Consider the following 72,089-nt stretch of genomic DNA (forward strand, 5'->3'; position numbering starts at 1 on the left):
TAGAGACAGTGCTCACAAAATTCAAAATCAGAGAAACTCAAATGCGGTACATAACCCAAACGGCATAAGAGTTTCATTCCATTCTGGCTCATGTGCCCCAACCTGCAATGCCACAAAGAAGTGCTTGGCTGCTCGGTTATTGCAACAACATGATCAAATACCCCTGATACATGTAAGGGATACAAAGTCCCACACTTGGCACCCCTAGCCAAAAGCATAGAGCCCTTTTGAATTTTCCAACTCTGAAAGCCAAAAGTGGTGTGAAAACCAGCATCATCTAGCTGACCCACTGAAATAAGACTCTTGGTCAGCTTAGGCACATGTCTCACATGTTTCAAAACAAATGCAGACCCATTTGCAAAAGAAAACTTTATTTCACCTGCTCCCACTATGTCACATGCATAGTCATTTCCAATATGCCCGCCCCCCTCCCACCCCCTTCCCCCTCCACCCCCTCCCTTCCCCCCCTTCCCCCCCTCCATGGGGCTGGCGGCTGCGGCCGCCAGGCCCCCCCTCCCCCCTTCCCCACCCCGCCAGCCCCCCGCCCCCCCTCCCCCCTTCCCCCCCCACCCCCCTTCCCCCCCTCCTGCGGCTGCCAGCCCCCCCTTCCCCCCCCCGCCAGCCCCCGGCCCCCCTCCCACCCCCTCCCCCTCCACCCCCCCATCCCCCCTTCCCCCCCTCCAGGGGGTCTGGCGGCTCTGGCGGCCGCAGTCACCAGCCCCCCCTTCTCCCCTACCCCCCTTCCCCCTAGAGGGGGGCGCCAGCCCCCGCTCCCCCCTTCCCCCCCTCCACGAGGCTAGCGGCTGCCAGCCCCCCCTCCCCCCCCTGCGAGCCCCCCGCCCCCTTCCCCCCCCTTCCCCCTCCACCCCCCCATCGCCCCTTCCTCCCCTCCCCCCTTCCTCCCCCCCTGTCAGCCCCCCACCCCCTTCCCCCTCCAAGCCCCCCATCCCCCCACTTCCCCCTTGAGGGGGGCGCTAGCCCCCCCCTCCCCCCTTCCCCCCCTCCACAGGGCTGGCAACTGTGGCTGCCAACCCCCCCTCCCCCCTTCCCCCCCGCCAGCCCCCCGCCCCCCCTCCCCCCTTCCCCCCCTCCAGGGGGGGTGGCAACCGCACCCCCCCCTTCCCCTTCCCCCCCTCCATGGGAGGCTGCCCCAGTCCCCCCTTGCCCCCCTCCCCCCCTCCCCCCCTCGATCCCGCCCCCGCCTCTCCCTCCCCTCCTCCTCCCTTCCCTCCCGCCCCTCCATCCTCTCCTTCTCCTCCCCTCCTGGCAGGAACCTTTCTCTCTCTAGTTCCTCTCTCTTCAAATTTTTTAAAAAAAATCTAGACAAAGAATTAATCAAAAAAATTTGCAAGTACCTAGAAAAAGTTTGTAAGTTTGCTCTTTCTTGCTTTCTTGCTCTTCCTTCCTTGCTTTCTTGATCGTCCTTGCTTTCTCAAGCTTCAATGAATGAAATGAGGGGAGAATGAATGAAGAAGGAAGACTATATATAAGAAAAATTAGGTTTTACTCCTCCTTTCCTATTGGCTTTCCATTCCTCGCCTCTCTCCTATTGGCTTTTCATTTATCCCCTCTCCCATTTGCTCCCATTACTCCCAGTCTCCCATTGGACCCCCATCCCTCATCCCAATCTTCCATTAGCCCTCCCCCCATCCATTTCTTCTTCCTCCCCCATTGCCACCACTCCCATCCCACATTTCCACCATGTCCCATACTCCTCCCATTTCCCAAAATCCCATATTTCCCCATCTCACTCTCCTCTTTTTCATCCCTTTTTAACTCCCCTCACTCATTTCACTCCCTTATTATCCTACTCCCCTATTACCTTCCCCTCTCCCATTCCATTCTTCCCTCCCCACTCTCACTTCCACTTCCCATTACTCACTTGCCATTTGAAAACTATTAATATATTATTATACTAGTTTTTATACTTATTATCATACAGCCCTATTATTTCCCTCTCCCATTCCACTCCTCCCTCCTCACTCCCACTTCCACTTCCCATTACTCACTTGCTATACACATTTGCAAACTATTAATATATTATTATATGATTTTTTATACTATTTGCAAACTTACATGTGGCCAAAATCACAGGTGTCAAAGCGATCCTATTGTGGTCATACAACAACTATGCTTTTTTTCAAGGGTATATTTATCCTCATCAACAAGGTTATTTACTCAAGGTATGAAGTGCATAATTTGTGCACTAGGTGTTTACTTTGTTGTATCAAAATTGTTTGCCACACACACACACATATACACATACCGAGAATTTTCTAATATTACCGCATCTACATTTCTCCGATGGGCACAAAACTTTGTACATGCCTCAATCTAGGTCGTATTGACTTGCATACAAAGTGATGCACCCATCCCATAAGTACTTGTTCGGATAACACACCTCCAAACGTATTTTATGACGATTGTGCATAACACTAGGAACAAAATGGTGTATAATGTGAGATCGACTATGCAAAGCATATCCAATGGACACAAGACTTTGCACATTCCTCAACCTAGGCAGTATTGACTTGTGTGCAAAGTGGCATCCCCATCTGATAAGTACTTGTTTGAAAAATACACCTACGATCGTGTTTTTTGACAGTTGTACATGACACCAAGGCCAAAAACGGTATTTAATACTCAATCTACCATGTAAAGCATATCCGATGGGCACAATACTTTGCACGTGCCTCAAAAGCGGTGGTATGGTATTCCATGCAAAGTGAAACGCCCATTCAATAAGTACTTGGTATGATAATATACCTATTAAGAGCATGTTCTTTGACGGATGTGCATAACACTAGGGGGAAAATGGTGTATAATGTGTGATCCCCCATGCAAAGCATAACCGATAGACACAATACTGTGCACGCACATCAACCTAGTTGAAATTGACTTTCTTGCAAAGTGGCTCCACCATCTGACAAGTACTTTTTAGAATATCACACCTAGGACCATGTTTTTTATTGGTTGTTGTCCATGACACTAAGGCAAAAACGCTGATTTATGCTTAATCGACAATGCAACGCATATGCGATCATCACAATACTTTGCACACATCTCAACCTAGGTATTATTAACTTACATGCATGGTGGCATGCCCATCCCATAAGTACTTAGTCAAATAACACATCTAGGACCGCGTTTTTTGACGGTTGTGCATGACACTAAGGCCAAAATAGTGCTTAATGCTTGTTCGACAATGCAAAGCATATCGGATGGGCACAATACTTTGCACACACCTTCAACTAGGTGGAATTGACTTTCACGCAGAGTGGCACGCCCATCCCATAAGTGCTTGATTGGATAACATACCTAGCAGCGTGTTTTTTTATGGATGTGCATGACACTAGAGCAAAAATAGTATTTAATGCTCGATTGACCATGCAAAGGATATCCGATGGGCACAACACTTTTCGTACGCCTAAACCTAGGTGGTATTAAAATGTTCTCAAAGATGCACACCCATCCAATAAGTACTTGGTCATATAACACACCTAAGGGCATGTTTTTTCACGGATGTCCATATCACTAGGGAAAAAATGGTGTATAATGCGTGATCGACCATGCAAAGCATATCCGATGGTGACAATACTTTGCACGCACCTCAATGTAGTTGAAACAGACTTGTGTGCAAAGTGGAGCCCCCATCCTATAAGTACTTATTTGAATAACATGCCTACGGTCGTGTTTTTATATGGTTGTGCATGACACAAGGACAAAAACGGCGTTTTATGCTTGATCGACAATGCAAAGCATATCCGATGGGCACAATACTTTGCATACACCTTCAAATAGGTGGAATTGACTTACATGCAAAGTGGCATTCCCATTGCATGAGTACTTGATCGGATAACACACCTAGCAGTGTGCTTTTTTACGGATGTGCATGACACTAAGGCAAAAATGGTATTTAATGCTTGATCGACCATGCAAAGCATATCCGATGGGCACAATACTTTTCCTATACCTTAACCTAGGTGGTATTGAAATGTTCTCAAAGAGGCACACCCATCCGATAAGTACTTGGTCAGATAACAAACCTAAGGGCATGTTTTTTTGTGGATGTGCATATCACTATGGGAAAAACTTTGTATAATGCGTAATCGACCATGCAGAGCATATCTGATGGTGACAATACTTTGCATGCATCTCAACCTAGTTGAAACGGACTTGCGTGCAAAATTGAGCCCCCATCTGATAAGTACTTATTTGATTAACATACTTAGGACCGTGTTTTTTCATGGTTGTGCATGACACTAAGGCAAAAAGGTGTTTCATGCTTGATCGACAATGCAAAGCATATCCGATGGGCACAATACTTTGCACACACCTTCAACTAGGTGGAATTGACTTACATGCAAAGTGGCATGCCCATCCCATAAGTTCTTGATCGGACAACATACCTAGCAGTGTGTTTTTTTACGGATGTGCATGACACTAGAGGAAAAATAGTATTTAATGCTCGATCAACCATGCAAAGGATATCCGATGCACACAACACTATTTGTATGCCTCAACCTAGGTGGTATTTAAATGTTCTCAAAGAGGCACACCCATCCGATAAGTACTTGGTCAGATAACACACCTAAGGGTGTGTTTTTTGCGGATGTGCATATCACTAGGGAAAAAATGGTGTATAATGCATGATCGACCATGCAAAGCATATCCGATGGTGACAATAATTTGCATGCACCTCAACTTAGTTGAAACGGACTTGCTTGCAAAGTGGAGCCCCCATCTGATAACTACTTGTTTGAATAACACACCTAGGACCATGTTTTTATATGGTTGTGCATGACACTAAGGCAAAAATGGTGTTTTATGCTTGATCGACAATGCAAAGCATATCCAATGGGCACAATACCTTGCACACACCTTCAACTAGGTGGAATTGACTTACATGCAAAGTGGCATTCCCATCGCATAAGTGCTTGATCGGATAACATACCTAGCAGCGTGTTTTTTTACGGATGTGCATGACACTAAGGCAAAAATGGTATTTAATGCTCAATCGAACATGCAAAGCATATCCAATGGGCACAATACTTTTCCTCTCGGGGGGGTCACTCATCATATGTAACCCTATCACGTGAGTTCAACAGAAGGATATTTTTTATTTCTAAAATTTACAGAAATAAATATACATAAGGGACTATTTAAAATAGCTTTGGAAAAAATTTACAGATTTGTATAGAAAAGGGGTACATTTTATTAATGAAAAAATTTACAGATAAGGGATTTTAAATATAGGCCTTGAACGCACGTGATATAGAGGGTTTATACATAGTGACCCCCCGTGAGCTTTTCCTATACCTTAACCAAGGTGGTATTGAAATGTTCTCAAAGAGGCACACCCATCCGATAAGTACTTGGTCAGATAGCATACCTAAGAGCATGTTCTTTTGCGGATGTGCATATCACTATGGGAAAAATGTTGTATAATGCGTAATCGACCATGCACAGCATATCCGATGCTGACAATACTTTGCACGCATCTCAATGTAGTTGAAATGGACTTGTGTGTGAAGTGGAGCCCCCATCCGATAAGTACTTGTTTGATTAACACACTTAGGACCATGTTTTTTCATGGTTGTGCATGACAGTAAGGCAAAAGTGGTGTTTTATGATTGATCGACAATGCAAATCATATCCGATGGGCACAATACTTTGCACACACCTTCAACTGGGTGGAATTGACTTACATGCAAAGTGACACACCCATCCCATAAGTGCTTGATCGGATAACATACCTAGCAGCGTGTTTTTTTTACGGATGTGCATGACAATAGAGCAAAAATAGTATTTAATGGTCGATCGACCATGCAAAGGATATCGGATGGGCACAATACTTTTCCTACACTGCAACCTAGATGGTATTGAAATGTTCTCAAAGAGGCACACCCATCCGATAAGTACTTTGTCAAATAACACACCTAAGGGCGTGTTTTTTTATGGATGTGCATACCACTAGGGAAAGCCTTCTAGTGGATGTCGTAGAGGTGTTTCATGGAGCATCATCCTCACCCTACACAACCGTTATGGATGAATGCCATGTGTTAAGTGGATGGACATCATATATAAGGAGAGATAAAATTGCATTCTTGGATTTTTATCTTGAATGGTTGGAAGTTTTTGTGTGGAGCACATCTACAATAATAAAAGTGGAAAATTTTATTGCCACTTGTTTTGGATGCCATACTAGCTCAGGAGTGTAAGAAAACAGACTTCACATCGGAATTAAAGCCCATTTTCTTTAAGGACCTACAAATCGGGATTTGTATTTGGACCTCAGCACGTCCAACACAATAATTCTAGATAACTCATTGTACCAACTTCATCCAAATCCATCTGGCACATGGCACATACTTCCAAAGTTTGAGCTACAGGATTCACATGAAATACAGTCATCCCTGATAGAGTAAGAACACCCATGGCTCTTTGTTTGGCTCTAGTGCTAAGATTTCCAAGCATACATAGCCCAATTCAATCATGACTTGCTCCACGATGAGGAGTCCATTGAGAGTTTAGAATTCATTTGTAAGAAAAGGAAAGGGCTAACAAAAATGAAAAAATCTTGGGGTTAAGTTCTCCCTTTTATTTAATGATGTTATCCTATGTACCATTACGCATTATCTTATAGACAAATTTCCCTTTGGGTCAACTTCTAAAATGTTGGTTCATGAAACAATGTACATGAGTGAGATTAGTACTTTTGGTCCAATTTGTGTAAACATTGTGCTGATTGTGTTAAATATTTTTATAGATTGCATTGAATACACTACACATTGATATTTGTGAGGAACTTTTGCACACAAGCCTTCTTACATCTAAGGTTGCATTCCTTACAATACAATATATTTGAGTTTATTGCTTGTTAGAATTTGGTGGATACAAGTTGTCTCGGAGGTCTAAACTTTTATAGGTCTACAAATGTCAATAAACCTTAAGTTCAACCCTACAATGCCTAAAATAACATTTTAGCTATGGACTCCATGGAGTTTACTTAACTAAAGAGGACTTTCCCATAAAACTACTCCATTTTTGTGCCTCCTAGCTTCTAAGAAAGGAGGTAAGTAGGGCATGTTTGCAAGTATGTGAACCGATGTTTTGAGTGGTGCTCTCTATTCAATAGATAGTCTTGTGGCATTTTCTTACAAACATCTTTCTTTGGTCTGCATGATCTTTTTTGTGGCAGAGACAATATCATGGGGAAAATGTTGTTGGGGATTCATCTTCCTTTCTATTTTTCGTAGCGATGGAATCAAAGAGGATGCTGAAGGACTTTAACGATGTAGCTACTGATTATATGAAATCCAATTTCTAAAATGCTTGTTGGTAGATGTGAGATTAATTATATTTTCCTTGCTTAAATGTCAGATTCCTTGTTGAGTAGGGGTTACTATTTTAAATTAGAATCCTTACTATTTTAAAAAATATAGTTTTAAATAAAACATTCCTTACCCTAGCAAAGGAATACTATCTGGAAATCAAGACACCCACTGGAAAGTGCTGCATATTCATTTCAAAAATAGCTATATATAATCATTATCCCTTATGCAGAGATAAGGCAAATAGAGATTCTCAAAACCCATTACCAAAACAAAAAACAATCCTTGCTGTTTATGTGGTGTATGAAGAGCTAATTGTTACATGCTAACATCAAAGGGCATGTTGTTGCATATGGCTTCATATGTCTCTAGAGTGATACACTACAAGGCATAGGCCATTTTCCGACGGAAATACCGACGCTTTTTACATTAAAATTTTTTTTTTTCACGAGCGCAAACGTCACTATAAGTGTCGCTAAAAGCGTCGAAAAAGGACCGTCGCTATAAACCATCGCTATATAGCGACACTAGCAAATGTCGCTATATAGCAACAATGAAAACGTTGCTATATAGTGACACTGTTAATCGTCGCTATATAGCGACACTGGTAAACATCGCTATATAGCGACGATTAACAGAAGTTAAAAAAAATGGTTAGTGGGGCTAAACAAGGCTTCCGTTTGGCCCTGTTTAGCCCCACTAATCCCTTTTTTTTTTTTGGTAATTTCCCTTGCTTGCAGGGTGATACTGTGAAGATAGTGGGAGAGAGGGAAGGAGTCTCACTTGCGGCTTTCTCACAATCACAAATGGGGGAATACACACAAAGGTGGAGGCTGAAAACAGTTTTCCTCTTCTTAGTTGTAAAAGCCAAAAGAACTCAAGTACAAAGAAATAGAAGAACCCTATATGTGGGTCTCAAACCAAACTCAACTAACTAAGGTGGCATACTAACTGAGCCACAAACTATAGTAGATAAGGATAGCTGTCATCCAGCTATTATTCGTGGGCGGTGTACCAACTGCATCTCCAGCTAACAAGTCGGTGACATAAATATACAACGGTCACCCTGGCATATCTCGAGTGGAGCTCGATATCTCAACACTCCCCCTCGAGCTCAATCCCAAATCCTGCACACCAAGCAGGTCTCTGAACTTGCGCAGCTTCTCTGCGCCCAATGCTTTCATGAATATGTCAGCTACTTGATCCTCTGTGCTGACATAAACTAGATCAATAAGACCTAGTAAAACCTTCTCCCGCACATAGTGATAATGCACCTCAATGTGCTTTGTTCTGGCATGAAAGACTGGGTTCTTTGCCAAGTGTATACTACTCATGTTGTCACAATAAATGACAACCGGCCCATCTGTAGACTGATGCATATCATAGAGTAGCTTATGCAACCAAGCTACCTCACATGCAGCCATTGCTACACCCCTGTACTCAGCCTCTGTGCTCGACAAGGCAACTGTAGGCTGTTTCTTGCTGCTCCAAGTGACTGCAGCACTCCCAAAAGAGAACACATATCCACTGGTAGATCGTCTATCAGAAATGCTACCAGCCCAATCAGCATCAGTGTATCCATGCAACTATATCTGAACCCCAGCCTCATAAAATAGTCCATACTGCAATGTGGACTTCACATACCTGAGTATGCGTCTAGCCGCATCCAAATTTTCACATGAAGGATATCTTCATCACTATCACCTGTGATGATCAAATCATCAACATAAATGACCAGCAGCATAATCCCTTTCTCTGTTTTTCTCACATAGAGTGAGAAATCTGCCTTGGAAATCTGAAAGCCAATAGTGACAAGATACTGTCCTATCTTGTCAGACCACGCTCTAGGTGCTTGCTTCAAGCCATACAAGGCTTTCTTCAACCTGCAAACAAACTCAGGATGAGTAGCATGAACATAACCTGCTGGCTGCTCCATAAAGACCTCTTCTTGCAAATCACCATGCAAGAAGGCATTCTTTACATCCATCTGATGTAAAGACCATCCCTTTGATGCAGCCATAGCAATGGCTGCTCTTACGGTTACCATCCTTGCAACCGGGCTGAAAGTTTCTTCATAATCAATGCCATATGTCTGTGCATACCCCTTGACAACTAATCTTGCCTTGTATCTATTCACAGAACCATCTACATTGTGCTTGATCTTATAAACCCACTTACAACCAATTGCATTCTTGCCTTTAGGCAAAGGCACCAATTCCCATGTAGCATTAGCATCCAAGGCATCCATTTCTTCATCCATGGCTTTCTCCCATTTTTCATTTCCCATGGCTTGCTCAAAAGAAGTGGGTTCTGGTTCCTGTATCACTTTGACCATATAGGCATAGTGAATGGCTGTAAATCCATCATATTTCAGCCTATCCACAGGATACCTAACCCTAGTAGACCTGCGCAAAATAGGATCACTTCCAGGTGCTCTCAAAACATCCCTGGTCTTCCTTACTCCAGGTGTAACAACAGAAGGAATACCCAACTCATCATCAATGCTCTGTTCTGAGCCACTAGATTCACCATCCACATAAGAGTGACCTGCATTCACATCAAACATGGGCTGATCTACCTTCTCTTTTCCTTTTCGTGATACCTGCGTACCACTATCTGCATTGCTTTGAGGAGATTCTGCTGATCTCAATCTACCTGTCCATGGTGAAGTATGTGAACCACTGCTAGAGGACACTACAGGTCCACTGATATTTTGTGATTGCTGCTGTGAATTCTGTGCAGCAATACCATTTTGTGCATCTACATCAATCATCACATTTACTGGTTTATACCAGCTGCTCATCTCATCAAAAACAACATCTCTGCTCACTGTGAACTTACGTGTAGAAGGGTTATAGCATCTATACCCTTTCTGCTGCAGAGAATAACTAATAAAGATGAACTTCTCACCTTTTGGATCCAACTTGGACCTCAACTCATCTGGCACATGGACATAGGCAATGCAACCAAAAATCTTCAAATGAGAAATATCTGGTTTCCTACTAGTATACATCTCCTCTGGCGTCATGCCATGTATTGCTGCAGTGGGGGTCCTGTTCATTATATAGACTGCTGTAGCAACTGCTTCAGCCCAATAATAATCTGGTAGATCTTTTTCATTTAGCATAGCCCGAGATACCTCTCCAATATGCCTGTTTTTTCTTTCTGCAATTCCATTTTGCTGTGGGGTATGACTGCATGAATATTGCTGCTTTATACCATGCTCCTGCAAGAACCTTGCAAACTCATTTGAGAGGTACTCTCCCCCTCCATCTGACCTTAGGCATTTTATTTGCAAGCCTGTTTCTTTTTCAACCATAGCTTTGAAAGCTTTGAAGTGCCCAAACACTTCACTTTTCTTTTTCATAAAATACACCCACAGTTTTCTGCTGAAGTCATCAATAAATGTGACAAAATAGTGACAGCCTCCAATAGATGCAGCTTTTGTAGTCCACACATCAGAGTGGATTAATTCCAATGGCTTTTTACTCTCTTGAACATGCCTAGGAAAAGGTTTCCTTGCCTGTTTCCCAAATTGACAGGCTTCACAAACCTTGTGCATTTCTGCAACCTTGAATTTAGGCAATCCTGCAACAATATTTTGGGCTTGCATTGATTTTAGTCGCTGTATATTAACATGACCAATGCATTTGTGCCAGATATCAATATCTGCAACTACACCGGTCCCATGTGCAAACATTGCTGCACTCAATTCAGGCATGTCTGCATCCAACGTAAACATCCTGCCCTTCTTCTTTCCTTTTGCTATCAAGCGACCGTTATTTTTCATATCCTCAACAAAGCATCCATGAGGATTAAATCTAACCTGCAAGCCCTGCTCAACCATTTGACCAACAGAAACCAGGTTCTTGGTGATGTTCGGGACATGAAATACATCCGACAAGTATTTCTTTTTCCCATCCTGCATAGACAAAGGAATTTTGCCAATCTGCACAATAGGATGTGCAGTATCATCACCAGTCTCCAAAAATCCTAGTTTTTCCATTTTTCTTGCATCCTGCATCCATTCAGCGTGACCTGTCATGTGGTTTGACGCACCCGAGTCAACATACCACACATCATTGCTTTCTTGTGCACTTGTTACAGAATTTGTCATATGCTGCACCATAAACAAATGCTCATTTCTGTCATCGCCCTGTCTACTAGAGGATGCATAATTGCCTTGCTGCAATTTTCCACTCATACTGTCATTCTGCTTTTTGTAGCAGTCTTTAGCCATATGACCCATTTTGCCACAATAGTAGCATTCAACATTGCTGTTTGCATTTTGGCTTCTCTGCCATCCACCACGGCCTCTTTGGCTCCCCCTGCCTCTAGAGTTACCACGTCCTCCTGCATAGGACTAGTTTTCTTGCGTTTGCTGCATATTCTGATTTCTACCATGGCCTGCAGATCGGCCTCCTCTACCTCTGCCTCTACCTCTGCCAGCATTTGAGTAGAAGACAGTTTCTTTTGAAGTTCCTGCTGAAGAATATGCACCCACATTTCTCTGCTCTTCAGAAATTAGAAGAGCAATCAACTCCTCAAAATCAGGAAAGTTTTCACGGACGGCAATGGATGTCCGGAACTGTGCATAATCCTTTCCTAGACCATTCAAGGTCACAGAAACCAAATCATCATCATCCACTGGCGACCCAATGGAAGCAAGTGCATCTGCAATTTTCTTCACTTTCATGTGGTAGTCATTTATGCTCAAATTTTCTCTCTGCACATTGTGCAACTCCTGTTTGAGTTGCATTTTCCTGGCTTGCATATTTGTGCTATACATTTTTGCCAAAGTATCCCATGCCTCCTTTGGCGTATTTGCATCCTGAATATGCACAATCATGGAGTCCGAAATACTGATAGATAGCCAGTACATAACTTTCCTGGCTTTCTCATGCCATCCTTTGAATGCCTGCATTTCCTGTTGACTGGGAACATTAGGAAGAACAGGTTCTTCTTCATTTCCTGTAATGAATTCCCAATAGCCTTTTCCCATCAAGAAATTCGTCATTCTAAACTTCCATGCCTGGAAGTTGTTCTTGTCAAACTTTTCACTGACAATCTGTGAAAGAGAATCAGATGCCATTACAGAACACTGCAAAATATTCTGTCACTGCAAAAAACACAGCTTTTGCCTCACACGGGCAGATCTGCAAAACCGACGAGAGTGGTATTTCACCACACAGTCACTTCCTAGTGACGATTTTGCATCAACAGGCAATAGGCATGAATCTGCAACTCCCAATATCTCTGCACACAGGCATACGATGCAATTTCTGCGGCACCTTTCCACCGACTAGCCGCGCAGTGGTCGCACAGCAAAAAACAAGGCCTTTTTCTGAGTGCCTGCGAAGAACTTCCGCCTTCAAAACGGGCCCCGAAACTGCGCTCTCGCCACACCGTGAAGGGCGTCTCAATCTGAAACAGTGCACTCCTGCACTTCTGGCTGTGCTACCTGCAGAGATTTGCTCCCAAACTCGAAATAGGAAAGCAACACTGGTCCTCTTACCAGGACACCACGAACTTGGCTTGCTTTCTTGAGCTCCTTACCATGAACAAGGCTCTGATACCATGTGAAGATAGTGGGAGAGAGGGAAGGAGTCTCACTTGCGGCTTTCTCACAATCACAAATGGGGGAATACACACAAAGGTGGAGGCTGAAAACAGTTTTCCTCTTCTTAGTTGTAAAAGCCAAAAGAACTCAAGTACAAAGAAATAGAAGAACCCTATATGTGGGTCTCAAACCAAACTCAACTAACTAAGGTGGCATACTAACTGAGCCACAAACTATAGTAGATAAGGATAGCTGTCATCCAGCTATTATTCATGGGCGGTGTACCAACCGCATCTCCAGCTAACAAGTCGGTGACATAAGTACACAACGGTCACCCTGGCATATCTCGAGTGGAGCTCGATATCTCAACAGATACAAAATTGTTCTTGTGAAATGATGAGTAATAAATGCATATACGTGTCGGACATATACAACAGTGTTTGTAACAAAATTACCCTTTTGAAAGGGCGATACAAAATTGCTCAAACGAGTGGATATATAAAATGCTACTACCACTACTACTCATCCGAATCCGAATCATCTTCATCTTGTTGGCATGTTCCTTGGTCCTCGACACCTGTGTCTTCTCCCTCGTCCTCGCCACCTACGTCTGATCCTTAGCCCTGTTGATCGCTCGCCTCTGATGATGGGACGCTTGAGCTTTGACCCTAAGAGTAAACCATATAAATCAAAAATTAGATTGGAACTTAAATTAAAAAGTGAGATTACATGTAGGAGTAAACTTATACCGCGTGCAAGCAGCCACCTCAGCCCAATCGACCGTCACTCCCATTGCCTCTTGCTCAATGAACCACGGCTTTGTTCCTATCCAAAATGCGCGTCGCGTCTCTGTATTTGTAGGAAGACGGCCCATCGCAACTTGCTGTGGATCCAATTTACGAGAGTTAGAGTTAGCTAAAGTATGTAAGTAAAACAAATAGAACAATATATTAAATGAGAAGAAGTAGACTTACCACGATTGCCTCGAACGCATACCGTCCGCCTGCACCAAAGTGCGAAGTACCTACGACGTCCAGCCTCTCTTCACAGCCCTCCTCTGACCCTCAAACATTTCGGGATGGTCCCTATGTTGCTTCTTGAAGTACTTCCAATCAGCTTTGTCTGCCCAGCTGGGTTTAGCCAACCCCTTTGTGATGGAAGTACACAAGGTTGATCTACGATGCTTCAGGACCAAACCCATGCGCTCTCGCATATAATTGTCATTAAAAACTCCACATTTGGCAGATTAGGGTATCTTTGTTTTAACTCATCGATCACCACCTGCTGCTTTTGGGCATCTTGATACCACCAATCAGTATTTATGCCGCTCTTTAAGTGATGACTCATCAACCGTCTCATGGTGGCCATCACTGCTTTGCCCTTTTTATCTTCTATTATCTCTCCGGTAGATGTGATTTGATAGAAGAGATCCCCTAATGAGTAAGGGGGACTGACGGTAGTAGAGTCTGAAGGAGTGGAAGCTGCGCGAGCGCTTACGGAGCGAGGAATAGCAGTGGGACTAGGAGAGGGAAAGGGACCTGTCTGATACTGTGTCTCTGGAGCGTGAGTGTGCTGACTCGTCTACATCTCCCGAGTCAGCACAACATGAGCCGCCCATCCTACTCTTCCTTCCCTTGCGAGAGGCATGCACAAGTGATGATCCCGCGGTCGAAGGGGCGCGAGGGGATGGCTGGGCAGTACATCCACCCGTCGGTGTAGGGGAAGGAATTGCTGAGGTCCTCTGAGAGAGCAGAGAGAAGAATCTCACTGCCTCCTCATCGCTCATCTGTGCTACAAACTCGTCGGGACTCCCGACAAAGCCATGCGCGGCTAGCAAAGGAGTTTCCCAAGGGGTAGTCGCAGTGCTACGTGGAAGAGGAGTCGGACCAGGGGTAGTCGTAGTGCTAGGTCCGAGAGGAGTTAGTCCTCGGGGTAGTCACCTGAGAGGAATCAAAGTCCTCTAGAGCATATAGATCGTGAGCTCTCCTCCTACGAGGCTATCCGTACTCGTCGGATGAGCGATGTGATCCCATGTCTAACATAGACACAAACACGAAAACAAAAAACAAACATAAGCATAGGCATAGGCATAGGCATAGGCAAGAAGAAAGAAGAGGGAAAGGAAAGAAGAGGGAAAGGAAAGAGGGAAAGAAGATGGAAAGGAAAGAAAAGGGAAAGGAAAGAGAAGAGGAAGAAAAGGGAAATAGAGGATAAGCTCATGCTTATGCTTATGCGGAAATAGAGAATGAGAGAAGGGGGAAATAGAGAAGGGGAAAGAGATGAGGGGTAATGAGAGAAGCATAAGCATAAGCTTATGTGGACATAGAGAATGAGAGAAGCATAAGCTCATGCTTATGCTTCTCTCATTCTCTATTTCCGCATAAGCTCATGCATAAGCATAAGCTTATGCGGAAATAGAGAATGAGCTTATGCGGAAATAGAGAATGAGCTTATGCGGAAATAGAGAATGAGAGAAGCTTCTCTCATTCTCTATTTCCGCGTAAGCTCATGCATAAGAGAAAGCTTGTGCAGAAATAGAGAAATAAAGAAGGGGGAAAGCTTATGCAAATGAGAGAATGGGGAAAGAGATGAGGAGGAATGAGAGAAGCATAAGCATAAGCTTATGCAGAAATAGAGAATGAGCTTATGCGGAAATAGAGAAGGAGAGAAGCATAAGCTTATTCTCTATTATGCTTCTCTCCTTCTCTATTTCCGCATAAGCATAAGCATGAGCTTATGTGAAAATAGAGAAGGAGAGAAGGGGGAAATGAGAGAAGGGGGAAATAAAGTGGGAAATAGAGAATGAGAGAAGCATAAGCGTAAACATGAGAGAGCATGCGGAAACTTAAGCATAAGCTCATGCTCATGCGGAAATAGAGAAGGAGCTTATGCGGAAATAGAGAATGAGTTTCCGCATAAGCTTCTCTCATTCTCTATTTCCGCATAAGCTCATGCATAAGCATGAGCTCATGCTTATGCTTCTCTCATTCTCTATTTCCGCATAAGCTCATGCATAAGCATAAGCTTATGCGGAAATAGAGAATGAGCTTATGCGGAAATAGAGAATGAGAGAAGCTTCTCTCATTCTCTATTTCCACATAAGCTCATGCATAAGAGAAAGCTTGTGCGGAAATAGAGAAATGAACAAGGGGGAAAGCTTATGCGAATGAGAGAAGGGGGAAAGAGATGAGGGGGAAATGAGAGAAGAGGGAAATAGAGTGGGAAATAGAGAATGAGCTTATGCAAAAATAGAGAATGAGATCCGCATAAGCTTCTCTCTCATTCTCTATTTCCGCATAAGCTCATGCATAAGCATAATCTTATGCGAAAACTTAAGCATAAGCTCATGCTCATATGCTTATGCTTAAGCATAAGAGAAGCATAAGCTCATGCTTATGCTCATGCAGAAATAGAGAAGGAGCTTATGCGGAAATAGCTCGGGGGGGTCACTATGTATAAACCCTCTATATCACGTGCGTTCAAGGCCTATATTTAAAGTCCCTTATCTGTAAAAAATTTCATTAATAAAATGTACCCCTTTTCTATACAAATCTGTAAATTTTTTCCAAAACTATTTTAAATAGTCCCTTATGTATATTTATTTCTATAAATTTTAGAAATTAAAAAAATCCTTCTGTTGAACTCACGTGATAGGGTTACATATGATGAGTGACCCCTCCAAGGGAAATAGAGAATGAGTTTCCACATAAGCTTCTCTCATTCTCTATTTCTACATAAGCTCATGCATGAGCTTATGCGGAAACTTAAGCATAAGCTCATGCTCATGCATGAGCATAAGCATAAGCATAAGCATAAGCTCATGCTTATGCTCATGCGGAAATAGAGAAGGAGCTTATGCGGAAATAGAGAATGAGTTTCCGCATAAGCTTCTCTCATTCTCTATTTCTGCATAAGCTCATGCATACACATGAGCTTATGCGGAAACTTAAGCATAAGCTCATGCTCATGCATGAGCATAAGCATGAGCTTATGCTTATGCTTATGCTAAGCATAAGCTCATGCTTATGCTCATGTAGAAATAAAGAAGGAGCTTATGCGGAAATAGAGAATGAGTTTACACATAAGCTTCTCTCGTTCTCTATTCCCGCATAAGCTCATGAGCTTATGCGGAATAGAGATGAGCTTATGCAGAAATAGAGAATGAGAGAAGCATAAGCATGATCTTATGCTTCTCTCATTCTCTATTTCTGCATAAGCTCATGCATAAATAAATAGAGAATGAGCTTATGCGGAAATAGAGAATGAGAGAAGCATAAGCTTCTCTCATTTTCTATTTCCGCATAAGCTCATGCTTATGCATAAGCTTAACCTTCCTTTTTTTAGTGGAACACTTTTGAGTAATTTAAATGACATGTCTTCTGTGAGAGCACCTCTAAGACCATTGATAGTGAGTGCTCATAAGATTCTACTAAAAAATTTAGAAGCATTATGCACATCTCATCTTAAGTGATATAGGTACTAATGGATGAAAAGTGATTAGCAAGTGTCCCTAGCCCTTGATCTTGGTGATATGAGCTACAATTAAATCTCCATTTGCCTTCTTCATGGTGATAAATCGCCATTGATGGTACATCCTTTTGAGCTTGTCTCATACAAAGATATCCCATGCTCATTTTTGTGGCATTGACTTAACGAACTTGAATGCTTTAAAGGATGTATAAATACTTTTTCTTGCCCTACATTCCTTGGGAAGACTAATTCACAATGATCCCCCTCCCCTATGAAAAATGGAAAAATATAGAAAATATTGTATTTTTCTTCTAATGGTATGATTTCACACCACCATAAAGTTAACAAGTCTATTTGAACTAATTATAGAGTGTTCACATAAAATTTGCAAACTATATACAATAAACCTCCAAAATTTTCATTCACACAAAAGTTAACCGAGTAAGTTTTGGAGAAAATTGTTTTCTCTGAACACTCAAGAGGTGGTTCAAGAGGTAGACATAATATAGTGGATTGGCATTTATTATAAAATGTTAACGTATGCACATGCCTTTCGAAGTAGAAGCAGGACATACGACACTATTTGGATGGTATGCATCTCCAAAACATGCCTTTGAAGTAAAAGCAGGATATGCAACGTTTGCATGCCTTTGAAGTAAAAGCAGGAAATATAATGGCTCAATGCTGACCAAGAAGCCAGCAAACAACCGGATTACGATTACGTTGAAAATCTGCAAAGGAACAATTTAACGTTTTGAAGCTGGGATCGGGATCAAAGCCAACAACGCTTCGAGTTGTGCCCCCGCAGCCAACCAGCGTGAGCAGATGGGGGAATGGTGCCAACACACCTACAATCAATGCCGCCGGCCTCGCTACGGTTCCCGTTCGGCTCTGCATTCACAGCCCTACTTTCATTACAGGTGCTAGAACTGCTCCTAAATCAGGACACAGACGTTTTAATTCAAGTTATGTACCTCGACGGTCTTGCTCGTCTCGTTGAATTCTCTATATTGAATAAATTTGCCTAGGGGATGGAAACTTACGTCGATTCCAGAAACATATAAGAAAGTAGACATCAATTTGCCTAGGGGATGGAAACTTACGTCGAAAAGCCGGGCAAGAGCCTCGAAAGTCTGAGGGGCGGGTTTTATGAGCTCATAAGCAAGCTCCGGTGCGGAGTTCTTGATCAGCCACTTGACAATCTCTGTGATTGCGTCTTCGGGCAGGGCGGGAACATGAGTTGGTGGTAGCCCGTTCTCCAGCTGTGTGATGGCAGCCTCGTCCAAAACGTGCCCACAAATCGTGAAGGCGTTCTCAGTTGTAGCTGCCCAGCAGCTGTATTGGCCAGTTTGCGTTGAAAGCTGGTACCTGGACATTTGTTGAACTGTCATACCGTGCCATGCCATGATGATACGGGCAGCGAAACCGGGTGTCTCTAGGCTCAAAAGGTTCTCGAGACTAAATTGGTCACGTAATCGAGTGTCCAAACTCGTTTGAAATGGCGCTACGCAACGTCTGAAAATTCACAGCAACAAACCGATGAGTAAGAGAATACTGTCAACGAAAAGAGGTTTTCTGTAGAAAAAATAGCGCAGCAGCAAACAGCAGCAATGATAGATGGAGCAGGTGTGCTTGGAAGATTGAAAGCAGGCAGAGAGAGAGAGAGAGAGAGAGAGACACACACACACACACTCACTTCTGAAGCTTGGGCAATTTCTGTGTGTTACTTTGACGTTGCTTTAAGGTGCACCCTTGGCTTCAATTTTCCCCAAAAAAAACACGCTTTGGGTCCTTGCCTCCACGTGATGGCCTAGACTTTTTCTTCACGTGGCCTAGACATTTTCTTCCCTTGGTTATTTGAACATTGAATGGACGAGCCTTCTCGTAACCGATGCCAAAAAAAAAAAACACTTCTTCTTAATCTTACACATAGTGGGTTAATTTGTTGGTTTTTGAAACTGTAGGCGAAATCTATTGATTTTTTGCCATTCTAGAATTAAAAAACACACTAAACGTGGGTTTTTTAAGTTACCCATAAATAATGGTACGGTTTGAACTTGTTGTTGGCTTTTTCCTCTAATTAATGGCCAAGAGTTTTTCTTAGCTTGGTTCCGATGAGCCGCTCACAATCTACCTTATAATAATGGTAAGCTTTCAACTACATTTATTGTTGAGGTTCATGCATCCATCACTTGAAATTATATAACTTTTCCAACAAGTTATTTTTGTAGATACTTTATTTTCTTATCACTTCGACAATAGATCTTGCAAATTTTCAATCTATAAGTTGAGGATCTCTTTAAGCCCTTATAAGATGCACATTAATGACTACTCTTTACTACTACCATGTTCTCCCATAATCTCATGAATCCATTTGATCTTCCCCTTCCTTGCCTTTAAGAGGGCCAACATGTAAATCCCTTTAATATTGCTACCTAACTTCAGCCCAATCTGACTACATAAAGGGTGGTCACTTTGTGCAACATCTAAGACAGCAATCGGTTCATTGATAGAACAAACTTTTAGTTTAGGGGACTTACAGTCAAGAGAGGGTTTTTAAAATATTTTTCTATAATTATGGTATGTATATGTATGGAGGGTACTTTGAGATCAAAATTGCAACATTTACATATGAAAGAGGATAAAATAATTATACAAAAAACATCAATGTCTAAATATAGGGATTTATTCCAAATTCGTGCTAGATACAATGTCCATCTCATGGCTCAGTAAGAAGCAGCCCACTATAGCACTTTCCTCAACGGAGGCAAAGTACCAATCTATGTGTATGGCATCATGTGAGTCTTTATGCCTCAACTAGATTCTTGAAGACATGAAGACCTTCCAAATCTCTTCCAAAGTGATGAAGCAACAGAGATCTATTTTGACAATCAAAGCTACATAGCGGTTGTAAAGAACCTTGTGTTCCATGTGAGTCTATATGGCTCAATTAGATTGAGATTAGATTTTGGAAGATACAAAGGTCTCTCAAAGTGATGAAGCAGTGGAGATCTATTGTGATGATCAAAGCTATATATTGATTGCAAAGAACCTATGTTCCATGGAAAAATGAAGCACATCGAGGTAGGCTTACCACTTTATTAAGGAGCTAATCAAGGATGGGTTGACAGAGTTGATTTGTTACCTAACATGAGCCTAACATAGGAGAACATCATTGATATTTTAACCAAGGCTTTGTCTCATGAACAAGTGGAACATCTCGTTTGACAGTTTGGGATAGGCCCACATTGAATCAGTGAGAGGGAGTGTTCGATACCACTACCTCACATATGAACCTTGATATGAGTAGGACAAATAGGCAAATAATAGAACAAGCTAGATTTGGAATTCTCATTGAAGCCAGATTTTGGATGGTAGCTTAGACAAGATTCTATGTGTATCCTAGATAAGATTCTAGACAAGATTTTTCAAGTATCTGAGATAAGATTCTAGATAGGATTCTTGAACATGTTCTGAAGTGTAGGATTCTTGAGCCACTACAAGGCCACCTTCAACCATTACAAGGCCATCTGGAGCAACCACATGGATCCCATTGAACCCCTCATTGGCAACGTGTAGCATCCACATCATCTTTCCATTGTTGCAACTAGAGAGCTAATTTATATGTTGATTGGTACAAAAGGATTGAAGCTCTTGGAGACCCATGTGCATTCAAGAAATTAGCTTTAGTGTGAACCTCTTGTGTTTTAGAACTCAAGTATTATTATATGTGCATCATCATTTGCCTATTTTGTTGCAGTATAGGTCATAGTAGGATTTGAGAGAGGATATTGAGATCTAAGCCCTCAAAAATATTTTTTACTTTGTAGATTTGGGATTAGGTTATTTTTTCTAAGAAAATGATGATTCTTGTAAGGCATGTTCAATATGATAGTGTAATAAGGGACATTATTGTTCCACCTATTCTAGAGAAGTTTCTCAACTCATGCTAGGAAGAACTTCACACTTTCCACCAAGGAAGTATGGTGACTCTTGGTACAATATTGACAAACATTGGATAAATTATAACAGCCAGACCAAAGGTTCACATGGGATTTCCATATCTATTGATTGAGGGACATAGCTTGGGAATCAACTTATTGCAAGCATGTAGCCATAGGGGAAGAGTTATTTATTAAATAAGACTTCACTGTAGGTTCATGCCTATTTTATACAAGCTTGTTACATTTGTTTGCTATACTATTTCAAGTACAACTTGTATTCTCTGATGTTTTATGCATGACCTTGCCTTTTAGTTCAAGGTGAATTAAATTCTCAATCAATGAACAATTTATTCTCAAAGTGAGTTAAGGATGAATGTGCATAATGTACCTTTAATAAGATGAGCATTAGACTTAAGGGAAATTCTATTCATGTTAGAGAAGGAAGTATAGCTGCAATCTTGAAAACAATTTATCAAATACATTCTAGGTGCATAAACAAAAAAACATGAACATTTAAAGAATGTGATGTACTTAAAACAATGTAGTATGATCAATGCAATATGTGATAACCATAAAGGGATATTATTATAAAACCAAACTTTTTTCAAAGTCATGTAACGTTTTCATGTGCTACCCAACTTTCAAGGTGTAAAGACATATTTGAAGCTCTTTTAGTGCACAACACAATCATGCTACTTTGACTAACTTTTACTCATGCCATATTGTTAAATTCATCTCATACTCAAATTTTTCATAGGTACTCTTACTAAAGGGAGTTGTGTCCTAGGGCACACATTCCCACCAACTTGAAGGACTAACATGATGGTGAACTAATACAGGGAATCAATCATGTGGCATTTAAACCATCCCCTTGATTTGGCCCACACGTGCAAACTATCACTCCAGTGAATATGGGCTGCCAGCTCCTCATTATTACACCTAGATATTGCACTAACTAGGACTTTTGCTTCCATATTCCTCGATTGAGTCCTCAGTTCCTATACTTGTATAAATGGCTTCAGGCGAAATTCGTTCACTGGTGTTGGGAACATATTGCCATGTAGATCCACCATCCATAAAGTCCCCTGTTTCAGGTTCTCCACAGTTCAGTATGGGCCATGATACCTCAATTTAAGCTTGCTTGGGAATCTTCCCAATCGAGAATTATACAACAAGACCAAATCTCCCACTCTAAACAATTTGAACTTGATGTTCCAGTTTACCCATGCCTTATGGTATTCTTGAATGACTTGAATTGTATATTGAATCTGAATCTGGTCTTCCTACCGGCGAAGTAATTGTTCTTTTTGGAATTGCACAGATTCCTTTGGGGTCATTTTTCCATGGAAATCCACAAATTTGATGCAATAAACTCCATTGGGACAACCGCCTCTAGACAATTTACCAACTGAAATGCAGTCATGCTTGTAGTTACTTTAAATGCCATTCTGTTGCCCAAAGTGTTGAATCAAGATTTGTATCCTAGTTCTTTCGATTTTTTGATACAGTCATTTTCAAGATCCACTTCATGGTCTTGTTGTTGTTGCTAATCTCTTCCTCTCCATTTCCTTGCAGGTGATACATCTTGGCCATTTTATGTACTACCATGTGCATCCCCATCAGTTGCTCACTGTGGTGTTTAGAAAATGAGTTCTTTGATTTGATACTAATTCACTGGGGTATCCAAACCTTGCGATGATATTTTTGTATATAAAATTTACTATGTTAGATGTTGTATTATCCTTGAGCACCTGCACCTCCACCCATTCAATTGAGTAGTCTATAGCCATCACTACGTATTTGTTTCCAATATATTGGGATGCTATTTTAAATGGCCCCATAAAATCCAAGCCCCACTTCTAAGAAGGTTCCAATGGAAGAACTGGGATCAACGATATCCTAGCTACATTTATTGGATGACCATCCCTCTTACAATACCAACACTGCTTTGTGAATTCATGTGCATCTTTGATGATTGTTGGCCACCACAAATCTTCTTGGAAGTTTTCATCCTCCTTCAGAATTTGGTCAAATAGTCAAGATGGAAACATTGGAACTTATATTGTATTTCAAAAAGCGTTCTCAAGAACTAGAGTTTGTAGCTAAGGTGTTGCCACCATGACTAATCAGCAAAGCTATAAGTCACTTCTCATATAGCTTTGCTGATTAGAGGTAAAGGCCTTCTCATGGCCTCTACTTACCCCATCTTGATTGATAATTGGCTTGTTTGACCTTGGCCAATCGTTCTTTGACCTCTTTGTTTGTTGCTCTTAATCAGCCTTTGGCCTGTTCATTTGTGCTTTGCGGTGTTGTAAACTTGTTCTTGAGGTACATCATCTTTCCTTTTATATACCATTCTGAGTCCTAGTGGAACTGGTGGCCGTCATGTTCACCCATTTCCTTGCATGTTGCACTATACTTTCATTATTTACAAAGTCTACATCAAACTTTATGCTTCTTTTAGGCACATAAACGTAATCACATAACTATGGATCATAAATTCAAAAGAAGTTTAAGATTATTATGAAATTTTGAGCTGCGATTCTCAAATGTATTCATAAAGCATGGGAAAGAGGAAGCTATCTTTTGGGCCATCTAGAACATTGTGTTCTAAAGTGCAAAGGTTGAAAGACCTCTAGGAGCAAGTGGTGGAGTCAGAACTGAAGTGGGCCAAGCACAAACGTTGAAAGACCTTCAAGAGCAAGTGGTAGGGTCGGACTTGAAGTGGGGCCAAGTGAGTAAGTCAGTATGTTGTCATTGAGTCATCTCCATTTGTGGATTTCAAATTTTCTTTGGATGATGATGTCATTGAAAATCTCTTGAAAATCTAGTCAAGTTAACGAAAATGGAGCTAGAAGGGTACCACAATTGCCATTGGTGGAGGTGGCATATTAATACATAGACCAATGAGTAGTTTGCTTGATTACAAGAATCAGGGGGATATGTAGCACTAGGAGTATAGGTGATAAGTAGGTGGTGTCATACGTATGTAAATTACCATGGTATCCATAGGCACCTACGAGGTAGAAACAAAATGCACCCCACAATAGATAATTACAGAATTTTGAATGCCTCATACTACAAGTTTGTATTATATGATTAAGAATTGTAGAAATGCAGTTCACCAAAAATAGTTTTTATGGTTTCTAGAGTGCATCATGTTTCTTACGAAATATACGACTATATGTAGGATTCAAATCCTTCACTTATTCTTCTAGTCAAAAGCGGATGCAAGTACAATTGGGTGGGGATAGAACATGCAAGAATAATGGGGGAAGTTTTGGGCAAAGAAAATGTCACACAATCAAAGCTCAGGTAAATAATGGTGGGACTTTTTGAAAATGCAGATACAATTACACAACCGGACTGAACTTTGAATGAAGGGGATACAACAACTAGTCCAAAAAAATTTCTGCTCATCGAAGAAGAAAGAGACATTGGATACATAGACAAGGAAATTTAGGAGTCCTACAAGAGGCCTAGAATTCTTCACGATGTGTTACCATCACCACAACCCCGGAGTACAAATCCTACATGGTGATTAATAAAGCTGAGACTCAAACAAGGGATTGCTCAATATGAAACCATGGAGGTCAAGGGATTGGAAATCCCTGATTCAATTGACAAAGAAAATATAAATCCAAAGGGGGAGAAAGGAGTTGGAGTAATGGGATAGCAGGAAGCAATTAAATGCGAAGAGTTTATCTTAATATCATCACCAGGAAGGGAAGAAGGATAGTATTACCAAATCCCTACTTTGAATCTTCCTAAGGGGAGTAGTTAGAGTATGCCTTTAGCATTAGGGGCACTTAAAGAAATTTTTGAGCATCAGGCTAACTTGGCAGTGAGTCAAATTGAGTCTTCTATTAATGTTCCAATCACATTCTATCAATAGAAGATGTTAAGATCTCAGCAAGAACATGTGTTTCTTGGAGAATTAGAAATAGAAAGATATATGCATAAGAGCTACAAGGAAGGTCAAGTGAAATTTACAAAGCATATGCATATTGAGATGACAATATTGAAGACTCAAATCAAACATCTTACAGATGAAAAGGCCGGGTTAATTCAAGATAAAGATCATTTTCTACAACAGCAAAAAGAGGCCCAAGAAAAGGAAAGAGCTAATATGTTGATGCTGGTGGAGTTACAACAACAAAATGCACAAATTAAGGAGAAAAGTGAGGGGTTACAGAGTTCAGTGGTTGCCAAAACTAGCATGGTGGAAGATATACAAAAATGGCCAGTGGATGTCAAAAGCACCTTGACTGAGGAGTTAAATATTTTGATGAAGGGCAATTCAAATTTGTATGTAGAGAATACCATACTATAGGAAAGGGTGGATTCTTTAATAGAAGTAGAGGCCCATATTAAAGTTATGAATGATGAGGACACTCTTGAGGTGGAAGGCTTGTTTATGAGAAGCAAAAGTGTAGAGGAGTTGCAAAGAAGACTATATGACTACATGACTAAACTGTGGATGAACATCAAACAAAATTTGTGTATGACACTTGAACAACCATTTGCTGAGCATATCAGAACTGCAGAATCAATACATGTGAATATACTATAGGAGCAGTTGAACGTACTGCAGAGAGAGTTGTATGAAGAGAAAAAATCAAAATAGATAATTTTAGCAGCCTCTATGTCTGAATAGAGGGAGTCTCGATTCATAGATGAAGTAGATAGAACATCTAAGGAACAAGGAGTGGTTAGTGCACGTCACTAAAGTGGGATCAAACTTGGCCATTGAAGAAACTAAGCTAAGCATGAATAAAAAATTCAATGTTGAATAGGATGAGATAAATATGCAATCATTTGCAGCACAAACACTTTCAGAGTTGGTGGACAAGATTTGTGACATATCAGAACAAAGAAAGTAGGCCGAATAGTGGGTTGTAGGGAAGGCTAGAAAGAGATCCATATTATGGGTCAACTCCTATGAGTAAAGACTTGAAAAATCAGCAACTTGAGCTATAGGACTCTGTTGAGCACCCAAAGTTTCACCCAATTGATCTTTTAAAGATTAGTATATCTTTTCTTCTTCCAAACCGTTACCAATTGTGTTTTTTAACACAGCACCATGTTTATCACACTAAAATCAACTGTTTCTTTCAACACAAAGATAGATACATAGTTATGTTTATATTATGTATATAGTTTCAATTTTTGCTATTAACAAATAGAATAAAACTAGGTTCGGAATGTTTTCTTGTAGACTGTGTAAGCAGCTATGTATATGAGTAGTCTAAATTTGGTATTGCACCTAGCTCTTTACTATATTTCCAGCATAGTCTTGGATTGATGTGATTTTTACATCATGAAGGGAGATTATTTGGGAAGCACTAAGATATTCTTATGAAAACATTTCGGTGGGTTCAGGTCCAAGAATTTGCTCCAAATTCCTATCCACTGTGGGTGTGCTAGTGATAGGCGGATATTATCCAAATAGTATTTTAGATATATTTTAATATAGCTTAATACTTACACATATGAGGGGTCACTACTTGTCGGGTGTACCACTTCAATCCCTACTTGGGAATGTAAGAGAGCTGAAATTATGTATTGTTTTCGGGAGGATGATTGTGGAGAGAGTTTTTGAAAATGTTGTTGTAAGTATTTTGCATCCTGAAATGTCTACCACTTCTTTTGTATCTATTGATCTCTTCTAAGCAGTGAAGCTTCATATTGTGATTTTCTTATTTTAGTAATGTTTTCTTTTCATTGTCCGCAACGATGTTCTTCACTTCGCATATAAATTGTACGTTGCATTTTGAGTTTATATTATTTTAGAATACTTTTGCACGTTCTGGAACCCCAAAATAGATGGATTTAAGTGCTTTGTACATATATTTTGGTACATGAGGAATGGACCAATTCCATTGTCTCCTTCCAAAGAGTAAATAGAGAAAGAAACTATTTGTGTTCTTCACAACCATGTAGGGAGAATGGCCCTAGTGCCATTCCCCAAGACAAGAAGGAAGTGTCTCGGCAGTTTTGCCATATTCTCTTGTTAGGTTTTTAGAGGTAGTGTATAAATTCATGATATGCATGTATTAGACAATTCAAGAAAATGCACAGCAAAAATTGAAGACGTATAAATGACTTTAATACTTCATAAACACCATGAACATGCAGAAGAGATAGTTGAAAAATTCATAGCTATGGCTCATTCCTCCTGGGCTTGTCATTGTTTAAAAGAACTAATGACTCTACTAAGGGACCCTATCATAGGTGCAAGAATACATTGTTATAGACTCAAGAGAAGATCCTCTAGGGCTTGTACAAAAGGAAGTCCAGTTGATCAACTCATCCCGACTATATCTAACATCAAATGACTGCCTTTGCCACTACCAGAACCTTCACGAGAAGCCTCCACTATTGCAATGCGTCGAGTGTGTAGGAACAAGTGCCACATGGATGTCCATCAATTGGAGGATAGTGCATGGCCCAATCACATAGCATGGCCTACTTCATCCTACCAATCAAAGCAACCTTAGGAACGTAGGTCGCCCCATAAAGACATGCTTTAGACTATCATCCAATAATCCCCCCTGTGACTGAAATGGGGAGATATCAATCAAAACACAAAATTGCCACTATGTTGATGTAGGGAGCACTGAGCTACCAGAGCACAAACAGATGCTTCAAGAGAAATATACTCGCAGGACCCACATTCTCATGACCAACACTATACTTGTTTCAGAAGGCCCAGACACTATTCAGCACAACTACTAGATTGGCACTTTCTTCTGATGTCGATTCCTTTGTAGCACAAGCTTTCAAGTCCTGATTTTTTTGTCTCTTCTAGCAATGCTCCTCAACATGCCCTGGTTTACCACAATAACCACAAGGTTTCTTCTTCTTTTGACTATTTTTTTCTTTTATTGTGTAAGTTGGCTTGCCAACTGGTTGCAACGACTCTTCATGCCTTTCTTCACTAATAAATAACCCCCCACAATCAAGAAATCTTAAAATCCTTTTAGTCTTGCCATATTTTGATGGTAGTGCCTTCAAGAGTATTGCCTTTTAGTCATTCGCCTCCATGCTTGAGAGCCTCCTAGGTCATGCAGCTACCTAAGGAGTGACTGCATCCTATTGAGAAAGGTGCCTAGATTTTCACTGTCACTCCTTTTCTAGTCAAGGAGCTCTGAAGAGCTCCTACTTTGAAATTTCCTTCGATTGTTTCATATGTAGCCCGAACAACATTTCTAGTATTCTCCAATTCTCAGTTGTGAATTTTTTGGCATCCACATGATGAATAATATTGTCCAAGTTCTCTTCTAATAAACTCCATCACCTTATCATTCTTCTGTGTCCATGTTACTAGCTCTCTTTCACTCTCTAGCTTCTTGTTTGATCCATCCACAAGACTCCAGAGGCCTTTTTGCATTAGTTAGAGATGAGTTAACAATTGACACAATGAAGTTTTTTAACCAATAAATGTTATAAGGGTGCTCTTTGACTTTTCTTTCTTCATGGATTCCATTTCTATCCTTCAAGTATTGCTCTAAAGCAACCCTCATCTAAAAGATCACTTGATAGCTTCCTTCATCGACCAACTTGGCTTTGAGGTCTTTTGCAGGCTTGAGGGAAGAAATGTTCTTCTTGCTCTGAAGAATTTAAACTGAGTGGCCTCTTCGACATGCAGGAACATCACAGAGAAACTACCTCCTACAATATCCTATTAGCTTGAAGCTCTGATACCAATGTTAGGTCTTTAGAGATGGTGTATAAATTTACGATATGCATGCAGTAGATGATTCAAGCAAATTCATAGCGAAAGTTCAAGCCATATAAACAAATTTAGTACTTCATGCACACCACGAACATGCAGAAGAGATAGTTGAAAAATCATTCATTATTCATGATACTAAAGGGAATGAACTATGGCTCCTCCATACTGGGCTCGTCACTCTTTACAACCATTAACGACTCTACTAAGGGACCTAGGTCTATCACAACTATGAGAAGATGCTATTATAGACTCTAGAGAAGAGCCTCTAGTGTTTGGACAAAAGGAAGGAGTTGATCAACTCATTACAACTATATATAATGTCAAATGATCGCCTTTGCCACCACCGTAACCTTCACAAGCAGACTCCGCTATTGCCAAGCATCGAGTGTGTAAGAACAAATGCCACATGGCTACCCATACATTGGAGGATAGTGCATGGCCCAATCATAGAGCATAGCCTACATCATCCTACCTATCAAAATGGTGCAACAACAACCTTAGGAACATAGGTCGCCCCCTGAAGACATGCTTTAGAAATATCTCTATGAGGTGATAGTGAATGTAGCACTATTGGCATTCTCCATGCATTATAGGAAGAATGGCACTAGTGCCATTCTCCTCTTGGGGAATGAAACTAATGCCATTCGCTCTATGAGGTGATAGAGAATGGTAGTACTTTATGGTCCTTTGTTGATTTTATTTGCTTTGGTGCTCATACTATGTTGAAGAGGTTCTTTAAAATGGCGCTATTTCTATTATCATCAACTTCACAAGGGTCCATGATGCATGGAAGAAAATGGAAACAACAAGTGTACAGGAAAACATACCACCACAAATGCGGCAATCAATGATGGGATGGAGACCACAACTGTAGATAAAACATAACACCAAAATTTGGGACAACTGTAATAAACATCATTTATCCTATTAATTTGGAAGAGAACATGACACCCAAAATTTCACAGGATGCATATAAGAACACTACATGGAAAACAAGGATAAATAATCTTATTGTTGTTGCAAACATGAATAAAAACATAGCACTGGCAATTTAGAGGAGTCAAAGATAGAAATTTTGAGGCAAATTTGGATCTACATCCACATCCAACATCTTTGGATAGGCTAAGGAACACCTATTTCATTAATTTTGGACTTTTTGTGTTGTTTTTGGACGAAGCCCAAAAATCCTTCCCAAATAAAAACTTTACTTTGTGCAAATATCCTTCCCAAATCAAAATTTTACTTTCTAAAAATATTCTTCCCAAATCAAAAGTTCACTTTCTGGCACTATCATATTCACATAAAAATATTGTTTTTTCAATCTATACTTTTGCACCAACATGCAAGAATTTGAAATAATCCTATATTAGAAATTCTAGCTATATCTAAGTTATTTGTTAATTTAATTATTTTTAATATTTTTTCTTGACGTGATAAATTTATAAATCCATGAAAGCAGACTTAAATATTTCATGAAAATAACATTGTCACTCGCAATATGCACAAAATTTTTAAAACTTTTAATAAATAGAAAAAAGACATGATGCCATAAGACCCAAGATTTGTATTGAACGAAAGAGGTATAATAGCAATTATAGCTATTATTATATGATTACATTGAGAGATGTTGCTCTTAGCTAGAGTCTTTATATCCAAAATGATCTCGATTGAGCATATTTTTACAATTTAAATTGTTGCTCTTAAAGAGCCTCAATTCGTGCCATCTGCATAATTTGACTCCCCATTGTCTTATTGCTCAATGTCATGACAGTCCCTTGCCAGGTGCCATCTGCATAATTTGACTCCCACTTGTCTTGCCAAGTCTTGCCCCTTGGGTGCATTGACTCCCCATTGTCTTATTGCTCAATGTGATAGTCCCTTGCCAGGTGCCATCTGCATTGACTCCCTATTGTCTTGCCAAGCCTTGACCCTTGGGCCAGTGCATATTTTGACTCTCATTTGACATAGGAGGTGATGACTCTGATTATAATTGGCTTAAATTGGCTTCTTGCCTAGTAGCCAAATAAAATCCTTCAATGGACTTCAATACAAAGCTTTAATCATGGACATTCTTCATTTGCACTGTCTCCTTCTACTTCCTCCATGGCGAGCATCCTTAAAAATTCGTGTATATGCAAAATACTTTGTCGTGGTATTTTTATTTTTCCTTCTACCTCATATCCCATGCACTTCTTTGATTTCTTTGCCCTTGAATGGCAAGACACTATGATTGTCTCTGTTGAAACTTGAGAGACCGCTTCATCATTTGGGACCCACTCCTTCATTATATAAGTAGTATACAATGTGTTGTTATCCATATTCTCCTTCCTGCCCTTTGGCTCATACCATACTATTGTAAGAACATTTCAATACCACCTAGGATAAGGTGTAGGAAAAGTATTGTGCCCATCGGATATGCTTTGCATGGTCGATCGAGCATTAAATACCATTTTTGCCTTAGTGTCATGCACATCCCTAAAAAAGCACACTGCTAGGTATGTTATACGATCAAGTACTTATGCGATGGGAATGCCACTTTGCATGTAAGTTAATTCCACCTAGTTGAAGGTGTGTGCAAGGTATTGCACCCATCGGATATGCTTTGCATTGTCGATCAAGCATAAAACACCGTTTTTGCCTTAGTGTCATGCACAACCATATAAAAACACGGCCATAGGTGTGTTATTCAAACAAGTACTTATTGGATGGGGGCTCCACTTTGCACACAAGTCCGTTTCAATAATGTTGAGGTGCGTGCAAAGTATTGTCACTATTGGATATGATTTGCATGGTCGATCACGCATTACACCGTTTTTTTCCTAGTGGTATGCACATCCGCAAAAAAACACGCCCTTAGGTGTGTTATCTGACCAAGTACTTATCGGATGGGTGTGCCTCTTTGAGAACATTTCAATACCACCTAGGTTGCAGTGTAGGAAAAGTATTGTGCCCATCGGATATCCTTTGCATGGCCGATCGATCATTAAATACTATTTTTGCTCTAGTGTCATGCACATCCGTAAAAAAACATGCTGCTAGGTATGTTATCCGATCAAGCACTTATGGGATGGGTGTGCCACTTTGCATGTAAGACAATTCCCCTTAGTTGAAGGTGTGTGCAAAGTATTGTGCCCATCGGATATGCTTTGCATTGTCGATCAAGCATAAAACATCGTTTTTGCCTTTGTGTCATGCACAACCATATAAAAACACGGCCGTAGGTGTGTTATTCAAATAATTACTTATCGGATGAGGGCTCCACTTTGCATACAAGTCTGTTTCAGCTAGTTGAGGTGCGTGCAAAGTATTGTCACCATCGGATATGCTTTGCATGGTCGATCACACATGATACACCATTTTTTCCCTAGTGATATGGACATTCACAAAAAAACACGCCACTAGGTGTGTTATCTGACCAAGTACTTATCGGATGGGTGTGCCTCATTGAGAACATTTCAATACCACCTAGGTCGAGGTGTACAAAAAGTGTTGTGCCCATCGGATATCCTTTGCATGGTCGATCGAGCATTAAATAATACTATTTTTGCTCTAGTGTCATGCACATCCGTAAAAAAACACGCTGCTAGGTATGTTATCTGATCAAGCACTTATGGGATGGGTCTCCCACTTTGCATGTAAGTCAATTCCACCTAGTTGAAGGTGTGTGCAAAGTATTGTGCCCATCGGATATGCTTTGCATTGTCGATCAAGCATAAAACACCGTTTTTGGCTTAGTGTCATGCACAACCATGAAAAAACACGGTCCTAGGTGTGTTATTCAAACAAGTACTTATCGGATGGGGGCTCCACTTTGCACGCAAGTCTGTTTCAACTATGCTAAGGTGCGTGCAAAGTATTGTCACCATCGGATATGCTTTGTATGGTCGATCACGCATTATACACCATTTTTTCCCGAGTGATAAGCACATCCGCAAAAAAACACACCCTTAGGTGTGTTATCTGACCAAGTACTTATCGGACGGGGGTGCCTCTTTGGAAACATTCCAATACCACCCAGGTTGAGGCATACGAAAAGTGTTGTGCCCATCGGATATCCTTTGCATGATCGATTGAGCAATAAATACTATTTTTGCTCTAGTGTCATGCACATCCGTAAAAAAACACGCTGCTAGGTATGTTATCCGATCAAGCACTTATGGGATGGGAGTGCCACTTTGCAGGTCAGTCAATTCCACCTATTTGAAGGTGTGTGCAAAGTATTGTGCCCATCGGATATGCTTTGCATTGTTGATCAAGCATAACACATCGTTTTTGCCTTAGTGTCATGCACGACCATGAAAAAACACGGTCCTAAGTGTGTTAATCAAACAAGTACTTATCGGATGGGGGCTCTAGTTTGCACACAAGTCTGTTTCAACTATGTTGAGGTGTGCGCAAAGTATTGTCACCATCGGATATGATTTGCATGGTTGATCACGCATTATACATTGTTTTTTCCTTAGTGATATGCACATCCACAAAAAAACATGCCCTTAGGTGTGTTATCTGACCAAGTACTTATCGGATGGGTGTGCCTCTTTGAGAACATTTCAATACCACCTAGGTTGCAGTGTAGGGAAAGTGTTGTTCCCATCGGATATCCTTTGCATGCTCGATCGAGCATTAAATACTATTTTTACTCTAGTGTCATGCACATCCGTAAAAAAAACACGCTGCTAGGTATGTTATCCGATCAAGCACTTATGGGATGGGTGTGCCATTTTGCATGTAAGTCAATTCCACATAGTTGAAGGTGTGTGCAAAGTACTATGCCCATCGGATATGCTTTGCATTGTCGATCAAGCATAAAACACCGTTTTTGGCTTAGTGTCATGCACAACCATGAAAAAACACAGTCGTAAGTCTGTTAATCAAACAAGTACTTATCGGATGGGGGCTCCACTTTGCACGCAAGTCCGTTTCAACTACGTTGAGATGTGTGCGAAGTATTGTCACCATCGGATATGCTCTGCATGGTCGATTACGCATTATACAATGTTTTTCACTTAGTGATATGCACATCCGCAAGAAAACACGCCCTTACATATGTTATCTGACCAAGTACTTATTAGATGGGTGTGACTCTTTAAGAACATTTCAATACCACCTAGGTTAAGGTGTAGGAAAAGTATTGTGCCCATCGGATATGCTTTGCATGGTCGATCGAGCATTAAATACCATTTTTGCCTTAGTGTCATGCACATCCGTAAAAAAGCATGCTACTAGCTGTGTTATCCGATCAAGTACTTATGCGATGGGAAGGCCACTTTGCATGTAAGTCAATTCCACCTAGTTGAAGGTGTGTGCAAGGTATTGTGCCCATTGGATATGCTTTTAACTGTTGATCAAGCATAAAACACCGTTTTTGCATTAGTGTCATGCACAACCATATAAAAACACGGCCGTAGGTGTGTTATTCAAACAAGTACTTATTGGATGGGTGCTCCACTTTGCAGGCAAGTCTGTTTCAATATTTTTGAGGTGTGTGCAAAGTATTGTCACTATCAGATATGATTTGCAAGGTCGATCACGCATTAGACACCGTTTTTTCCCTAGTGGTATGCACATCCGCAAAAAAACACGCCCTTAGGTGTGTTATCTGACCAAGTACTTATCGGATGGGTGTGCCTCTTTGAGAACATTTCTATACTACCTATGTTGGGTGTAGGAAAAGTATTGTGTCCATTGGATATCCTTTGCATGGTCGATCGAGCATTAAATACTATTTTTCTCTAGTGTCATGCACATCCAGAAAAAAAACACGCTGCTAGGTATGTTATCCGATCAAGCACTTATGGGATGGGTGTGCCACTTTGCATGTGAGTCAATTCCACCTAGTCTAAGGTGTGTGCAAAGTATTGTGCCCATCAGATATGCTTTGCATTGTCGATCAAGCATAAAACGCCATTTTTTCCTTTGTGTCATGCACAACCATATAAAAACACGGCTGTAGGTGTGTTATTTAAATAAGTACTTATCAGATGGGGGCTCCACTTTGCATGCAAGTCTGTTTCAACTACGTTAAGGTGCGTGCAAAGTATTGTCACCATCGGATATGCTTTGCATGGTCGATCACGCATTACACACCATTCTTTCCCTACTGATATGGACATCCGCAAACAAACACGCCATTAGGTGTGTTATCTGACCAAGTTGTTATCGGATGGGTGTACCTCATTTAGAAAATTACAATACCACCTAGGTTGAGGTGTACAAAAAGTGTTGTGCCCATCGGATATCCTTTGCATGGTCGATCGAGCATTAAATACTATTTTTGCTCTAGTGTCATGCACATCCGTAAAAAAACATGCTGCTAGGTATGTTATATGATCAAGCACTTATGGGATGGGTGTGCCACATTGCATGTAAGTCAATTCCACCTAGTTGAAGGTGTGTGCAAAGTATTGTGCCCATCGGATATGCTTTGCATTGTCGATCAAGCATAAAACACCACTTTTGCCTTAATGTCATGCACAACCATGAAAAAACACCGTCCTAGGTGTGTTATTCAAACAAGTACTTATTGGATGGGGGCTTCACTTTGCACGCAAGTCCATTTCAACTATGCTAAGGTGCGCGCAAGGTATTGTCACCATCAGATATGCTTTGCATGGTCGATCACGCATTATACATCATTTTTTCCCGAGTGATATGCACATCCGCAAAAAAACATGCCCTTAGGTGTGCTATCTAACCAAGTACTTATCGGATGGGTGTGCCTCTTTGAGAACATTCCAATACCACCTAGGTTGAGGCGTACAAAAACTGTTGTGCCCATCGGATATCCTTTGCATGATCGATCGAGCAATAAATACTATTTTTACTCTAGTGTCATGCACATCCATAAAAAAGCACGCTGCTAGGTATGTTATCCGATCAAGCACTTATAAGATGGGAGTGTCACATTGCAGGTAAGTTAATTCCACCTAGTTGAAGGTGTGGAAAAAGTATTATGCCCATCGGATATGCTTTGCATTGTCGATCAAGCATAAAACATCGTTTTTGTCTTGGTGTCATGCACAACCATGAAAAAACACGGTCCTAAGTGTGTTAATCAAACAAGTACTTATCGGATGGGGGCTCCAGTTTGTACGCAAGTCTGTTTCAACTACATTGAGGTGTGCGCAAATTATTGTCACCATCGGATATGATTTGCATGGTCGATCACGCATTATACATCGTTTTTTTCCTAGTGATATGCACATCCGCAAAAAAACATGCCCTTAGGTGTGTTATCTGACTAAGTACTTATCGGATGGGTGTGCCTCTTTGAGAACATTTCAATACCACCTAGGTTGCGGTGTAAGAAAAGTGTTGTGCCCATTGGATATCCTTTGCATGGTCGATCGAGCATTAAATACTATTTTTGCTCTAGTGTCATGCACATCTATAAAAAAAACATGCTGCTAGGTATGTTATCCGATCAAGCACTTATGGGATGGGAGTGCCACTTTGCAGGTAAGTCAATTCCACCTAGCTGAAGGTGTGTCCAAAGTATTGTGCCCATCGGATATGCTTTGCATTGTCGATCAAGCATAAAACATCGTTTTTGCCTTAGTGTCATGCACAACCATGAAAAAACACGGTCCTAAGAGTGTTAATCAAACAAGTACTTATCGGAAGGGGGCTCCAGTTTGCACGTAAGTCCATTTCAACTACATTTAGATGCGTGTGCAGTATTTTCAACATTGAGTATGCTCTGCATGGTCGATTACGCATTATACAACGTTTTTCACTTAGTGATATGCACATCTGCAAAAAAACACACCCTTAGGTATGTTATTTGACCAAGTACTTATGAGATGGGTGTGCCTCTTTAAGAACATTTCAATGCCACCTAGGTTAAGGTGTAGGAAAAGTATTATGCCCATCGGATATGCTTTGCATGGTCGATCGAGCATTAAATACCATTTTTGCCTTAGTGTCATGCACATCCATAAAAAAGCACGCTGCTAGGTGCATTATCCGATCAAATACTTATGCGATGGGAATGCCACTTTTCTTGGAAGTCAATTACACCTAGTTTAAGGTGTGTGCAAGGTATTGTGGCCATCGGATATGCTTTGCATTGTCAATCAAGCATAAAACACTGTTTTTGCCTTAGTGTGTTATTCAAACAAGTACTTATTCGATGGGGGCTCCACTTTGCATGCAAGTCCGTTTAAATAATTTTGAGGTGCGTGCAAAGTATTGTCACTATAGGATATGATTTGCATGGTCAATCATGCATTATACACCGTATTTTCCCTAGTGGTATGCACATCCGCAAAAAAACATGCCCTTAGGTGTGTTATCTGACCAAGTACTTATCGGATGGGTGTGCCTCTTTGAGAAAATTTCAATACCACCTAGGTTGCGCTGTAGGAAAAGTATTGTGCCCATAAGATATCCTTTGCATCGTCGTTCGAGCATTAAATACAATTTTCGCGCTCGTGTCATGCACATCCGTAAAAGAACATGCTGCTAGGTATGTTATCTGATCAAGCACTTATGGGATGGGTGTGCCACTTTGCATGTAAGTCAATTCCACCTATTTGAAGGTGCGTGCAATGTATTGTGCCCATCCGATATGCTATGCATTGTCGATCAATCATAAAACACCGTTTTTGCCTTTGTGTCATGCACAACCATATAAAAACACGGCTATAGGTGTGTTATTCAAATAAGTACTTATCGGATGGGTGCTCCACTTTGCACGCAAGTCCGTTTCAACTAAATTGAGGTGCGTGCAAAGTATTGTCACCATCGAATATGCTTTGCATGGTCGATCACGCATTATACACCATTTTTTCCCTAGTGATATGGACATCCGCAAAAAAACATGCCATTAGGTGTGTTATCTAACCAAGTACTTATCGGATGCGTGTGCCTCATTGAAAGCATTTCAATACCACCTAGGTCAATGTGTACGAAAAGTTTTGTGCCCATCGGATATCCTTTGCATGGTCGATCGAGCATTAAATACTATTCTTGCTCTAGTGTCATGCACATCCGTAAAAAAACACGCTGCTAGGTATGTTATCTAATCAAGCACTTATGGGATGGGTATGCCACTTTGCATGTAAGTCAATTCCACCTAGTTGAAGGTGTGTGCAAAGTATTGTGCCCATTGGATATGCTTTGCCTTGTCGATCAAGCATAAAACACCGTTTTTGGCTTAGTGTCATGCACAACCATGAAAAAACACGGTCCTAGGTGTGTTATTCAAACAAGTACTTATCGGAGGGGGCTCCACTTTGCACGCAAGTCTGTTTCAACTACCTTAAGGTGCGTGCAAAGTATTGTCACCATTGGATATGCTTTGCATGGTCAATCATGCATTATACACCATTTTTTCCGAAGTGATATGCACATCCGTAAAAAAACACGCCCTTAGGTGTGTTATCTGACCAAGTACTTATCGGATGGGTGTGCCTCTTTGAGAACATTCCAATACCACCTAGGTTGAGGCATACAAAAAGTGTTGTGTGCATCCGATATCCTTGGCATGATTGATCGAGCAATAAATACTATTTTTGCTCGTGTCATGCACATCCGTAAAAAAACACGCTGCTAGGTATGTTATCCGATCAAGCACTTATGGGATGGGAGTGCCACTTTGCACGTAAGTCAATTCCACCTAGTTGAAGGTGTGTGCAAATTATTGTGCCCATCGGATATGCTTTGCATTGTCGATCAAGCATAAAACATTGTTTTTTCCTTAGTGTCATGCACAACCATGAAAAAACACACTCCAACACGGTCCTAAGTGTGTTAATCAAATAAGTACTTATCGGATGGGGGTTCCAGTTTGCACGCAAGTCCGTTTTAACTACGTTGAGGTGTGTGCAAAGTATTGTCACCATCGGATATGATTTGCATGGTCGATCACGGATTATACATCGTTTTTTCCCTAATGATATGCACATCCGCAAAGAAACACGCCCTTAGGTGTGTTATCTGACCAAGTACTTATCGGATGGGTGTGCCTCTTTGAGAACATTTAAATACCACCTAGGTTGGAGTGTAGGAAAAGTGTTATGCCCATCAGATATCCTTTGCATGGTCGATCGAGCATTAAATACTATTTTTGCTCTAGTGTCATGCACATCCGTGAAAAAAACACACTGCTAGGTATGTTATCCGATCAAGCACTTATGGTATGGGTGTGCCACTTTGCATGTAAGTCAATTCCACCTAGTTGAAGGTTTGTGCAAAGTATTGTGCCGATCGGATATGCTTTGCATTGTCGATCAAGCATAAAACACCGCTTTTACCTTAGTGTCATGTACAACCATGAGAAAACACGGTCCTGAGTGTGTTAATCAAACAAGTGCTTATCGGATGGGGGCTCCAGTTTGCACACAAGTCTGTTTCAACTACGTTGAGATGCGTGCAAAGTATTTTCACCATCAGATATGCTCTGCATGGTTGATTATGCATTATACAACCTTGGGTGACATCCAGTGCATATTTTGACCATGCGAAGCATATCCGCAAAAAAACACGCCCTTAGGTGTGTTAGCTAACCAAGTACTTATTGGATGGGTGTGCCTCTTTGAGAACATTTCAATACCACCTAGGTTGCAGTGTAGGAAAAGTATTGTGCCCATCGGATATCCTTTGCATGGTCGATCGAGCATTAAATACTATTTTTGCTCTAGCGTCATGCACATCCGTAAAAAAAACACGCTACTAGGTATGTTATCCGATCAAGCACTTATGGGATGGGTGTGCCACTTTGCATGTAAGTCAATTCCACCTAGTTGAAGGTGTGTGCAAAGTATTGTGCCCATCGAATATGCTTTGCATTGTCGATCAAGCATAAAACACCGTTTTTGCCTTAGTGTCATGCACAACCATGAAAAAACACGGTCCTAAGTGTGTTAATCAAACAAGTACATTTCGGATGGGGGCTCTAGTTTGCACGCAAGTCCGTTTCAACTAGGTTGAGATGCATGCAAAGTATTGTCACCATCGGATATGCTCTGCATGGTCGATTATGCATTATACAACGTTTTTCCCGTAGTGATATGAACATCCGCAAAAAAACACGCACTTAGGTATGTTATTTGATCAAGTACTTCTCGGATGGGTGTGCCTCCTTAAGAACATTTCAATACCACCTAGGTTAAGGTGTAGGAAAAGTATTGTGCCCATCAAATATGCTTTGCATGGTCGATCGAGCATTAAATACCATTTTTGCCTTAGTGTCATGCACATCCGTAAAAAAGCACGCTACTAGGTATATTATCTGATCAAGTACTTATGCGATGGGAATGCCACTTTGCATGTAAGTCAATTCCACCTAGTTGAAGGTGTGTGCAAAGTATTGTGCCCATCGGATATGCTTTGCATTGTCGATCAAGCATAAAACGCCGTTTTTGCCTTAGTGTCATGCACAACCATATAAAAACACGGCCGTAGGTGTGTTATTCAAACAAGTACTTATCGGATGGGGGCACCACTTTGCATGCAAGTCCTTTTCAACTATGTTGAGGTGCATGCAAAGTATTGCCACCATCGGATATGATTTGATTGGTTGATCATGCAATAGTGTGAATTTTCTTCCAAAAATTAGGAATGCGATCCAATTGATCCGAGATGAAAATTCTATATAGTTTGTTATTTATATATTTTTGAAATGGACTGACCCAATATATCCAAATATGGAAGTATAGAAACATGGCAATTTTCATCCTCCTTCAGACTTTGGTCAAATAGTCAAGATGGAAACATTGGAAATTATATTGTATTTAAAAAAGCGTTCTCGAGAACTACAGTTTGTAGCTAAGGTGTTGCCACCATGACTAATTAGCAAAGCTATAAGTCACTTCTCATATAGCTTTGCTGATTACCACTTACGTATGAGGTAAAGGTCTTCCCATGGCCTCTACTTACCCCATCTTCATTGATGATCGACTTGTTTGGCCTTGGCTAATCGTGCTTTGACCTCTTTGTTTGTTGCTCTTAATTAGCCTTTGGCCTGTTCATTCGTGCTTTGCAGTGTTGTAAACTTGTTGTTGAGGTACATCATCTTTCCTTTTATATACCATTCTAGGTCCTAGTGGAGCAAAGTTCTCGACTGGTGGCCATCATGTTCACCCATTTCCTCGCATGTTGCACTATCATATTGAACATGCCTTACAAGAATCATCATTTTCTTAGAAAGTTCTTCCTAGCATGAGTTGAGAAACTTCTCTAGAATAGGTGGAACATTAATGTCCCTTATTACACTATCATATTGAGCAACGTTCTTCCTAGCATGAGTTGAGAAACTTCTCTAGAAGAGGTGGAACATTAATGTCCCTTATTACACTATCATATTGAACATGCCTTACAAGAATCATCATTTTCTTAGAAAAAATAACCTAATCCCAAATCTACAAAGTAAAAAATCTTTTTGAGGGCCTAGATCTCAATATCCTCTCTCAAATCCTACTATGACCTATACTACAACAAAATAGTTAAATGATGATGCACATATAATAATACCCGAATTCCAAAACACAAGAGGTTCACACCAAAGCTAATTTCTTGAATGCACATGGGTCCACAAGAGCTTCAATCCTATTGTACCAATCGACATATAAATTAGCTCTCTAGTTACAATAATGGAAAGATGATGTGGAAGCTATACGTTGCCAATGAGGGGTTCAATGGGATCCATGTGGTTGCTCTAGATGGCCTTGTAATGGTTGAAGATGGCCTTGTAGTGGCTTAGGAATCCTACACTTTAGAACATGTTCAAGAATCCTATCTAGAATCTTATCTCAGATACTTAAAGAATCTTGTCTAGAATCTTATCTAGGATACACATAGAATCTTGTCTAAGTTACCATCTAGAATCTGGCTTCAATGAAAATTCCAAATCTAGCGTGTTCTATTATTTGCCTATTTGTCCTACTCATATCAAGGTTCATATGTGAGGTAGTGGTATCAAACACTCGCTCTCACTGATTCAATGTGGGCCTATCCCAAGCAATCAAACGAGATGTTCCACTTGTTCATGAGACAAGGCCTTGGCTAAAATATCAATGATGTTCTCCTATGTCAGGTAACAAATCAATTCTATCAACCCATCCTTGATTAGCTTCTTGATAAAGTGGTAAGCCTACCTCGATGTGCTTTGTTTTTCCATGGAACATAGGTTCTTTGCAATCAATATGTAGCTTTGATCATCACAATAGATCTCCACTGCTTCCTCACTTCAAGAGAACTTTGTATCTTCCATAATCTAATTGAGCCATATAGACTCACATAGAACACAAGGTTCTTTACAATCGCTATGTAGCTTTGATTGTGAAAATAGATCTGCATTGCTTCATCACTTTGGAAGAGATTCGGAAGGTCTTCATGTCTTCAAGGATCTAGTTGATGCATAAAGACTCACATGATGCCATACACATAGATTGGTACTTTGCCTCCATTGAGGAAAGTGCTACAGTGGGTTATTGTCCAAAGACATATGAGTACAGACACTTGAGATTGCGATTAAGGAGGAGGCTTCTATCAAGGTGCAATAAGAGAGCCTACAAATGGCTATAACATCAAAGGGAAAATCAGATAATCAAGGTATACTCAATCATTTGATTTTAGAATTTGCAAATCTTAGACTTTAGAAGGTAGAAGCCAAGAAGTAGAGAAAGCTAATACCAATAGCTATTAGGAGGCCAGAAGGCTTGGAGAATGTTTGTTTTTAATCCCAAGTAGATGTAAGAGCAAACTAGATATAAGAAAGAGCAAGCAAATGCTAATACAATATAGGTAGTAGAAGCTTTAATAAAAATGAGGTAGTTGGTAATGCAGAAGACTGATGGACAAATGGACTAGGAAAGAAAAAGGGAAGGTGGCCAAAATGAGGTCAAATGTCTTAAGTCATAATGAGGACATGAAGGAACCAGTCAAAGCCAAGCATGTCAAGAGACCAAAGAGAGTTTATGCAAGACAACTTTGCCTTAGGACAAGGTATTCCTTCATATGATTTGGTAACAGACTTGAAGTAAAGAACAACTAATATCAACTTTTTTTTCTTGGATTATAATCAGTTGTTGTTTAGAAGAAGATCATGAAACACCATGTAGGAAATAAGAGGACATTATTAGCATTGTGGCTCTAGTAGCTCTAATTCTAAGCCCCTCAAAAGAGAGTTAGCTTCTAGTCCCCAAGGCAATCACTTTGTACAATCACTCTAGTCCCCAAGGCTTCTAGTCCATGTAATATGTGCGAGCAAGCACACATTAAAGTATCCCTATATTTAGACATTGATGTTTTTTGTATAATTATTTTATCCTCTTTTGTATGTGCATGTTGCAATTTTGATCTCAAAGTACCCTCCATACATATACATACCATAATTATAGATAAATATTTTAAAAACCCTCTCTTGACTATAAGTCCCCTAAACTAAAAGTTTGTTCTATCAATGAACCAACTGTCTTAGATGTTGCACAAAGTGACCACCCTTTATGTAGTCAGATTGCGCTGAAGTTAGGTAGCAACATTAAAGGGATTTACATGTTGGCCCTCTTAAAGGCAAGGAAGGGGAAGATCAAATGGATTCATGAGATTATGGTAGAACATGGTAGCAGTAAAGAGTAGTCATTAATGTGCATATTCTTATAAGGGCTTAAAGAGATCCTCAACTTATAGATTGAAAATTTGCAAGATCTATTGTCGAAGTGATAAGAAAATAAAGTATCTACGAAAATAACTTGTTGGAAAAGTTATATAATTTCAAGTGATGGATGCATGAACCTCAACAATAAATGTAGTTGAAAGCTTACCATTACTATAAGGTAGATTGTGAGCGGCTCATCTGAACCAAGCTAAGAAAGACTCTTGGCCATTAATTAGAGGAAAGGGCCAACAACATGTTGAAACTGTACCATTATTTATGGGTAACTTAAAAAACCCACGTTTAGTGTGTTTTTTAATTCTAGAATGGCAAAAAAACAATAGATTTCGCCTATAGTTTCAAAAACCAGCAAATTAAGCCACTGTGTAAGATTGAGAAAAAGTGTTTTTTTTTTTGGCATTGGTTATGAGAAGGCTCGTCCATTCAATGTTCACATAACCAAGGGAAGAAAAAGTCTAGGCCACGTGAAGAAAAAGTCTAGGCCATCACGTGGAGGCAAGGACCCAAAGCGTGTTTTTTTTTGGGGAAAATTGAAGCCAAGGGTGCACCTTAAAGCAACGTCAAAGTAACACACAGAAATTGCCCAAGCTTCAGAAGTGAGTGTGTGTGTGTGTGTGTGTCTCTCTGTCTCTCTCTCTCTCTCTCTCTCTGCCTGCTTTCAATCTTCCAAGCACACCTGCTCCATCTATCATTTCTGCTGTTTGCCGCTGCGCTATTTTTTCTACAGAAAACCTCTTTTCGTTGACAGTATTCTCTTACTCATCGGTTTGTTGCTGTGAATTTTCAGACGTTGCGTAGCGCCATTTCAAACGAGTTTGGACACTCGATTACGTGACCAATTTAGTCTCGAGAACCTTTTGAGCCTGGAGACACCCGGTTTCGCTGCCCGTATCATCATGGCATGGCACGGTATGACAGTTCAACAAATGTCCAGGTACCAGCTTTCAACGCAAACTGGCCAATACAGCTGCTGGGCAGCTACAACTGAGAACGCCTTCACGATTTGTGGGCACGTTTTGGACGAGGCTGCCATCACACAGCTGGAGAACGGGCTACCACCAACTCATGTTCCCGCCCTGCCCGAAGACGCAATCACAGAGATTGTCAAGTGGCTGATCAAGAACTCCGCACCGGAGCTTGCTTATGAGCTCATAAAACCCGCCCCTCAGACTTTCGAGGATCTTGCCCGGCTTTTCGACGTAAGTTTCCATCCCCTAGGCAAATTGATGTCTACTTTCTTATATGTTTCTGGAATCGCCGCACCACCGAAGCCCGTTTGTTGAATTTATTCAATATAGAGAATTCAACGAGACGAGCAAGACCGTCGAGGTACATAACTTGAATTAAAACGGCTGTGTCCTGATTTAGGAGCAGTTCTAGCACCTGTAATGAAAGTAGGGCTGTGAATGCAGAGCCGAACGGGAACCGTAGCGAGGCCGGCGGCATTGATTGTAGGTGTGTTGGCACCATTCCCCCATCTGCTCACGCTGGTTGGCTGCGGGGGCACAACTCGAAGCGTTGTTGGCTTTGATCCCGATCCCAGCTTCAAAACGTTAAATTGTTCCTTTGCAGATTTTCAACGTAATCGTAATCCGGTTGTTTGCTGGCTTCTTGGTCAGCATTGAGCCATTATATTTCCTGCTTTTACTTCAAAGGCATGCAAACGTTGCATATCCTGCTTTTACTTCAAAGGCATGTTTTGGAGATGCATACCATCCAAATAGTGTCGTATGTCCTGCTTCTACTTCGAAAGGCATGTGCATACGTTAACATTTTATAATAAATGCCAATCCACTATATTTTGTCTACCTCTTGAACCACCTCTTGAGTGTTCAGAGAAAACAATTTTCTCCAAAACTTACTAGGTTAACTTTTGTGTGAATGAAAATTTTGGAGGTTTATTGTATATAGTTTGCAAATTTTATGTGAACACTCTATAATTAGTTCAAATAGACTTGTTAACTTTATGGTGGTGTGAAATCATACCATTAGAAGAAAAATACAATATTTTCTATATTTTTCCATTTTTCATAGGGGAGGGGGATCATTGTGAATTAGTCTTCCCAAGGAAACGTAGGGTAAGAAAAAGTATTTATACATCCTTTAAAGCATTCAAGTTCTTTAAGTCAATGCCACAAAAATGAGCATGGGATATCTTTGTATGAGACAAGCTCAAAAGGATGTACCATCAATGGCGATTTATCACAATGAAGAAGGCAAATGGAGATTTAATTGTAGCTCATATCACCAAGATCAAGGGCTAGGGACACTTGCTAATCACTTTTCAAGCACTTTTCTTCCATCAATACCTATATCACTTAAGATGAGATGTGCATAATGCTTCTAAATTTTTTAGTAGAATCTTATGAGCACTCACTATCAGTGTTCTTAGAGGTGCTCTCACAGAAGACATGTCATTTAAATCACTCAAAAGTGTTCCACTAAAAAAGGAAGGTTGATAAAGATTTTAAGTTCAAGAATGCTCATCAACTTCAACATTTTATGGAAAAGAATAACTTCAAGCTGCAAAAGAAATCTATATGCGAGTTTGAGTTGTGGAGGAAAAACAAATTCATGTTGACATGATCAATTCGGAATACTTCTATTGTGGAACAAGACCAAAGATTTCAAGGATGACTCTTCTAAGTTGCAATTCGTATGAGGCTTAGATACGTCAGATCTAATGTTGCAAGAAATATTAGGAGGTGCAATGCATATAAGCAATCCTCACTCAAGGGAGTATATTCTACATCTCAATAATAATTACTATAGACTAGTTCATTTTGAAGGGTATATTCTACATCTCTGCAATAATTTACTATAGACTAGTTCATTTACAACTTTATGCTCCTCTATGTGATATGAATTGATGCATTAACTACAAAATGATACAACCTTCTGAGCGACAAAAGCAATCATGTATATGTATTAGAAGGGTGTAGACTTTTACATGCTTAAATGCATTGTAAAACTTAGAGCAATTTGATGAGGACTATGTTGATGATTGGGGAAATGCCATTGCGAAGGGCTATTATGTCATTAAGGGAAAATTCTACAAATGAACAGGTCACTATTCCTTTAAACTCCTCACGACCATGCCAATGGTCCACATACTCTCATAGCTTGTATATTCCATCAAAATACCCATGGAGAGTGTCCCAAAACAAAGATTTTTTTTTTCTATCACTCTAGAGACATATGAAGCCATATATAACAACATGCCCTTTGATGTTAGCATGTAACAATTAGCTCCTCATACGCCACATAAATAGCAAGCATTGTTTTTTGTTTTGGTGATGGGTTGTGAGAGTCTCTATTTGCCTTATCTCTATATAAGGGATAATGATTATATATAGCTATTTTTTGAAATGAATATGCATCACTTTCCAGTGGGTGTCTTGATTTCCAGATAGTATTCCTTTGCTACGGTAAGGAATGTTTTATTTAAAACTACATTTTTTAAAATAGTAAGGATTCTAATTTAAAATAGTAACCCCTACTCAACAAGGAATCTGACATTTAAGCAAGGAAAATATAATTAATCTCACATCTACCAACAAGCATTTTAGAAATTGGATTTCATATAGGAAGTAGCTACATCGTTAAAGTCCTTCAGCATCCTCTTTGATTCCATCGCTACGAAAAATAGAAAGGAAGATGAATCCCCAACAACATTTTCCCCATGATATTGTCTCTGCCACGAAAAAGATCATGCAGACCAAAGAAAGATGTTTGTAAGAAACTGCCACAAGACTATCTATTGAATAGAGAGCACTACTCAAAACATCAGTTCACATACTTGAAAACATGCCCTGCTTACCTCCTTTCTTAGAAGCTAGGAGGCACAAAAATGGAGTAGTTTTATGGGAAAGTCCTTCTCTTTAGTTAAGTAAACTCCATGGAGTCCATAGCTAAAATGTTATTTTAGGCGTTGTAGGGTTGACCTTAAGGTTTATTGACATCTTTAGACCTATAAAAGTTTAGACCTCCCAGACAACTTGTATCCACCAGATTCTAACAAGAAATAAACTCAAATATATTGTATTGTAAGGAATGCAACCTTAAATGCAAGAAGGCTTGTGTGCAAAAGTTCCTCACAAATATTAATCTGCAGTGTATTGAGCGCAATCTATAAAAATAGTTAACACAATCAGCACAATGTTTACACAAATTGGACCAAAAGTAGATCTCACTCATGTACATTGTTTCATGAACCAACATTTTAAAAGTTGACCCAAAGGGAAATTTGTCTATAAGATAATGCGTAATGGTACATAGGATAACATCATTAAATAAAAGGGAGAACTTAACCCCAAGGTTTTTTCATTTTTGTCAGCCCTTTCCTTTTCTTATAAATGAATTCTAAACTCTCAATGGACTCCTCATCATGGAGCAAGTCATGATTGAATTGGGCTATGTATGCTTGGAAATCTTGGCATTGGAGCCAAACAAAGAGCCATGGGTATTCTTACTCTATCAGGTATGACTGCATTTCAGAATCCTGCAACTCAAACTTTGGAAGAATGTGCCATGTGCCAGATGGATTTGGGTTAAGTTGGTATAATGAATTATCTAGAATTATTGTGTTGGACGTGTTGAGGTCCAAATACCAATCTCGGTTTGCAGGTCCTTAAAGAAAATGGGCTTTAAATCCAATGTGAAGTCTGCTTTCTTACACTCATCCTGAGCTATTACCTTTATCTCTTTATGGTGTCCAAAACAAGCGGTAATAAAATTTCCACTTTTATTGCTCCACACAAAAATGTCCAACTATTCAAGATAAAAATCCAAGAATGCAATTTCATCTCACCTTATATATGATGTCCGTCCACTTGACACATGGCATTCATCCATAAGGGTCGTGTAGGGCGAGGATGATGCTCCATAAGGCACCTCTACGATAGTCACTAGAAGGGCATTCAGGTCTAGCAGAAATACTCTATGATCTTCCCATAGATGTGTGGGAACAAATCTTGGGGGGGGCGCTCTCAGAAAGCATAATGGTACAGGGTGATCCATCAAGGGGATTGCAATTGGCCCATATGCCTTAGTCTGCACTCTCTATAAAATTCCCATTGCCCTCCTATGAATTAGTTGCCATTTATTATACTCATTCTCTAACTCCCATTGCCATTCGGTCATGATAACTTCCAAAAAATCATAAGCACAAGTAACAAGCACCAAAGCTGCACAAAGAGGATGGTTTAGCAGTCAAGCTTCATGTACACCAAAATCGACCATATAAAATCAACATTTCACTATATATGAATCAGCAAAGATTTTGAATTAAAAGGAGACATTAGTTAATAATGAGCCAGTAAAGAAAGGAATTAGTATTAAAGGTGCCAATTCAACCCCATATAAAGTCAACCATAACAATATAAATTCAGCAATGAAAATAAATAAGTGATATTAAAAACACTAAATCTAAATGAATGAAGTAAAAATAGCAATGAGCCATATATGAATTAGAATGACACATGTTAAATCTGACAAATAAGAGTGTCTTATAAAATTAGAAACAACCAATATTGCAATTGGAATGAGACACATTAAATTAGACATTAAAGCATCCGGACAAGGAAGAAATACAAAAGCGAGAGTGTCTCTAAAAGAGATAGGAATTATAAAGTTTTTTAATCGAAGGATAAATTTTTATTAAAGATTTATAAAAATACCAAAAGTCTTCACAAATATGTGAAACCCAAAAGTACAAGAAAACCACATGGGTTGAATGCTTCATTTGCTATAGATCATATAGTATTTCTACAATACAAGACACCTGGCATCAACCCATAAATTAGCATAGACTCTATGTCATAATTTCTTACATGCCCATAGTTTAGCAACATTTGTCTCTTTGTAGGCTCAAGTATAGAAGTAGAAGTGGTCAACTTCTTCCTCGTACCCATCCTTGCAGCCATGTTTTCATGGGACTGTCATCACCCATGTCTATTTGGAGATCATCTGATGACACTCCCTGCTTCTCAAGCTCGGTGATGTTGGATAACACTTCATGTATTATATATTCATATGTCGAGAGATCACTGGCCATGTCGTCTTCACCACAATGAGTGAATTTTGTTGCAAGATGTCCTCTCTAGCTACTTCATCTATTGCAACAATTGACTCCTCTCCAAGGTCCTTTACAAGAAAGTACTCGCATTGTGGCTCCCTCTTTGAGTTGTCCTCTTCATCGTACATATCTGCAATACAAAAGGTCAATTGGCTATACTGCAATACATGGATGCCAAGTGGCTTTGACCATACATGCATTGCAAGTCTGTAGTAGTTGCAACATCCTAAGTAGAAAGAAACTAAGTGGTCTTATCCTTCTATGAAGATTGTCATCCATGGATATGTGCCAATAACATAGATGTGGGAACAACAATTGGGCTACTAACAATCTGCTAACACAATTGGTCTAATATAAAATATGTGAACCTAAGATCATGCAGATAACAATATGATAATAACACAAATGGGCTAATAATAGGTGTGCTCATATCACACCTACTAACTACACATAACTAATAATAAGATATATGCTAACAAAATTTGTGCCAGTAACAGAGATGCTAATGGTATGCTAACACAAATGTGTTAATAATAGTATGCTAACTCAAATGTTCTAATAAAAGATGCGCTAATAACAATATGCTAATAGTTATGCTAATAACAAAGATGCTAATGGTCATGCTAGTAACAATATGCTAACACAAATGTGCTAATAATAGATATGCTAATAGCACATCAGCTAACAACACAAATGATGTATGGGCTAAGCACATGTGCTAATAATAAATATGTGCTAAAACAAAACACTTGCTAAAAATAGATGTGGCAATGGTGGATGTGCTAATAAATGTATATGTTGTGACAACAATTCTCCAACAATTGTGGTAATAATAGAGATACTAACAATATTTATGCCAAGAACAATTGTGCTAATAACACAATACTAACACAAATGTGCTAATAACAATATGCTAATAATACAAATAAGCTAATAATAGGTGTGCTAATGGCAGACCTGCTAATAACAATACTTAGGTTCTACTAATAAGAAATGTGCTAGTACTTACAGATGATGTATGTGCTATCAACATATGTTCTATATAATAGATAAGCAACTAATTAGCACATATGCTAAAACATAGATGTGCAAAGAAAATACCTATAATTGAAAATAGATGTGCCAATGGTACATGTGATAATAAAAGATATGCTGAGAATAGTTACCAATCCCTCATATTATGCCATTGCAACCTTATCAATGTCCACCCCCTATGCAAAGTCATGTCAAAGGAAGAGGATTAGCTTAGATCCTTGTCGAAGTAAAAGCACATGGAAAGTGAATACACAACAAGAGTACCACAAGTTGAATGGGAAGAAAATGATATATACAATGTTAGTCAAATGGTAAACTAGCACATGTCTACTTTAGAGGGAGGCTAGCAAGAGTTCAAATCCTCGAACAAAGTCATAATCTAAAGGGTTCTATATTTGAGGATCTCACTCTAATTCAGCTCAAACAAAGGAATAGTGAACCTACCAAAGTGAGAGAAGCACACAAAATAGAAAAATGGATGGTTTATCAGGATGGGCAAGCCTTAATTAAGGATTTCAAATCCAAATCCAAAGACCCTCAGTCCTAAATTGATGTAGTGAAGGCCACTTAGTAGATACATAGTAGGCCCTCAGTCTTAAATTGATGTAGTGAAGGCCACTTAGTAGAAACATAGTTGTGTGCTATAACAAATTTGAGTTGAGATGCCATGTGCACTCCTTGACTCTCTAATTCTTAGAGATGTAGTAGTTAAGTTACTCTTTTTTGGTGTATGCTTTGTCTCATAGGCCCATGAGACCTCTTAAAGACATTGATAGTTCTTTCTTTATTTCCCTCTCTTATAGAATGTCCTTCAAGAGGCCCTAATCCATTTGGTGATGGACTGGTACATTGAAATGATACTCCATGTCATCTCCAATTATACTCCCATGTCTTGTAATCACTATCGGAGGTGGGATTGAGGCAACATATCAAATGTCTTATGGAAGTCCACGAAGTCATCGTATATCTTTGTCCTATGTGCCCTACCCTCCTCAATGATGGCCCAAAGAGTGAAGATGTGATGGAATGCAAATAGGCTCTCCTAAATCTTTCTTGCCTTGGTGCCTTCCATCAATGAGCCTCTATTAAAGGATTCAACTACATCTCTAAGAAAACCCATATAGTTTGGCCAGTGTGTAAACAATCATAATGATATGGTAGTTATTAGGATTGCTTGCATTGCAGAAGATAGAGGTGATTGTGTTTACATTGCAATGATACTCCATGTGATCTCCAATGATACTCCCTTGTCTTATAATCATTGTAGGAGGTGGGATCGAGGCAACATCTCAAATGTCTTGCAGAAGTCTTCTTCCTATGTGCCCCACCCACCTCAATGAGGGTCCTGAGAGTGAAGATGCGATTCAATGTAGATTCTCTCTCCTAGAGCTTGCCTACCTTGAGGCCTTCTATCCATGAGCCTCCACTAAAGTAATTCAATTATATCTCTAAGACAAATCCCTATAGCTTGGCCAATGTGTGAGCAATTGTAATGGTAAAGTAGTTATTAGATTCCAAAGGATCACCCATCTTGAGGACAAGGGTGATCATTTCCCTTGACCAGGTAGACGAGAAACCCTTACAATAAAAATGTTTGAACATGTGGGCTAGTAGAGGATCTATGGTTCTTATTTCATGTGATATGTGCTTGACCACAAGTCCCTTATGGTTGGAGCTTTCTCATCTCATAATTATTGAATGGCAATGAGCATCGTCCCTTTGGTGGAGAATGTACCTGTGATGGGTTGAGAATCCTCCGGGGAAGGGAGTGGAGGTTGGTTAGGATGCAATATGGTGAGTGAGCATGTGAGTACCAATTGTAGAGGGAGGTGATAGGCATGGAATCACAGTGACCAAGAAGCCTCTTCCAAGCTTCCTTATAGTCAGAATGTGCCACTATAGATGATGCGCCCATGTGATATGCCCGTCACTAAAGGCGGTGACATGCCCATGGTCTTGAGAGGATATTTGTATACCTAGATTAGTGGTAGAGAGATAGAGAGAGAGAGAGAGAGAGAGAGAGAGAGAGAGAGAGAGAGAGAGAGAGAGATTAACGTCCATGGGAAGCCTCACGGGCCTATGGGACAAAGTACACAAAAAGCAAAATCATACAATCCTCAAGGGGCTGAAGCAAAGGGTATGCTAGGACCCTTCTTGAGTACTAATCTATGCTAACAAAATCATAATCATAGAAATAGTAAACTATAACTGCATAGTGGGCCAGATCAATCAATCTATCCAGGCGCTGGGACTCAAAAACAAGATCAGAAACTAAAGCTTGGTACAATGATGGCTCTCTACTGGGCTACGAAGATGTCTTGTATCTATGTTTGTCGAGCTATCTCATGCTGCAATGGAAGACGTGGTCTCCTCGCTCTCTGGACTCTATGGGCTATGTCTATAGTGACCCCCTCATCTCTAATAGTCTCTCTTGAGGAAAGTTGTGATAGGTTGGACATCAATAGAGTGTGCTCTGGGGACTCTCTATCGCACAAGTGGTGGTCTCTGTGCCCCTCATTTAGTGTTGTACTATGCCGACTGTTCATCCACACTACTCTCATGATGGCTAGCTCCTCCTCCTCCACTCCACTGTGTCCAGGGGCTTGACTCAAATGTATAGAAGTCTGTGATGCATCTCTGTGCTTGGTCATCCTCTATGTCCTGTGGTGGTCCCTTGCTACTCTCTGGTGTATCACAAAAGCATCTCCCTATGTTGATGCATCTCCACATCAAATAAAGCTTGATATAGACCTGTCATGGAAATGGATTAGTTGACAAAGGGCCGAAGCCACTCCCGTCTAGGTAGAGATAGTGGTAGCATCCCTGAATCTCCTCTATCTCAATTGCCCCCAGCATACATAGCATGCAGATCCACTGCTCTTTGCGTATACGCACCGCTCTCCTTGCCTCGATCCTCAACTGATGGGACAAAACTTGCATTTGACCAATGGCAATCCTCAGTGCATGGGAGACTCCTCTGTCCTTGAGATACTAGGGTCTGATGATGAATCCCTCCTCTGATACTATTAGGAAGTGGTCGCGAATAAAACTGGGTCGTGGGGAGTTCGTGGTCCTCTACCCAAGTCTAGGATGTGTGAAGTTGGATGAGGTTTTATCGTATGATACGGTTGATCTCATCTCATGGGATTGACTCAAGAGGCGCATCTATGCTATATTGAAAGGGGGGAAGTCTATCCATTTGGATATTGTGCCTAGCAAGCCATGTTGATATGTGTGCATACCATGTGTTTGCCTGCTGTTTGTTTGGTGTGAGCATTGCAAGAAGGCTGGGGATCCTTGGCAGAATTTTATTTCTTTTTACAACAATGAATGACAAAAAAGTAGAGAAGCAGCCTTCATATGTTGCAAAACTAGCATCACCTTTGCCTTACACTCTGCCTAGAAAGAGATGAGGTAGCCACTTGGGTATCATGGAAAGGTTCCATAATCTAATATTCGGGAGGCCAACTCCTCCTTGGAGTCTAGGGGCCTTTAAGGAATCCCACGGATGTGGTGTAACCTCCTTCTGCCACTCTTCCCCACCCATAAGAGAGGACAAAGTAGTCGCTCTATTTTGAGCAAACTGGTTGCACCACTTAAAATTCCAGATGGATGCTACATAGGTAGTTGCTAACACCATGATGTGCTGAATGACTAGCAATCTAGCATTCCACCCATGCACATCCCCTTCCAGGCCCATAGTTTGGACTTAATTTTGTCCTTGAACCAAGAAAAGCATTGTTGACCTATCAAGTCTAGACTGAGGGATGAACCTAGGTATTTGATGACCTCACCTTTAGGAATAAGCTGCACCTATAGGTCTCCCACCCACTTAGGAGGAGGGTCATAGCTGGTTCATAGGGCGAACGGTTTAGTCTAGCTGTTGCAAAGGGATCTTGATGCCATGCAACTTCTTTAGGATGTTCATAGGGTTATCCATGCTACCCTTGACTTCCTGGATGCTACCATGAAATCAACTATGAAGAGTTGTTGAATTGGTTGCCTGAGGGGAGTTGAACTCCTATCGACATAGCATGGGTAGGTCTGCCATAGGGAATACCTCAAATTCAATCGCTTGGCTGCCTTCACTATTAATGCAAAAATTGGCAGAAGCATTCCCAAAAATCACATTGACCATCTTGCAGAAAGTCTCCACAAAGCCTCGCCTATGAAGGACTACAAGGATATAGTCCCAGGCTCTCCTAGTGTGCCCTACCGTATGCTTTGTCCATATCAAAATTGAGCAGAATCACCTTTTTCTTAGAGCTACAAGCGAATCCATATTGGAGGATACATTTAGGATATTCTTGAATATATATCGACCCTTGACTATGCCATTTGATTCTCAATCAACAATTGTAGAACACACCTCTCGAATGAGGATAGCCATCGATTTAGCAAAATTTTGTAAGATGTATTCAACATGGTGATAAGGTGCCAACAGTCCCCTACCTTCAACCAATTCTATCATTTGGAGAACACCTTCATGAGGCCATGGTTTACACTCTATTTACATCCTCTGATAAGGAGTCCTTTTGAAATAAAGCATTTGCTATATCAGTTAAGTCTTGGCCAATGAGATCCCAAAAGGCTAAAAATAATTCCGTAGTCAATCCATTTGGTCAATGAGATCCCAAAAGGCTAAAAAGAATTCCGTAGTCAATCCATTTGGTCAATGAGATTCCAAAAGGATAAAAAGTCAGTCCATCCAATCTAGAGGCCCTATCTTTCTCCATGGCATTCAGGGTATCTTTGAGTTCATCTTTGGTGAAGGGTTTGCATAGTATGGAGCATTGATACTGTGACACCCTATCTTCTAGTCTTATTAAAACCACATTCAAGTTTTTGGCCTAGATGGCATCTTGGATAGCACATTCTCCTACTATATTATTGAGCTTATGGAGAAATGTTTTGACGATATGCTAGACTTTGAACACTAGATTCCAATATGCATCCTGGTGCCATCGTAGCCAGCAACAATTGGTGGCTTCACATCCTAGCAAGTTCGGCCTCCTCCAACACATCTACCTACATTGCAACCTCCATGTCCACCAAATCATAGCAAGGTATGGATGTATAGGCAAGGTCCAAATGGCAAATCGTAATGCCTTTCTGATGCGAGTCAAGGCTTCCCAACTTTCTCTCTTTCTCAACCTAAACTCCTTGTCAAACTCTTTGGCTTGCCTCAAGCTGACTTAATAGTGGCATCACATTTACTACAAGGATCTTGAAAATCGTTCTCGGCTAACAAACCACAGTCTTGTGATCTCCTCAAAGGAATTTTTTGAAGAAAGATGATTCTTATTAAAGATAAATGGCATGTCCATGCACCTCCTCGTGACTTTGGGGAGACTAAGTTTCCAAAGGACTGGCAAGTGATGAGAGATGCTTGTTTGCATCAAATAGACCCCCTTCATGGGGCTTCAGACCCACCACCTCTCACCTAAGAGGTAGTATCTATCCAACCTCCCTGCTTGGAATTCCAGCCCTTTCCTACGGTTACACCAACTAAAACCTTCTAGGGATAAAGGATCACGTTCCTTGCAATCCAAGGCTTGGTCAAGCATGAGTTCTTCCTAAGCTTTGTGCTCACTCCTTGCAATATAACTAGTCGAGTGCGACCTATCAAAGAGTTCTTCTGTAAATTTCCTATCCCGCCATTTGGCCCCCTCCATTTTTGATTTCAATTATCTCCAACAATCAGCTTTTTGATTTGGGCTATTCAAGGCATAGACGTTGGCAATGACCCATCCTTCGACATCTTTAAAGATTTCCTTTAGTGATAGTGAGCTAAGAGTGAGCACTCCTTTGCCCCTTCATGGGAAGTTGGCAAGAACTTTGTAGCCAATCTGCCAGCAAACTGAACCAAAAATTGTCACTACTACCGCATTTTAAATCCTGGAGCAAAATAATATACGATTTCAACCTTTTGTTTATTTGCCGTGCACATAGGCCCCTCACATTCCACATTAAAATTGCAAACCCTGTATTATTTTCCTTTTACTGAGCTATTGAAAGGGAATTATTGAGCGAGAGCTTTATAAGCACCTCTAAAGAAATTGAAGTGGTTGTCCCTGCTAGAGCTCACATGTCAGGCCACTTCTTTAATTCTTTTGGAGAAGCTAACAGACGAATTAGTTTCCTTTGCATTGCTAATGGAGTATACCTTCCAACTTTTTTTCTCCCCATGAGACCTTTTCTTATGATTTGGGTCTAGCATAGACTCCTCCTTTGTCTCGCCATCCTCTCCTTGTTGTTGAACAACTAACATACAGTTTTCAATTGTATAAGCGGTTCTAGCATCAGCACTCTTACCTCTAATCGACACTTTGATCTGAGTCCGCAAATTCTGCTTGTTCATTGACAAGAATCAAAGTCTTGCCTTTCTTACCCACCACCAACCATTGCTCTCCATGAACTTCGGTATCAAGTTTCCCATTGTTTTGGCCTAGGAGCTTGACATGTTCGTGATTTTTTCAAAGATTGTTGCCATGATTGTTAGTGATGTGCGGTTCAAGGTAGTCGAGTGTCATCTCCCACGATGGAAATGTGCCTTGCATGTCAGTGGGCTATGCTTGAGAGTCCTCAATGTTCTCTTTTATTGATCTTTAGGACTAGGATTCCCATCCCTTCATGCAAGTGATATATTCTCCACTTTCTCAGGGTAATTTCTTGCAAAATGATTGGCTTTCTTATAGTCAAAGCAAGTGTTTGGGAAGTGCTCGAACTGGACCTATTGCACTAGGGAGAGACATCTAAGAACTTAACTTCAATGAAATCTAGAGTGGTTTGTGCCTGATTGTAACTGATCATGCACGCTTAAGACTAAGCTGCTTTTTTGTGTTAGGAAGCATGTAGAGGTTTTTTCCCAACATTGACGCCCATCTTTCAACTGCTTCTCCTAGCCATGTTGGGAGATTGGAAAATCCACCCACATCGGTCAATCTCTTAAGAGGAATTCATCCATATTGTAGGTCAAGCTCTAGACTATGGCCAAAATTGAGGCACTTAAAAACTTGAGGGGACTCTTGAGTATGTTGTTCCGAAGAGCTTCTAAAATACAATGCACCAAGAGAAAGCCCTTACCCATAAACCTAGCTCTATAGCAACTAGAGGGGAGTCTACACTCATAGGCAAGCAGCTATTCCAATTTGTCTAGTGAGGGTAGGTGCTCCATGAAGAAGAGATATACCCCCCATAAAAAGCCACTCCAGCTCAGCTTGGGCGTCCTCCACCTATAGTTCATAGGCTACCTTGTGCTTTTGGCTTCATTCAAACCATTCTTTATTGGAACTTTCCTTTTCTCTATGCTCGACTTCTAAACACAAAATCTTCCTTCCTTTCTCTGAATCTAATGGGGAGACATGACCTTGAAGTTTGCTGGCCAACACTTCTAGGTACGAAAGAGAGTCGAAGCTTTTCCTCCTCATCATTGGACCTAGACTTAGTTTCATCATGTTGCCCTCCTTCCAAGGTCTTCTCACAGTTTCCACCTTCTATGCTCATTGCATCACCTTAGGGGTTGTGGGATTCCCTAACTCATTGCAAAGTCACTTCAGGTTGCCTCTAGCCCCTCCTCCATCTAGAGGCACTAGCTACACTAGCAAACCGTCTTACAACTTGCCCCTCACCTCTCCTCTGGAGGGTCTCCAACTCACCCCACTCTTAACTTTATAAATTCATTAAAATGTTTTTCTGAACTTTTATAGTAGGTCATGAGTTTCATGAAAATTAGTATTCTCAAAGAACCATTGCCATGTACCCAAAATCATAGTTATTATTCTATAATAAACAAATATGGATCACAATCTTATCAAAATTTATGGTCTTTAAATCATGAAGGATTCTACAATGATTTGTTGCTTTTTCCAGATCCAATACATAAAGCCTAGAGTTTTTTTGATATTACACTGTCTAAAATGATCTCCAAAAAATATTCCATATCAAATTGCTATGTTTTTAATAGATAGGTACAATATTTACCTTAGTTTTAAAATTTAGCAAATCTAGCACCATTTTGAGGGAAACCTAAGAGTGGGTAGAACACAATAGGCCTCCTTTGATAAGCAATAGGTACAACGCTATAGGTCTCACTTGACATGCAATACTATTTGGAGGGAGGATAGGGTATATAGCAATAGCTACTCAGTAGTTTTGTAAGGTAGGATTCTCAAGACTCAACAAAAGCTTAAAGGTTGTTGGGTGATAGGATTGGGATTGTTATGTGAGCTAGAAGTGGTGGGTGGCATGAGCGAAGAGGCATGGTGTGGCGACTATTGTTTGGTTTGGATTTTGGGGAGGGTAAGGAGGATGGAGCCAGAATTGGGGAGAAAATGTGAGAAGATTGGCAAAGAGAATGGCAAGATAGGGTAGGTGATACTTGAGGTACACCAAATATTTTGACATTTTCTTTTGGTATTTTGTTGGAATTATTAGTTTCAATATGGGATGTGACATGTTATCACACCCAGTGTGTACGATGGTGGTTTTTCCAATAGAGACAAAAGGCCAGTAATCACACTAAAGGAGGGCTTCCCATTAGACATTCATCCTTGGGAATTCGCTCACTATAAAGCCATAATCACATTTAAAATACTACTATATTTTTATATTTTTAATAATCATTTCCCCCTCTTCTATACACATGTTGTAATTTTTAATCCAAAAGTTTTCTCCATGCATGTACATATTATAATTATATTAGATAAATAATTTTTTAATTATGCATGTACATAATTATATTAGATAAGTACTATTTTAACCCCTTGCTATCCATAGATGGCCCATAAGTCTCCAAAACAAAAAAGGCCCCTTCCATTAACAAACCTACTATGTCACATGTTGTATAGAATGATTTCCATAGGACATTCATATGTCACTACAATATTTCATTGCATTTTTATGAGTGTAGCATGTAATGGGAGACACAACACACTTTTATCATCCTCTCCCATGTGTTGCAATATTTCTAAAAGATTCTTTCACCCATTGATTTGTCCCAATCAAGAGTGGGTAGTACACTCAAGAGTTTGATTTGGAGTCCCTTTCATTGGATTTGGGCTCACACTTCAAGATGGTCTTCTTTTATAAGGTCTTCAATAAGTTCTTGATACAATGTGTTATGCTCCATAGTAATAATTCTTGTACTGTCTCTTCTAAATACTATTTTGATTTAGTAATCGGATTTTAAGTCTTGAAACAATTCCTTTTTTACCTTATAATTCTACACTCTTTGTTTTTATCCTAGCTCACATATATTTATTCCTTCTTTGTAATAACTTTTCTTTGATTAGTAGAAGTTCCTTTCCTTGGTTATCAAAGAAGACTTGTAATTTGAAAAGATCCATTTAATTCTATTTTAGGGATGTTTTGACTTGTTTTAAATTTCTCATACTCTCTACTAGAGGTTTTTTGCATATGCACTTTCTAGTGCTTGTGGTTGCCTTCTAAGTAGAAAAATTTAAATTCGTGATTTGAAAAATGCGGGAAAATCGCTCAAATGATTCGAATGAATGTTGAACTCATGTGATAGGGTTACATAAGATCAGTGACCCCCCTGAGTATTCTTTCAATAGAACGTGAATGAATGACAATTAATATATTGCATTCTTGAAAGTGTTTTTTAAAGGATATGTGTTGTTTTTGACAAAATGTGTATTGCAGTATGTTTCTATTACATACTCAAATTATTTTTTTGTGCTTTTTTTTTTTTGGCAACTTCAAAAGCATGGTGCGTGGCAAGATTTGGTCACATGTGATGGAGATACAAAAGGTACATGCCTCGGTCTCTTTCCTGCAGTGTAAATATTGTGTGTGGACACAAGTTCACGGGCGGTTTTACTCGCATCAAGCAACATTTTATCGGAATAGGTAGTGACGTTAAAGCTTGCTCTTGCACTCCGTTTGATGTTTTTTTGTTATGCAAATCATATTTAGAGAAAGTGAAGAAAGTGGTTAATCCAAACCTAATAAGAAATTGTCCAAGTCAACAAGATGTGAGCATTGAGGTTGATGAGATAGTTGAAGGAGAAGCACCGATAAATGCAAGGGGTGTATCCATACATGAAGGTGATGTAGATTTGCTAGCAAGCAGGTCGCATGTGAGTTTTGATGGGACTAATGCCTATCAGGTAAAGAAGAGAAAAAAGGGAGAACAATCTTCTATGGAGGATGGATTTCTTTAGCAACAAGTGCATGAAGAGCACTTAAGATGGACAGAAGCATTTGTAAAAAATGGTATATCATTCAATGTCATGAGAGATGAGACGTTTTGTAATGCCTTGAAATCATGTGCTGGATCAGGATTTATTTTGTCAGATTATAATAAAATGTGTATAGATCATCTTGATAGAGTCAAACAAACTGTGGCAAGTTGCTTGAAACAAAAGATATTGGATTTTATTCCCACATATGGGTGCATTCTTGCTTTTGATGGATGGACTAGCAAGCAGGCCAGACCCTTGATAAATGTAATGTGCATTACTCCCAAGGGAACTATGTTTTTGGAGAGTATTGATACGTCCCTAAAAGAAAAAACTTTAGCATATATTGTAAAAATATACGAAGAGCAATTTGTAAAGTTGGCAGCAGTGAAAATGTTACTGCATTAGTAACAGATAATGCATCAAATTACAAAACCATGGGTGAGATATCCCACTTTGACATGGGTGCCATGTGGTGCTCATACTCTCAACTTATTGTTGAAGGATATTTGACAATTGCCATTTCTGCAACCAATACTACAAGATGCTAACACCATAGTGAGTTTTATAGTCATCAATACTTGCATGCACTATTCAGAGAGCACTCTGTAAAGCAACTAAGGCAATTTTGTCAAACTAGATTTGCCACTTCTTTTCTAGTTCTTGCTAGATTGTTGGAAGTGCGTCAAGCCTTAGTTGAGACTGTGATAGACGATAGGCGAATTGGCTCGAGAAAAAGATGCAGTATGCAATACCAGGTAGTACATGTGTGCATCTTGTACAATCATCATAATTTTGGAGAAATGTAGAAAGAATGAAAGAAGGTATAGAGCTATTTGTGATAGTATTGAGGATGGTCGACACTAATGCCTTTATTATGGGTAAAGTATTTTTTAAGATTCTAGAAGTAATATGATAGGTTAAAGAATTTGTGCGCTTTGCACCTAGCAACAAGTGGTACATATTTGGTCGATAAGAGATGAAAGCAAATGCACACTCCTTTGCATGGAGCTGCATTTGTAGTACATCCACAATATCAAATGCATGCTCAATCACAGAATCCAGAAGTCATACGTAACTTTCAAGAGGTTTGTAAGAACTTGCTTTTGGGAGATCAAGGCAAATTGGCCTACCAACCACGAGTGAGGTATATGAATTGCAAAAACTCTTTTGGAGATCCTTGGAATCTTGATGCTATTAAGATGACTATTGCATCTACTTGGTGGAAGGAATTTATGGTGGAGAGACATTGGAGTTGCAAGATGTTGCAACTTGTGTGCTTTGTGTTGTTGAATCATTGGGTGCATGTGAGCAAAATTGGAGTGCATACGATTTTAATCATTCTAAGAGATGTAGTTGCTTAAAGCCATCAAGAACTGCAGATTTAGTATTTTGCTTTGGAAATCTACGATTGTTAAAAGGATTTAATATTGCGGGCTAGGGCAACAAGCGAAGACACTATAATGAGAATTGCTAGACAACAATTGACTACAGAATTAGTTGCCGAGGGAGCATTCAGTGAAGAAGAAGACGAGCTTGAGCTACTCAGTGACAACAGTGAAGTTGAAGTGATAGACGATATTGTACTGTGTTGAATGCAATATAGAGTGTTGTATGTTACACATGAGGGGATGGATAGGAGAATATGATAGGTGATCGAAGAGTCATATGCCCATATCCATCTCATCTCATTTTCTACTTGGAAGCGGTGGGTGAAGCTCTAAATATGTGGGATGGTATGTTGTATGTGAGGGGACGGATGGGAGAATATGTCAAGTGATGGAAGAATGCATATGCTTGTATCCATCTCGTCTCCTTTTGTACTTGAAAGCTAGAACCTTGTGGGCTACAAGTAATGTTGTGTTGTACATGGAAGCAGTGGATGAAGCTCTAATTATATAAAATGACCACTATGTTGTATGCAAGGGGATGGATGGGAAAATATGTCAAGCCATGGAAGAGCGCATGCTATATAAAATGAGAGAACACTATTTCTTTTGTATTGTTTATGGATTTGTCTTCTATGTGTCCATTCTATATCATGTTTACTTTGTGTGTCAATTTGTTGCATGATCATATAATGCTCGTGTTGGTTTGGATGTGTGCTTGGGTCAATACCCCTTCAATGGTAGTGATTTCCTAGATAGCTTGGGTGGGTGTAGAGTCCATTGCGTGGGTGTAGATTCCATCACATCTAGCTCCATGGGAGCTAATGTTGCATCGTGTACTTGTTTATTAATCTCATTTTGCAATAAATCTTTTGGAAGTAGCTCTAGAATGAGCTAATTTTTTTTCTTAGGAGTCCTTCATTGTCATTTATAGTAGGTTGCATCAATCCTTATTGAAAAGCTTCCCCTTAGATGGCAATGAGAGTGGATAGGGCTATAGGTTCCGATATAGGTGATAAGAGAAGCCCCAATTCTTCTATTATCCATGGTAAGGTAGCTATGGAGCTTCTTCTTAGTGTAGCTCTATGTTAATGATTGTTGCCAATAGATGTGAGATACATCTTTTGTCAAAATAGGTGACTAATGCATGCTTAGCCAACGAAATGTGTCACATGCCTTGCCCAATCTTGTAGAGGTTGGTTTATGAGAGCAATAGCCTTGATTCATATGAAGTGTCTCTTAGCTTCTTTTGTTGTGAGGGATTCTCCCAAGAAATGTGCTGTAACTTCTTTTTGAATGGGACCTTGAATCATGTTTCCTTTCTTGCCATCATCTTTTGCTTTTGTTCTAGGTGCAAACCATTTGTGCTAGGTGCGAGCCATTGGCACTAGATGTGAGCCATTGGTGCTAGGCCCGGGGGGTCCACCAGGGTTTATCGTATGGTACCACATGAGTGTAAGGGAGGGGGGTTATATAAGGGAAGGAGGGTACATTTTATAAGGTAAGGTCCCGTAAATAAGGGGTAGATGAGGGGAATTTTCATATATTTATTGCACGCAGGTGACATCTCCTTATTACTACTAGTGAATCCCTATGGTGCTAGGTGGGAACAATTGGTGCTAGACTTTTGAGAATCTTGCATCTAGAGCCTTGTGTGATAAAGAAATTTTGCACAGAAAAAGTTGTATATTATTTACATAATTGGTTTACATCATAAGAATCTATAAAAGATTCACAAAAAAAGCGACCTTTACAATTGAAGAGTTAACTAGGATAAACAAAAAACAAGGGACTTTGAGCATCTAGCTTTCAAGACTCTTCATCCTTGACTTTTTGATTATCTATAGTAGTTTTTTTCTCATAAGGAACTTGTGAGTTTGTTCCTTTTCTCAGGGAGACGTCTCGTACAACACATTTGAGGGGATCTTTGGGAGGACCATAATGAGGCTTCTTAGTGACATTCCCTGTAGAGTCTAGTTCCATGTAGCCAGGACCATGCACAGCAAGGAGGGGAGTTCTTCTTCTTGGAGATGGGGCTTTGAAGAAAGGTTCAACAAAGGGAGGGCTCCCAACAGCCTAAGTAGAGGGAGCTGGGGTGGTAGCACTGTTCAGCAGGATATTTTTGGCTAAGACATGTCGGTCAAGCTTCAACAAGCATCTTTACAACAATGGTATGTGAGTCTTCCAAATAGTTGACATATGTCGGTTAGCTTCAACAAGCATCTTCACAACAATGGTATGCGAGTCTTCCAAATAGCTAAGGGCATGCAATTCAATCGCCACTTTTAGTTGAGCATGAGTTTCATTGTAAAGCTTGATTGCCTTAAGGAGGCACTTTTTTTCCTATCCCACCAATTAGCAAATAATATGCCAACAAACATAATAATGTTGTTAAATTGAAAGTTGTTACGAGCAATCCAGATACACTAGATAGCCTATGCTCTCGTTGGATGTCACAAATCCTTTTTTACCTTAGTTGACTCCCCTAAAATAATGGCCTTCCAATTTAGGGGTTCCCCAGTGACCAGGTGCACTAGTTTCCACGCTTTCCTTGCATGAGGATAGGCCACAAAGAGATGAAATATATCATCCCTCACTCTTGGACATTGTTTGCAAAATCTGTCCCCTTTCCCAATTCTTAGGCTCTTGACATTTGTCCACATAGCCATATGAAGGATCATCCATGATAGATTTGAGACTTTTTATGGTATGTTTTTGGCCTAGATGTTCTCAATCTACTCTTCCATGTGGTTACACTGTCTCCAGTATTCCACCTTCTATTTGGTTCCTTGTAAGCCTTGTCAATGGTGGCAACTGGTATAGGGATGGGAAAAAAGAGAGTTGCCCACCTGGCTAAATTCCTTCATGTAAATTAGTTGTTGTCAACCACCCTTCCATTGTGTTTCACTTTACTAGAGAGTGAGTTTGTTCATGACTAGACCTTGCTGGTTGTAGCAAGCGAGAATTCTCTTTGGATTTCCTACCAGCTCTTCCACTTGAGATTTCCTCTATCCCATAGCTGGCCCTAGCATGGTAATTCCTTTTTGAAAAGACGTTTTGCTCTCAATAAGTCTTCACTCCTAGATTTATCCTTAGAAATCACCGAGACCCAAATGGAATCAAGCGCCATAAACACAATAAATCTCTTGATCTGCTCAAAAGCAGACCAAAGAGACCTCCATTATGGTATCCCTTTTATAGTTCAAGGTTCTAGGGAGCAAAGAGCTGAAAGAAGAGGAAAATTTTCCACTTATGTGCTCTGAGAGGACGGATATGGATTGTGTTTCTGAGCAAGAGCATGGCCCAATCTTCAAGGGGATTAAGAATAGCTTTGACAATCTAGGAGACCGCGAGCTTATGGGCAGCTTGCTTAATATCCACTATCCCTAGAGCTCCCTCCCCTTTTTTTCCTTTTGAGCAATTTTTTAAAATAAAAATTGTCTCAGAAGACAAGATATAACCATGTCAAGTTCCCTTTACACCTGGTTCAACTTGAAAACAAATGCATATCATACATGAGTTATAGACTAAGGGTATGTTGGTTTAACTTTAAAATCCTTGATCAAAGCCTTGAAACTACAATGAGAGGTGAAGAACATGCATGGTAATGAGTGGCCAAGCATGTAAGTGTAAACAAGAAAATGGGAAAATGATGATAATTTCATGTGTCTTTTTAGGAGTGGGTGGGCAATACACGAGGGAAAGGTGGTCGTGGGGTGGTGCAAGCACATTGCCACATAGGCAATATTAGAAGGATTAAGGGAAGGTGGATAGGTTAGTTAGGTGTAGAGGGTAGAAAAAAGTGGGGGATTTTTTTTTTTAATGCAATGTTTAATAGAAAAAATGGTTAATAGAGGCAATATAGACTTAATGAAGAAGGGGCATATTTACCAGTCGCTACACCACAAACTAATAAAAAAGGGTGAGGAAAACTTCTTTTAAAATAGGCCATTAATTACTTATTAATCATACAAAATATACCTGTGTGAAAAATGATAAGTAATTAATGTTACATAAAGAAAGAAATCAAATTAAAGTAAAATAAACTTAATTAACATGGTTTATTAGAGGCTAATTGCATCAAAAAATAATCCTAAAGAGGGGGAATTAGTATTAAAACAAGCTAAAAAAAAGAGGGCCAACAATTTAGAGTTGGTTCTATATCAAGGGGGGTACGTGCAAAGGGGAAGATGTACAAGTGTAAGTGTGTATGTGTGTGTGTGTGTGTGTGTGTGTTTAATGTGTGTGTGTGTAGATCAGGACTACTCTATACAATGGAATTATGGGTGGGTGTGTGTGTGTGTGTTTGGGAAGGGGGGGGTAGAGTTGGTTCCATAACAAGGGGGATAGGTGCAAAGGGCATCGATGATGTACAAGTGTGTGTGGTTTGTGGGTGTGTGTGATTTTCAAAATCTATCCAACTTACAACAAAGTGGTGGTTTTGAGGTTAGAGTCAAGGAGATGTGAGCATGTATATGTAAAAAAAATTTTCAAAAAAGTGTGTGTGTGTGTGTGTGTGTGTGTGTGTGTGTGTGTGTGTGTGTGTGTGTGTGTGTGTGTGTGTGTGTGATGGATTACAAGTTAATTGCAAGCGAACTTCAACAATCTATAGACAAGGTAGTACACCTTCTAGTCTTATTCTAGGGGGTCCTTAGCCCATTGGTTTACTCTAGATTTATATTGATTCGCAATATCTTAGTTTCTAATACCTTTGGATGAGTCTTTGTGCATGTTATGTTATGTCTTAAATGCTAGATGTTTTGGATGTCATTCACCCTTAAATATCTGGTGGTATGACTAGGTTCGACGTTATGATGAAGATATTTCATTCTTGTATATCAAGCTAGCATCATGTGCTATAACTTTTTTTGAACAATCAAACGCACAAATAATCAATTGAACATTTTTTGAACAACAATCAAATGTGCAAATAATTAATTGTTCTGAATATTTGGACATCTATGGTTGTGACATCAATGGCAACATATCGCAAAAGAATGTAGATAAAGAATTAACTTAAGCATCTGGTTGGGAGCAAGATGAACAATGTCCACTATGAATAGTGGACTCCTTATAAGGTTGGGAAGTGTTTTACTTCTTGTGTGTTGGCTCAACCTATCAAAAATAAACTCATAAGGACAAATAGGCAAAGAAGGGAATTTCCTTCTTCCTCAATAAGGAAATCAAAAGCGTGAATATTCAAGGTAACTTAGTAATTGAGTCAACTTCTAGGATTACTTGATACTTCTTTTGGCAGTAAACGGTGATTTCCTACAAATGCTTAGAGAGCACTAACCAACCAAAAGATCTTAACTAAAATAGGAGTCCCTCTAAAGCTCCTTGCTCATGCCTTGGTTGTTGCTGAGCAACCTTGTGTGTCCATAGTTTAGTCACTTTTTGGACTTTGGATCCCATTCCATACCTCCTATTGTTTCTTGATGGACTCCAGATTTGCTTAATCTGTTGTGCATAGCCTTCCATCTTGTCAACTATTAGTGAGCTACTATGTGGCTATATATGTGTTAAGAGCCTTCCTCTTCGTTGGGAACCTCATGCATTATGCCAACACCTACAAGTTTTGTTTATTACTATCATGGTGCACTTTGCTAACACCTACAAGGTTTGTCTACAACCTTGTGTGTCTATAGTTCAGCCACTTTTTTGAATTTGTAGCCCATTCCATGGGGATTTGAAGCTCCTATTATTTCTTAATGGAGCTATATGATTGCTTAATCTATTGTGCATAGCCTTTCATCTTGTTGACTATTATAGTGAGCTATTACTATGTGGCATTATTTAGCTGTTAAGATTGCCTTCCTCTTCCTTTGGGAATGTCATGCACTATGCCAACACCATTTGTTACCTTTGTTGACAATTGTGCCATAAACTTTATGTCATGCTACCTAGAAATAGTGGTAGAAGCTTTTCATTCCATGGGGATTTGAAGCTCCTATTATTTCTTAATGGAGCTGTATGACTCCTTAATCTATTATGCATTGCCTTTCATCTTGTCGACTATTAGTGAGCTACTATATGGCTATATAGAGGTGCTAAGATTGCCTTCCTCTTCATTTGGGAACGTCATGCACTACACTAACACCATTTGTTGACCTTTGTTAACAGTTGTGCCATAAATGTTATACATCGTGCTACCTAGAAATAGTGGTAGAAGCTTTTCAAGCTCCCCACTTCAACAACTAATCTTTGTGGCTTTTTGGGAAGCTCAAATCGAGCTTTTTCTCTCCACAAAGGCCTCTATAACCTCACAATCCTCAATTGTCAATTGTCATAGCTCACAATCAATAGAAAGAAATAGTATGCTCTAATACCATGTGAGGATTTGGAAGAATTGAGGGCAAGCACATGTAGGTAGATTCATCAAGACAATGCACAACACAATAACCTGCAGTATGTTCTACAATCAACACGTGGATGAAATTGATCCCCTTATCCACTCTACATGGTCCTTACCCACACACCAACCCATGTATATAAGATCAATGAACTAATGACCCTCTCGATGGACTTCCATGGCACTCTTATGGTAGATTATGTGGGCTCAAGTATTACTTTCAATCTAGAGGATTTATGATTGGTTTATAGAGAAAAGAACAATAATGTAAAGGATTATGAGTAATTAGTGGTGTGACCCAAGGTTTTAGGGTAGCCAATTATTCAAAAGTAGGGATGTTTCAACCAACTTATTCAACTATGAAGGAGCTCATGGTTTATGAGCGCATGGCACATGGCGACATAATTAATGGGTTGCAATAATGCTCATAATTAGTGGTTTACAATAATGTTCATTGTAGTTGCCAAGGCTGCAATAGAGCCCATGTCGTATGAGAGAAGTGTTAGAAATCAAGAGGGAATGAATCACTCAAACCTCCACCCAAGATCTCTCCAATTCTTACACACACTCAACTCAGATAGATGATCATAGATGCAACAAACACTCTCTCAGAAATAAATATGGACGGAGAGAGAAAGAGAGTATATTCATCCACCAGATGGTGGGCAGAAAATTAGCTTAAAGGGAGTAGTACAAAACATAGCAAAGTGCTAGAGAATATTGATGGAATCTCTCTCTCACCAACTGCTCGCGATCTGAGTGCTGAACATAACCTTGGAGAGGGGCTTTCAGTCTTGCACTGGATGCTGGAATGAATGGAGGAGTATACCTTTTATAGGCACTACCCAAGCCCCTTGATTTGGCCGACCAGTAGGGTCGATACCCTATCTGGTGGCCAACCACATGGGCCCTAGAAAACCGTGGCCCTGGTCGATGGCCCTGGTTGGGCCGACTTGGCCAGCCACAGGCCCTTATTTAAGGGCGCCCTAGGCGGCCAGTCAATGCTGCTCCTGGTGCCTCTATGTGAGGCCTAGAGCCCCTTTATTCTTGCTGTTGTAGACTGCAACCAGCCCGTGTGCTAGTTGCCTATGATGCCAACCTGAGTCTCTCTCTCTCCTTAGCCCTCCTACCTCTCACTGCCCCTTGTCCCCTCAAATTGGGGGCTCACAGCTGGGCACAGTGAGTTTCTAACACCCCCCCTCAATGTCACAACTGTGGACCAATCCCCATTCGTTTGATGAGGTGCTCCATTTGTTCTCGAGGAAGTGCCTTCATGAAGAGGTCAGACAAGTTGTCGGCAATCGGGCAGTACATAAGCTCGATCACATCGTCGATGATGAGCTCTTGAACAAAGTGGTAATGAACTTTGATGTGCTTAGTCTACGCATGGTACACTGGATTCTTGGCAATGGCTATGCAACTCTGATTGTCGCACATCAGCTCTGTTGTCTCCTCCTGACACACGTCCATGTCCTCTAGAATCCACCTCAACCACAGTGTCTCACAAGCTACTGTACACGCGGCTCTGTACTCCACCTCTATAGATGAAAGGGCCACTGTGGGTTGCCTCTTACTTAGCCAAGAGATGGCACCAAATGCAAGTAAAAAACAATACCCTGTTGTTGATCTCCTGGTGTCAGCATCACCCACCCAATCACTGTCACAGAACCCACCTGGTTCGATGCCTTTGGTATAGGTGATCCCGTAGGTGCAAGTGCCCTTTAGATACCTCAGCACCCATAAACCTGCATCCCAATGACTCTTCTTGGGAGAAGCAGAGAACTGGCATAATAGCCCAACTGCATAACAAATATCAGGTTGAGTATTGGTAAGGTAAAGCAAACTTCCTACCAATCATCGGTACAAAGGAGTATCGACCGGCTAAGATGTGTCGTGACCCACTTAGCTTGAACCTGAGCTCCATGGGAGTTACTGCTATCCTGCAATCCTCCATCTAAAATCTCTTCAGAAGTTCTCTACAATATTTCTCCTATGAAATGAAGATCCTATCTTTGGCCTGCTTTACTTCTATCCCAAAGAAGTAGTGTAATAACCCAAGGTCAGTCATCTCAAACTCAGACATGAGTAGCTCCTTGACCTAAGAAATCTTCTTGACATGGTCACCTGTCAAGATAAGATCATCAACATAGAGGATGAGTACCAATCGCAACCCCTTCTCAATGAACAAGTAGAGGTTTGCCTCAGAAGGGCTCCGACTTAGCCCTATCTTTTGAAAGAATACATCAATCCTTTGGTACCAAGCTTTGGGGCCTTGTTTCAACGCGTATAGCACCTTCTTCAAGCTGCAGACCTTTAATGGGGACCCTGGATCTTGAAAGCCTAGTGGCTGCTCTACGTATACCTCCTCCTCCAGGGTTCCATTAAGGAATGTGGACTTCACATCCATTTGAAAAATAGGCCACTGGAATTGGGCAGCAAGCGCAATCACTGTCCGGACAGTAACCATGCGAGCTGTGGAAGCAAAAGTTTCATCAAAATCCATGCCTTCAGTTTGAGCAAAACCTTTGACCACTAACCTTGCTTTATACTTATCCAAGCTACCGTCTGATTTGTATTTAAGTTTGTATACCCACTTAGTGCCGATGACTTTCCGTCATGGGGGCCTGGCCACTAAGTCCCAGGTATTGTTCTTTAGGATAGCATCCATCTCTGCTTGCATGGCAGCCTACCATTCTGGATGGTCCTTCACCTCCTCAAAGGTCCTTGGCTCTTCAAGTTGAGCCACCAACGCAAAATTCACGGATGGGGTCTTTTGAAGACGTTGGGACCGTCACAATCTGGAACTGCTACTCTCAGGTATTTCGATGACCCGAGAGTCTTCCAATGTCTGTAGGTACCATTGGGGCAACCTTTTCTACTTCTCAGTGGGAGGAGGAACTAGAACTGCTTCTAGAACATCCTACTCTTCCTTAGTACCTTGTGGAACATCAGCTTCCAATTTCGCCACCAGATACATTTTCTGCTCTGGGAATCAAGCTTGGTCCTATCTTTCTTGTGCACATGCACCCATGCGTTAGAACCAAAAATGCGGAGATGAGTGATAGAGGGCTTCTTACCATAAAATGCCTCATATGGAGTCTTGTCCTTGACGGCCTTTGTCTTTGGTCCTCTTGAGAATGTGTACAGCTGTATTGATAGCTTCACTCCAATAGGCTTTAGAAAGGTTCCTCCCTCAGAGCATAGCAAGCCCTCTCTCTGTGGTGGTTCTATGCTTCCTCTCGGCTACCCCGTTTTGTTGAGAAGTATGTGCTGTGGTGAGTTGTCGCTTGATCCCACGCTAAACTCATTTGAGGTGAATTCTCCCCCGTACGGAACGTCTTGACATCCTCCCCTGTCTCCTTTTCAACTCTAG

The 72,089-nt window shown here is 40.3% G+C and overlaps 1 protein-coding gene across 1 annotated transcript; it reads right to left on the reverse strand.

The window, feature by feature from the left end:
- Nucleotides 1-17,876: 17,876 nt before the first annotated feature.
- On the reverse strand, nt 17,877-18,788 carry LOC147901692 (uncharacterized). The gene is made up of 2 exons (XM_087375359.1): nt 18,468-18,788; nt 17,877-18,255 (listed from the first exon to the last, which is right to left on the reverse strand). Exons 1-2 carry the CDS (start codon nt 18,768-18,770, stop codon nt 18,043-18,045), a joined length of 516 nt encoding a protein of 171 aa, XP_087231485.1. The 5' UTR covers nt 18,771-18,788; the 3' UTR covers nt 17,877-18,042.
- Between the last annotated feature and the right edge of the window lie 53,301 nt (nt 18,789-72,089).

Source organism: Dipteris shenzhenensis, chromosome 5 (assembly GCF_047967505.1).
Source record: "Dipteris shenzhenensis isolate YYH24624 ecotype China chromosome 5, Dip_SZ_1.0, whole genome shotgun sequence".
In the NCBI taxonomy this organism is placed as follows: Eukaryota; Viridiplantae; Streptophyta; class Polypodiopsida; order Gleicheniales; family Dipteridaceae; genus Dipteris; species Dipteris shenzhenensis.

What these genes read in the sequence shown, in the direction of transcription:
- LOC147901692 (XM_087375359.1), bottom strand. Translation starts at nt 18,770, where the DNA reads ATGGCATGGCACGGTATGACAGTTCAACAAATGTCCAGGTACCAGCTT. An exon ending in CTCTTGCCCGGCTTTTCGAC is followed by an intron (nt 18,256 to 18,467) that starts GTAAGTTTCCAT and finishes CTGTGAATGCAG; the next exon opens with AGCCGAACGGGAACCGTAGC.